This window comes from Pinus tabuliformis, chromosome 9 (genome assembly GCF_031772625.1).
Source record: "Pinus tabuliformis cultivar Carrire ecotype Pingquan chromosome 9, CPIR1, whole genome shotgun sequence".
In the NCBI taxonomy this organism is placed as follows: Eukaryota; Viridiplantae; Streptophyta; class Pinopsida; order Pinales; family Pinaceae; genus Pinus; species Pinus tabuliformis.
In genome coordinates, this window is record NC_142307.1 from 1,737,046,824 (window position 1) to 1,737,106,482 (window position 59,659).

The window sequence follows — 59,659 nt, forward strand, 5'->3', positions numbered from 1 at the left end:
GGATTTCAATATACGATTTCATCTTAAATGTCTACAATATGATCTTGAAGATGAACTCACAGATGAAGAATCTTCGGATTATGATGAGTGTTTCCCACCTCCTGTACCTGATGAGACAGAATTTAGCCTAGGAGTTTTGCATGCTCTAACATCAGAAAACGCAGCCGAAAGTACTGAAGGGGAAGGTGCCCTGACATCAGAAGTTGACTTTAATGCAAAGTCAGACAACATCATTTCAAATCAACAACCCCTGGTGCCAAGGTTAGATCCACCTACTGTTTCTCTTTCGAAAAGTATCAACGCAAAAAGGTACGATCTAAAGCCCGATGCTTATTGTGAAACTGATGAACGAGATTTGTTTGATGATTTTAAATACATTTTTCCAGATCGACATTTTTCTCTTTACCCCGATGTTTTTTGTAATGACAATCTTCTCCCTCATAGTATCAAGTCTATTCCAATAGAGGGCTATTCAAACGAGACATCACTGGGTTTCCAAAATAAAAAAACCACTATATCACAGTCTACGATTCATATCAAACAAGACCTGCCTCATCTCCCTTGTCTAAAAACATATAATGAAAAAGAGGAACCTAGGGAAAATTGTAAAATCTTTCGTGATAGTTGCTTTGATATTTATGATGATATTGAATTGTCGCAAGTAACTCAACTAGGGTCTAGTTATAAGAAACATCTTAGATCAGAAACTGCTCTGTCTGACCCTCATCTCAAAGCAAAATCCCATTTGGATGATTTTACTATTCACAACGATGCTCCTATCTACGATTCATATCCAGAGGAGATCTCCATCCCTGATCGCAATCATCATTCAGATCCTGATTCACAGAACCCGACCAGTTCTTGTGAAAAGCAGAAAGTTACAGATAACTCCCAGACGTGCGACCCCACTATATATACAGCTACCCAATCTTTTCTTGCTCACTTATTTTCTTTGTGTACAAAATCGAATCTCTCTTTAAAACTCCAAAATTTTGATAGATTAGATTTTGGCGATTTATGTATAAAAACTTTCATTTCAAACGAGATCGCTAAACACTCAGAATTAACAATCGACGGGTCACAAGCCACCAAAATCGAAGAACATATCTCACAGATTGGCTTGGTGTCCTTTCCATCGAAAGATCACCCATTCACAAAAGAAATTCATCCCAATTTCTGCGATTCGATAGGTATTCAGTTGGAAGAAACCTATCACAAGAAAAGAAAATCAAACAAGATTCCAACTGGATTCATGATTCCTTATCCCCTAAAAAACAAGTCCTATCCATGGGGAATTCGATTCATTTTTTTTATCCTTAGGCAATCTATGCGACTAGGAATAATAATGAATCGTTGGTTCCACTGGAAATACCATTTCTCTTAGCTATTTCCTGCACATAATTAGAATAGGAGTAGGAGTAGTTTAGCTAGGTTATTAGTTTTGCTTCCAATAATTGATAGGCAAAGTTAGTTATATTCTCTACATAACCCCAGAGAATAGTTGCCTCTCCCAAATAAAAGTTTGTTCTGGCAAAGCAATATTTGACGTTTGCGAAAGAAACCCTGTCTCTGTTAAAGATTTTGGAATTTCGGCTCTTGTGAACAACTAAGCTTGTGGGAATTCGGTCTTTATTGTCAATAGATCTTTAACCCGGAAGATGGTGTTAGAATTCAAACCCAGAAAATTTTAAAGAAAGCTATCTCAGTGAGGAATTCGTGTTAGATCAGCACAATAAAAGGTATCAATATTAGAATAAAGGTTCTCTGTGAAAACAACCATTATCAAAAATAGCCCTATCATTGTCGTCCAGAACTTCCTTAAGGAAAGAGAATTTGACTTCCTCCCTTCTGAAGAAGAATGCAACGATTCAGGAGAATAACCTGAAAGGATGCTATATCTCGAAGAATAAGAGGTCTCATCACGAACCGACTTATCATGATCACAGATATTATAACTTGCTGACTTTGCCAAAACTGTCTACCAAAACAGGGCAACGACTCAAGATTGTTGCGATCAAAAGACAAGGGGTCTCCTCACGAGCCAGCTTGTTCAGCAAAAGTATAAATCAAGTGAATGACTGTGTCATAATTTGGCCACCAAACCAAGACATTGTTCTTTTGAGGATTTATTTAAAAAAAAAAAAAAAAAAAAACATCAAGAAAGGTATAATTCTTCTGAAAAAGTTGCAAGAAACTGAGGCAGGGTAAAGGATCATTCCTAGATAATAGGTAACCATGTCGAGGCTATGGACGCCTGCTGGCAGCAGTGGCTCTACCTGCGACAAAGGGACGTTCTTTAAAATAAAGGCTGATACATAGAGAACAGTTTATTTTTATGTTCTACAAGACCAAGTAATAACTGATCTAAACTCGAAAACAACCTGGGAATGCAAGTAATTGGAATAGAATGGGGCGAAGACAAAACATCATTGACGCTTTAAAGTATTATTTGTCTTATCCTTTTGTAATAAAGTTCGAATTCCCTGAGAAATTTTTTTGAAAAAGGATCTGAAAACGTCAATAGAAAAATAGCAGAGATAACTGGTTCTCCCAAGTGAATCGCCAATTGTTGTGGCCAGCAACAACCCCCCCCCCCTTTTTGTTCAAACTAGTATCGACCACGATGCTAGAATGAATGGGGACCCTTAGTTACATTTCAAAAAAGGAAAATAATAATAGTAAAGATTTCTTTTGAAATTGCAAGCATCCGCTTAGGAAAGGTTTCTTGGACAACTTAAGCCTAAACCTGTGTTCATAAAACCAAATCTTCAAGGTCGCAGCACGAAAGGATAAGAAACGCCCGCATTTCCCTTCTAAAGGCCAATATGCACATCATCTCGGCATTAATAAACCATGTCGCATCGCAATACGTTAACATCCATAGACAAAAGCTTACGAGTCCGCTGATTTGCGATATTGCGATGGCACGATCGCTCATCACAGAAATGAGGCGGGGTACGTTAGCAAGCATCGAACCATTGCGATCCGCGATGTTGCGATGCTGCGATATGCGATATTGCGATCACTACCGTTTGCGATCGCGCGGCATGCAGGATGCGTTGGCAAGTCATAAAAGCACCTTGATACGACTCCTTCGGGCACACCACCCAAAGAAAATTCACTTACTATAACCTGACTTGGAAATTATTGCGCTTTTAATGTTAGTAATGAATTAGTTTTCAGTTATTAAGTGGCATAAAGATGCGTGCCTTAATGCGGATTTACTTCACGTAAGGTGGCGTATCTGATTTATCTCTTGCATTCAAAACTCTCCCATCACCTTTTTGATCAATCTTTCCATTTCTCTCATAACCTGCAGGAGCGAAGTGCGAAGGCAAAATCAAACAGAAACAATAAGAAAGATGGGGAAGAAGAACAAAGCTCAGAGCTCAGAAACAAGAGAAAAGACCAAGGAGATGGCGCCCCTTTACACAGATACCGCATGCAATAAAGATGCAGGAATTTCCACATGGGAAGGCATGTATAGACTATTGGAGGAAGAGAACCCTAGAATAATCAAGGCAACTGCTGCTGTCGTAGATGCACCACGCTCTTCAGAAGCATCCCTGGAAGATCTAGCGTGCTCTTTCCTCCACAGAATAGCATCAAGGCCGAAGATCCTACTGTATACGGACATGATCAACTGGGTTTTAGATGACTCCGAGCTGCATCATAAGCAATTCAAAGTCAAAGGACATGGGCTCTTAGGATCGTTCGCGGCTCAAGACCTGAAGCTCATGTATCACCTTCCCGAACCTCAAACGATCTACAATGCAGACTTTGTTAGGAAGTTCGCAGCAGAGAATCCAGACCTATCAGACACTACCAAAGAATGGTCGAAAAGGGATGAACCACTGAAGAAAGATAAGAACGGTATGTATAGCACCGGTTCCCTTACTTCTCCGTATTGTTTTGCTGCAGCCATGCTCTGTAGGCTATTCGGTAAGCCTGATATCAATAAATTTCCATCTGAATGGCTACCGTTAATTGATGCTGCGACTAACTCCGAGGTAATAGATTGGGCCAAAATCCTTTCTGACACTCTATACACGGCCATTCTTTACTATCGTTCTAAAAGATCCTTCTCCCAAAGGTTTTATCCCCCTTTTTATATGTCTGCCTACATAATGGACTCTATCTGTTATGTGTCTAAATTCCCCACCATGGGCTGGCAATGGACTACCCAGGACCCATTGCCCATTCATGTCTACCATAAAGTCTTGTGGGATTCTCAGTTTGCTCCCCATTTTTACCAGATTTGCCACGGGTTCATACTGCCCATCCATAGAATGATATCTGATAAAGACCCTCCGAGATGCTCTCCTGAAGCACAGAATGACATCACCTGCGTAGAAAGATGGTTTAGAGAAGAATGGTTTACCTACATTCGAGTTTTTGGAAGCACAGTACCTCCTCATGTCCTACCCTTGTACATCCCAGATAAATTGTTGGCCCGAGAGATGACTTATCAGACTTGTTCTGAAGGTGGTTTAACTAAGGACCTAAAGAACAAAAAGAAGGCCATTTGGCCTCCATTCCCCATCACATGTGGGGCCTTCTCTTTATTCGATGTGGGACATGCTTTTGGTGAGGTGGAGAATGTGACGTGTCTCCAACTATTTAAACTCCCACCAAGGCCATTCGACCCAAATAAAGTCGCCCAGGAATTTACAACTAGTGTCAAGATAAGTGTGTTCTCTGGACAGAAAGATCCGTTTGACGACCTCTTTGAGAGTAAGAACTCGATCAAAGAAGTTTTGCAAGAAGCTCAGTCAAGGTTGTTCCCAGACAACCTCCGGAAATTCAAGTTGTATAGAGAAAGAAGGCTGGCTAACATTCCACTGGAAGTGCTGCGGATAGCTGCCAGAGAACCGACTCCAAGCGTCGGCCTCAGTGAACACTCCAACGCCTCCAAATCTGATTCCAGTGCCGTAAAAGAAATATCTCCAGATCCTGAAGAGTCTTTCCACAAAGAAGACAAGAACGAAGAAACAATCAAAGACACGGCTCAGTCGAGTTCGATGGCTCAGCAGCAAGTTGTCGTCTCGCCACCAAGAGGAATTCCCCCTCCCGTCATTGAAGCACCTCTGGTTACAGCAGAACTAGATAAAGAATGGGAGACCTTCAATGAACTGATAAATCTTGAAGGCCAAGTCCCGCAAACACCTGTGAGCAATACTCAGGTGGTGCAAGAGGTCTTCTCAACCATAGTCAGTGGTACCGTAGAGACGGAGCATCTCCCTGTCGCTCCATCCTCAGAACTTCCACTCGGCGTAGAAGAAATCCCTCCACTAGACGTATTTTACAGTCCACAGCACAAGGCAGTTGTGAGGGGACAAAGAAAGAAAAGGAAACTTGAAAATGCACTGGCCCGGAATGCTGAACACCTAGATGTCTTGTAGAAAGACCCGAATAACAATCCAACAGAAAATCTCACGAAATTATCTCAAATTGCGGGAGCATATGCTTCTGCAACTATCGACAATGCCTCTGAATTTCAACAGCTTCTAAAAGAACGTGAAAGTCAAATACAACTGCTGCGACAACAGTTGTGACAAGCCAATGAGAATGCTGAAGCCTCCAAGCAGCTTGAAGAGTTACAAGAAAGCTTTCGCCAGATGCAGGTGAGCCACCAAAGAAGTATTGAAGAAAAAGAAAAACAGCTGCAGACGGTGCAAGAAATGCATAAGGATGAACCCAAGCTGACAAAGTTTATTTCAGAGTCTATCGGCTTGAACGACCAATTGTCACAGCAACAGGAGGAAATGGTGCGCAAAATATCACAGTGGAGGGAGTTTTGTGAGCTGAGCGACAAGATCACTAGCCAAGTAGTGAAACTACGGAATGACTATGACCAGGCCAACAAAAGAATAACAGAATACCTGGCTTGGAAAAATGACGAGGAAGGGAAGAAAGTAGGGGCGCCCAAGATTAATGAAAATCACAAAGATTTGCTCTTCAACAAGTGGGATGAGCAAATAACACAAGCGGAGCAGGCGGCAGAGTCAGCGGCAACACAGGCGACCATACTTATTGATTGTGTAAATGAAAATTTGCACAGAGCTAACTTAGTTTCAGAATCCACTCCGGGGTACCTACCAATCGCATCGCAACTAGAGGCTGAATGGAAGCAGAAATCACAGGCAAATGGGGAGACAATCCGGGCATTATTGAGGTTAAACTGGGAAAGTTACTGGACTTACTTAGTTAAGCCCCACAGCCAATGCCTGACAGTAAGGTGTATCATGAACGCGGCTGAGAAAGTAGCGCCAGCTCTTATGGATGCCATTTTCACAGCCCAGTTAAGCACAGAAGTCAGCCAACCGACTCTTCTCAAGCCCATGCTTGAAAACTGCAATTTCAGAGACCAGATTAAGAAGTAATTTCAATTTAGAAAGTTGTTTTTCTTTTTGTTTTACTGAATTAGAAAAAGGGCGGTCATTTGAGAGCCGTGTCCTAAATTTTGTAATAATACTATTATTAGGATCAGATGGTAGTATTTTAACCCTTCTCATTGCATTGGAGAAGGGTCGAGATATTTGTCAAAAACTTGTCCTCAGAACATGCACTTCTGCACCCTCAGAGGAGGTTTTGATGAATGGAAGGATCGTGATTTATTTATGTTTGCATTCTTATGTCTGCTACTAATGTTGCACTTCTGTACTCTTGGTAGATGTTAGAAGCAAGTAGAGGTAGATCGTTATTGTTCGAAGTCTATGGGTAAGAATTAGTCATCAATGGTACTTTTATCTCTTGATTAATTTCTGCTTGTATTCTTAAAATGATATTCAGCTGATATTGTTTGCATGTTAATGTATGAATATATAAGTTATCATTTGGCACTTCTGTATGGTGGATTTGTCTATTCATGTTTAATATGCGAATGATTTGATTATGCGATGTGTTGTTCACAACCGCTCTGTCTAACTTCTTATGCAGAATGGTTTATCTTTATTGATTTATATTCTGATATCAGTTGAATGATCTTTATTACCAGCTGCTGTTAGAAATCTTTCTAGATCGCATGATAAAAGAAACCTCCCGGGTTAATGTAAATTTTGTGTGTTGTTTTCATTTGATTATGGTAATTCAGATTCAAGTTTGTAAGGTAGATTTACAGTAGTCTTTAGAACGTTTCTTAGAAGTAACCTAACCAAAATTCCACACACACACACATACACATCCCATGCATCAGGAAGTTGGTCCCGTTATCCCCAGTCGGACCCACTATTCCAAACGGGCAAGGAGCCGCCAACCAGGTTCCGTACCGGGTGGGTATCCCCCTTGTTGTTGACCCGACCTTGGGGCCCTCAACAGGGCCATACTCGGCATGAGGGCCCAAGTAGACTTCTTGCAATGGCTGGTAGATAGGTGGAACATACAGGACCAGTGTTTCATGATTGGTGGCCACCGGCTCGAAATTGAGCTAGAGGACATATATTTTTTGACTGGTTTTCCCAAGAGAGGCGAACAATTATCTCTTTTCGTGACTATGCCAGGTGGGCAATCTATCCTAGTCTCCAATTGGAGTTTTGCAATGATCAAATAGAGGACAAACAGACCAATATTAAAACTATCTCCCATCCTGAACTTAGGGTTATTGCATTCACTATCACCAGACTATGCGGGAGTGTAGCATTGCATGTAACTACCGAATCCCAAATGTGAATGGCAGTAGACTGTTATTGAGGTACCATCTTCCAATGGTGTGAGGTTGTGTTGGCGAATGTAAAAGGCCAACTAACTAGAGCAAAGAACGGACAACAAAAAAAATTTGGATATGGTTTCCTGGTTGTGAGCTTTGGTCTAGAGAGGGTCCCTATGTTGGTTCCACAACAACTTTCTGTTGAGATTGGTCTTCCTCGAGAGCCTAGGATAATGCGTTGGGTTACAGTGATGGCCCGTCATCCTGAGGAGGGTTCAGAGGTTGTTCGATTTCTGCCTGAATATTTTCGTTGGTTGAGGAACCAAATTTTTGTGATTTAGGATTTTCCATATGCTGGGATGGATTATCGTGGTGACCCAGACATGATTCTTCCACCAGGAGAGTAGTGGGATGATTCAGGTAAAATCATTCTCAACATTTTCTAAGTTTTAACTAATTTTTTGTTTTGTTTTTTAAATAGTCCAAAATTAATAACAAAAAGTTTTAAATGCAGATGTGGGTCCATGATGACTAGCCACTCTCCAGCCTTATGAGAGGAGACACCCAACAGCAGTAGTACCAGCCCCACAGGACCAATCTACAGAGACCCTAACCAAATTGGAGAATCATCTAGAGCATTTGACAGCAGATATTCCAGAGACTGGCATAGATGATATTCCACTTAGGTTATAGTGATATGTGATTGGGGTCCTAGGACCTTTTAGGAGGTTCCTTTGTAGGGTGGCCTGATCAGTGGTTTCTTATCATGATCATCACCAGGGATAGGATGATTGCTTTTGTAGACTCATATGACATTTTATGTCTTTTTGTACTATCATTTTTGCCGATCATAAGGTGTTTTTCAACCTATGATCGAAGACGATGTATATTTGACACACTTCTATGCTATGATATATCACTATTACTGGCTATCTTGTGTAATATGTTATGGAATGTTTTTAAATTTACTGTTTGGATTATTGCAAATGTCTATTTAACATACGAGAAGCAACTGCATCTGCTAATGTATTTAAATATCTTGGAATATGTTGGTATTCAATGTAGTCAAATTTACGTTCCAAGAGATGAACTCTCAAGAATAATCTTAATAACATTGGATTTCTAATGGCAAAAACCTTGTTAAGCTATAATACAATGAGTTCAAAATCTGACCGAACAATCAAACTCCGAATCCCAAATGAGATGGATTCAGATAATAACTCAATCACTGCACTACACTCTGCAATGTTATTCGTTGTTTGACTGAGGCTTACCCCATGCATAGATACTAACTCATCAAAGGGTGAATAGATAACCCAAGCTACAAAAGAAATGTTCCTTGTATTACGACAAGCACCATCAACAAAACCAATGTATGTTTGAAGAGACATCAACATCTGCAATATCAAGAGTAAAATCAAGATAAGCAAGAATAATGATAAAAGCACTCTTTAAACTAGGCACACATTTCTAATCTAAAACACACCAGGTAGAAAGAAACTAATCTAACAAAAATCTCCACACCAAAATTTAAGCATAATATCTCTTCAAATAAAACCCATTTCTGGGTCTACCCAAAGAGACACCGTCAAAATCTACCAATTCATAGGCCCCTTTTACCAGCTTTCACTTAACAATATAAGGACCATGCCACATAGGTACAAATTTTCCAGCCCCTAGCTTATCGTTTTCTTGATCATATAGTAAGACTAGGTCTCCTTCCGAAAAATTAGGAGGTGAAACATTTCGGTCGTACTGAGTTTTTATTCGTTTCGCATGTGTTTCGATTTATAATGCAGCATCACATCAATTCTCATCTAGCTGAGCTAATTACAACAAATGTTTCTCCTCTTTGAAAGTGGCTAGGAGTAATTCTATTGCTATTTGCAATGACGGAATTTCACATTCAATGGGTAACACTGCTTCCAAACCGTAAACTAGTTGAAAAGGAGTGAAACCAGTTGATGTTTTTACTGAGTTTCGATATGCCCAAAGTGTTGAAAATAACATGTTATGCCAATTCGACCTATGAATACCAATAATTCATTGGATCATAGTGACTATAACTTTATTGATAGCTTCAACCAGACCATTCGCCTGTGGGTAATATGGAGTAGAACTATTGTGACGCAGGCCAAGTTGATCTGTTAGTTCAGTCATCATGATGTTTCAAAAATGACTTCCATGATTAGTAATAATAGCTTGAGGAACACCGAATCTAGCAATTATATGATTTAAAATGAAAATTGCAGCAGTTTTGCCATCTGCCAAAAATGTTGGCATTGCCTCGGCCCACTTAGTAAAATAATCTACCGCAAGGATGATATATGCATGCCCCCAAGTCGAGTGAGGGTTACATGTAATAAAGTCAATACCCCACTTTGCGAAAGGACCAACAACAATTATAGGGTGGAGAGGAGCGGGTGGAGCACGCATCTTACGATAAAAAGTTTGACAATTATGGCATTTCCGAACTGCATAGATACAATATTTGAATAAGGATGGCCAGAAATAACCAGCGCGCAATATCTTTTGGCCTGTGGCATACCTAGACATATGACCACCACATGCTCCAGAGTGAAAGTCATTGAGAACCTTTTCTGTTTCTTCATGAGTTAGACAATATCGGAAAACAGAATCCGCCCCACGACGATAGAGTGTATCTCCAATAATATTGTATTGTTGGGATTGGAAACGTATTTTCCGTCGTTGAGATCGTGAGATTTTTAGGCCGAAAATATTGGGTTTGGAGATAAATAATAATATCTACATACCATGGATCAAGAGTACTGATGAGAAACAAGGATTCATCCACAATGGGTTCTTTCGCCACAGTTTCAATATCAGTACGCGGGAAATCACACATCAGTTCCGCAAAAACCAAAGATTTCTTTGCCTTGGATTTTTCAAATTCCAAGTCAAATTCTTGCAGGATAACTATCCATTTGGAATACTTTGCCCCTAGAAATTGTTTGGTCAAGATATAGATCATAGGGTTACAGTAATAAATTACCGTGGTTTTGCGTAATATGATGTAGTGACGAAATCTCTGGACAACTTGAACAACCGCCAAGGCCAATTTCTCCACATGCGAATATTTAAGCTCAGTCGGATTCAGAGTTTGAATAAGATAGTAAATCACATGTTCACTGTTGAATTCATCTTCCTGAACTAAAACTATCCCAATGGTGGAATGAGAAGTGGCGAGGTACAAAAAGTAATCCTGGTTGTAGTTGGGAGGATGCAATAACGGTGCATGGCTCAATGTGTGTTTAAGTGCATCAAAAGATTTGTCAGCTATCTCATCCCAAAAGAATGGATTATTTTGTTTCAACAACCTGGTAAAACCTTTTGTTATCTCGGCATAGTTAGGAATGAAACGACGTAAAAAGTTTGCTTTCCCTTGCAAACATTGCAGTTGATGAAGAGTCAAAGGAGGAGACAATTTGACAATAGCTTCAACCTTCGAGGGATCGACATGAATGCCAATTTTTGAAATGACAAATCCCAGTAAACGACCCATTTCTATACAGAAAACACATTTGTGTGGATTCAGCCTAATTCAATAATGCCTACATCTCATAAAGATTGCTCGTAAATGAGTGAGATGATCGGCTCTACGTAATGAATGAGCGGGTAAATCATCGAGGTAAGGCTGCACAATGTGCTTGATGTCATGAAATGTGTAAGACATAGCTCTTTGAAAATTTTCTCTAACATTCTTCAATCCAAAAGGTAGTTTGCAATAAGCAAATGTGCCCCATGGACAAATGAAAGTTGTTTTTGGTTGATCAGCAGGGAGTATGTTGATTTGATTGTAACTAGAAAAACCATCCATAAAGGAGAACATTTCACTGCCGGCACAATCATCAATAATTTGATCGATATAGGGGGTTGGGTAATTGTCATTAGGACAAGCTTGATTAATATCCCTATAATCGATACATATTCTTATCATTCCTTGCCTTTTGTTAACAGGAACAATATTCGACACCCAATCCGTTAAGGGAATTGGATAAATGAAACCTGCTCGAAGTAATTTCTCAACATCAAATTTAATAGCAGCAGCTTTGCGTGGATGTATCTGACGCAAATGTTGTCGGACAGGTTTAGCATCTAGGTAAGTTTTAATTTCATGGACAACAATTGATGGATCTATTCCTGAAATTTCTTCATATGACCAGGCAAACACGTCGCGGAATTCTTGAAATTGGGCTTTATAAGTTTGGATTTCATCGTCCATACAAGAAGCACCTATATGAATGTTTTCAATAATTCCGGGTTTAACTGAAATGTCAATGGGAACTGTTCGAGAGATATTTCCTAAATTTAACTCAGAATCAGGATGTTACAATGGATTCTGTGGTTCTTTGACATAGTCAACACTAAAAATAGATGAAAAATCATTTTCAAAATGATCAAGCTCAGTTAAAAATGAAGATCAATGATGAAGATCTTCCCATGGTAAATCATCAACAGACAAAATTTCACGAATCTTCTCATCTGTATGAACACGATCAAAAAATGTTGTTGAAGCTGAGGTTGATATTGAAAGTGATTCCCCATAGACCACATTCATTGGATTAGTTTCGATTGAACAAGAGTCGGAAAACAACTGTACAACCTGAAATTCAATTTCAAAGGGAGTCAAAGGCCTTGTGCTACCAAATGAATCCACCTCGGAATTGGAAGGTATGATCCAAGGATCATCAAAAGAAATAGTGTTCGATGAAATCATATGAATAGTTGCAATAGAAGGTGATACGTTAGGAGGAAGGAAAGAAAAAGTTCCTAGTAAACCAGAATCTTTAATCAAACCTACCCCAACATCCTTGTAAGGGATAGTTGTTTTACCGACATGTTGAATGCTATCTGAAGAGGTTGGTTCGGATGAAAAATAAGTCAGCTAGTCTGTTGTAATGATCTTTCCATTATGAGGAAACTTGATAAGCTAAAATACCGATGAAACAATAGCAATCATAGCATAAGACCAACCGCGACCCAAGAGAAGGTTGTAATCTAGAGGGGCATCAACCACCTCCACATCTGGATTTACAGTTTTGCCTTCAACCCCTATAGGTAAATCCTATAAAATGCCAAAAGGATGGAACCCTCAGCCATCAAAATCCTTTAGAATCATCGGGGACTGATTGAGTGTCGGACAACCAAGCGATCTCCAACACTGGATCGACATAATACACATAGAAGTTCCCTCATCAATCACAGTCTGAAAGCAAGGTCTGTTTTTTACCAACACTGGAATCTAGAAAGCCATTTGATGAGGTAGGCGAGGTGTACTATTCTCTAAATCGAATATTATTAGGTTCGAATCCTGAATATCACTAGCTCCTATAGCCCACAATAATAATTTACTTTTCGAATCATTGACCGGAAAATCCACAGTATGAGTATTTTTGTACCAATGTTTCAAATCCCAAATGGGATCCATCATCAGGGTTTGAGAATGATGATAAAAGAAGAGCAGAATGGATAGAATAAATACTTAAGAGGACAAAATTTTTAAGGAATAGCACATGGTCGGCTTGAATCTGAAATTATTTTAATTTTATTCTTATTTTTAATTTATTTATTTATTTATTTATTTATAATAAATTACCTTTATTTTATTGAAATTTTTATAAAATTTTTAATTTTAATAATTAGGTTTATAACCTATAGATTAAAAAGGAAAAGAACTGATACTAAAATTTTTCTATTATCGAAAAATTTTAGTACCAGTTCTTTTCCTTTTTAATCTATAGGTTATAAACCTAATTATTAAAATTAAAAATTTTATAAAAATTCCAATAAAATAAAGGTAATTTATTAAAAAAAATAAAAAGAAATAAAAATAAATTAAAAATAAGAATAAAATGAAAATAATTTCAGATTCAAGCCGACCATGTGCTGTTCCTTAAAAATTTTGTCCTCTTAAGTATTTATTCTATCCATTCTGCTCTTCTTTTATCATCATTCTCAAACCCTGATGATGGATCCCATTTGGGATTTGAAACGTTGGTACAAAAATACTCATACTGTGGATTCTCTGGTCAATGATTCGAAAAGTACAAACCACAGATCTCTTAAATCCAAAATAGTAATTTACGCTGTGTTGGACATGATTGCAGCACCTCCAAAGCCGACATTGCTGAAGGGGAAATAGCTAAGTCTTCAACAATGTTATAATTCAGCAGCTCTCGCATGTGGATTGAAAGCTAACTTTCAAAGTATACCTTTTGCAGGTGGTTTGATTACTAAGTCAGAGTTAGGTTTCTCAATCTGTTGCGGATCAAAACCAGAAGGAGTTGAAGTTGATGGGTTTGAATTAGAAGATTCTGCTTCCTTACCACCAACAAGCTTTTTACTACCATAATATTGTAGTTGCATCGCAATCCGAACATGCGACATCATCATAATTGGTTCTTCTGAGGCATTGGAGGAAGAACCGATCATCTTACTATCTTGGCTATGAAAACAACCCTTCAGGATAGTAGGCGTTTGAGAACCTTTGACGATTTTTGAAACCTCAGCTCGATGTGGGTAATCTCTTGTAAAATGCTCCTCGTCACAAATGAGACAAGGATAGCGAGGTTTATGTTTCTTGTCAGTAGATTCATTTTTATCTTATTTCTCTTTTGATTTTTGTTTATTTTTCTTCTTCCCCTTATTTTTACCACCGGATTTTGATTTGGCCGTAGATGATTCTACAACATGGATATCGGCAGGAATTTCAGTGGAAGAGTCTCCTATCGGGGAATCTGGTAAAGTTACCATAGGAGAAGAATTCCTTGAAGATTTCTTCTTTCTTTTGGTAATAACTGAACCAATCATACCATCAACGACATGAGACCCTGAAGGAGCTACAGTTATTTGATTGTGTTTCAGAAGGTCGGGGATTTTTTCATGTAAAGTACCCGACTGCGTATAAACGAGGTCAAGGTACTGAGCTTAAGCAATTACTTTCTCTTCAGCAGCAACTCCTGCCTTAGCTACATCTTCAATGATTTTAGGTAATAATGATTTAACGAACCATTCTACTGAAAGTTGATCCGGAATAAAAACTTTCACTAAACGTCATCTACATCACCATTCATGAATATGATCAGAAATATATGTGGACATGGATTATTTTAATAAATTTAATAATTCTGTGCCATTGTCGTATCTGACAGGCAACTAAAAATGAGTTAAGAAAGAAGTGGTTAATTGACTAAAATTATAAAAAGAGGCTCATGGTAACTCAATGTACCATTTGGCAGCAAGACCAATCAAAGTGTGCTGAAAAAGACATAAGAGAATTTAATCGTCGATAATGGAATTTGATGCACATGAAAGGTGATAAGTCATCACATGATTTGACAGATCTTCTCCTGACATACCCTCAAACTTCGGGATATCACTGGGAAACTTATTAGGCATTGGCGGCCAATACGGAAGATAGTAAATTGGATCGTTCGTAAGGCGCGACAAATCAGGTAAATCCAAAGTTACAATAAAAGGTAATTGACTATTAAGGTCGTGAAAACCTTGGGTAACAAGACCAACCCTAAGAGGAGGATATCCAGGATAACCTGGAATTGGATTTGCATTAGGAATATTATATCCTCCCGGAAAACTAGGATTAACCAGACCAAACATGGGTTGTTGAGATTGCTGATAAGTATATCCAGGGTACGATTGATACTGATAAACTGGGTTTTGTACAATAGGATTGGATTGATACTGTCCCTAGTACGGGTGATAATTGAATTGCGGTTGACTTGTGACAACTGTACTTGGACCAGTTTGTCCTACAGCATCTGAATCAAAGTCTGAATTGTAGGACCTGACTATGGTAAAGAGGCTTGAGGAGTCTGCACTGACACAAGAATAGTAGAAACCGAAGCTACCGATACTCCAAAAATAGGTGTTGTTGGTTGAACAGAAGTTGCAGTAGTTGTAGCAGTAGTTTGAGGTGGAGTTCGATGCGAAATAGGCCCAGGCTGCTGAACTAAACCCGGTGCAGAAGTTTGGACAGTTGGATGGACAGGTTACTGGGTTGGACCAGAAACCAAAGGTTGTCTAGGTTGACTTGATAAATGCACATTCGGTTGCATAGTCGATTGAGTTTGAAATGTATCCCATGCCATATTCTTTCCAGGGTATGGACCCATAAAAGGTTGAGCATATTGAGGACCATAACCGGATTGAGCGTAGGGCTGATAATTGAGAGGTACATTTCCAGCTCTATGTACAAATGGTTGACCAGAAGGTGGTTGGAAACCTTGAGTTGGGTACTGACCTTTAGGTTGATAACCTTGAGGCACGTATTGAAACTGGGGTTGACCTTGAGGTATATATTGATACTGGGGTTGACCTTGAGGTATATACTGAGTCTAGGGTTGACCTTGAGGTATGTACTATCCTGACGGTATGTACTGTCCTTGAGATTGCCCCCTAGGCGGTAACTACCTACCTTGAGGTTGCCCCCCAGGCGGTAACTGACTACCTTGAGGTTTCCCAAAGGCAGTAGCTGACTACCTTGAGGTTTCCCTCCAGGCGGTAACTGACTACCTTGGTGTTTCCCCCCAGGCGATAACTAACTACCTTGAGGTTGTGCATTTGGAATAGTACTAGAAATCATAAGAATTTCTTCTACGCTCAACGCTTGAGTTCCGTTAATACCAGTTGATATCTCATGTTCAATTGGTTGAGGAGATGCTCCTGAAAAAGTACCAATGAGTTACTGATACCCCAAAGGAACAGAAGGACCACCATATAAAAATGTTTTCGGTGTTTGGGAAAACATGGATGACCATTTCAACATATTCAAAGGAGGATAATAACCTTTGGGCATAGGATGAAAAGGAATTTGAGGTGGTCAAAAACTAAGACCCGGGTTTTCTAAAAAGTTTGTAAATGATATGTATCAAGCATCACTCCTAAAAGGACTGTAGAAAATTAATTCACGCTCCCTAAGTTCTAAAGTTGGTTGATTTTCAGGGAGAGTTATATTTACATCCGGGCTAACAAGTTCTTCAATAGAAATGAGTCCAGAAGGAAGATTTTGGCTAATGATACTTCTTGCCCTGGGTGAACCAGGACCACTAAAAGTTGGAGAAGCAAGTCTTGAAGATGGAGTAGCAGCAGGTTCGGTTTCAGGTTTATAAATTTCAAGTTCTTCAACTAATTCACTAGTAGGAGAAATACTACCACTAACTTCAGAAAATGAAATTGGTTCAGAAATATACTCTGTTGCTTGAACTTGATATTCAGGATGAACAATTAAATATGACTCTCTGGCTTCCAGTGACCCAACTCTACTATCACTAGGTGATACAAGAGCTCATAGCCTTTCAAGCTAGCTTTGTGTATACTCAAGAGGTTGCCCCCGAAGTCTACAGGATTGTCTCAGTAATTCAACCACGATTAAATATTTAATTACTCACACGCAAACAAAGAAAATCTCAATAAAACCACCTAAAGTCTCTAAAGAACCAAATAATTGAATCACACACCTAAAAAATCTAAGAGTTCAAACCACACACAATTAGTAACTTTTTGTACCAGAAACACTAGTTGGTGATGAAATCCAACGTCATAGAATTCAATACAAAAAGGGCAGTTGGAACTGTTACCCCGACAACCTACTTAATGAAACAGACTGGCACAAGTTTCTTCACAAAACCCTCTCGAGTGAAGAGAACTCCCCAGTGATTCCAAGTGAGTCTAGTTGACGTTTTCTCCAGGTACAGTGAAACATGTCCTTCACCGTCACCTTAGGAAATAATCTTAAGGTTATGGACACTAAGGTTTCCAACAACAACAAATACAACTGGGGGAACAGTCTACGATCTGATCTACGTGCAAGGGCAGAGTAACAAAGCTCAATCCCCTTGAAGGCTTCTCGACATGATCAATCCGAGGTTTACCAACAAGTGACCCTGGGCTCCTCGACAATGGTTAATCTGTGGTTTACCGTTTATAATACGCGCAAATCTTCTATCTTTCCCAATGAGACAAACTTGTTTGCCTCAAAGGTTTGGACATGATCTCGTGATTGACTCCTTTAAGAGGAGCCTCCCAGATTATATCAATTACAATTGGATTTATTTCCTACCACAAGATATAGCTACTTGTTTGTTTTAACTATCTTGGAGAGTTAATTACTGCCTACTCCAACATACTAGCCTAATCTATATTGGTGATAAGAGCCCTAGAAATAAAAAATATTGCTAGATCAATTTTAATTAAGTGTTACTTTTATGGGTTGTTTCTTAAGTCAATAGGTATGGAAATGAAACTTTGATGGTGTGAAGACTCGACTCCAAAAACACTAAAAATGCACCTAAAATGATAAACAATTTGTTTTTCCTTCAATGAATTTCTAGCTAAAAGAAAGAGTTTGAGAATGCAATTCTTTGAAAAACAAATCTTTCTTTGAAAACGTAAATGAAAAGAAAATCTTTTTGTCTTTTTCAATAAGCACTCAAAATGAGACTACTAATTATCCTCACAATAAATCCCTTTCTTTTTCAACACTCAAAAACTACAAAAAATGATTTTTTCAAAAGAGATCCTACGATTTCTAGAGAACACTCAAAACTACAAAAACTAATCTTGAGATCTAAAAACTTCTAAAAACCTAACGTATAAAAGCTTCAAATCTTTTTGAGGACGTTTTACTTATTTATTCAGTAAACTAAGGATTAATTTGTTTAGAATAACAAATCAATCAAAAAACATCCAGCTCTGTTTTCTTTTATAAAAATGAAATTCAAAACTTATAACCAAGTTCATTCAAAGATTTGCAAAGAGAAAAATAAATCTATTTCTCACCAAAGGCAAATTTCACAAACCAGTCAGACTCATCAAGAAGACAAAAAGACACCAGGGTAATCTAAGGTTTCTTAGGCTTATAATCTATGAGTCACTACATAGACCAAGTGAAAACGAATCCAGGCATGCAAAACTTCTTGAAAATCATCTAAAACAAAAATACCAATGGAACTTACTCACAAGAGACTTTTGACAAAACACATGCAGATCTCGGTAGACACTAAAAGTCATAAATAAAACCTAAACTTAACTGGAGGAAAACTTTTTAGGTTTTTCAAAAAATTTCACAGGGTCCGCAGGCTTCCAGAAGAACCAGATGCGGTACCGCTCTGTGTACTTAAGGAAAAGTGTGGATATGCCCACACTCTCTGTAAAAAGAAAGTGCAGTCCTATGAAAACTTCTAAAAACAAAAATAATCTAGATCCTAAAAACTACCCAATCCCACACACATCAAGAAAAAATTAGAAACAAGAACAAGTTTCTCAAGTCAAAGAAAAAGGAAAACCAAAAACCAAATTCAGTTCCCCAGAGGAGTTGCCAATTTGTTGGCCAGATAAATCAATCTTGCAGACAAGGCCGATCTCCCTAGTATCAAAAGATATCTAGAAACAAGCAGGACAAACAAATCTACCTTTCTCTAAACATATTGTGATTCATTAATAAGAACTATAGAGGTGTTTAGACCCTACCTTAAGTCCAACTCTAGTGTGTAGCAGCCATCCTTCAATCGTCAGAAAGAGTTTCCTTTTCAGAACCTACAATCACAAACAAGAACACATCAAATAACACCTGCATAGCTAATATCATAAATCATGTTCATTATGGTGATCAAGGAATCCATAAAATAAACCATAAAACATATCTTATTGAGAAAAATAAACTTATTTGTATTAACTTTGAAATAGAAGAACTTTACAACCTTTGGTGCCTTGATGTTGTACAAGCTCTTCCCAGGGTCTGAAACAGGAATCTCCTTTACTTTGACAAGCCTCACACTCTTCCAAATGAGATCAAAGAGGTATGTAATCTCTCCTCACATAGGCTCAATTAGGAAGACTAAGTTCCAGTAGCATTTCACCTCAAAAATATTCAGCTTTTAACCTCCCCAGTAACTAGCCCAATGCTTCATTTTATAGTGCAAACAAAGGAGGTTATAGGTCCACCTATGTAATAGACAATTTTGTGCCTTACAGCAACAGGCATGAATTGTCAATAATCCAAGGGATCCAAAGTCCCTAAACATGATGTTCCTACCCCTAGAGGAACAAGGTCAGCAAGCCAACAACTCTCAGATCAGTTCTCCACCTGAAAACACTCAAAAACAAGCAATCCTGAAATCAAAGCAGGTGCTCCACTAGGCTTCTGCGCTGAACCTCAACTCCTCCATGGTGTACCTGCATTGCAAAGCAAATGGAACAAAGGCCACTTGCGCTGAGCGAGATGGGACAAGTGGCACACTGAGTCATTGCTCTGGAATCTTCCAAAAATGACACTTGGATCAGGGATTTCGCCTTGTGATGAGTCAGAGGCTCTGTTTCTCCAAGTGGAAGCAAGGTTCCCCAAGTGGACTCAAAAACTGAAGATCAACTGAAGAGAGAGAGGACACAAGGCAGCTACACATCAGTTGCAAGCTGACTCATCCTTTCTCAATTCATCTATATATTGAGCTCTCTCCTATGAGCTCAGGAGGCTAGAATTTTGTGCAAAGTAATTATATGTTGTTGGTTTCATCATAGAACTATTGGGTGATTGCTTGAGGGAGGTGAAGAGGAGAAATTCTTTCTGCTGGGAGGTGTTGCTGGATTGGAGCCTTCAATGGTTGTAACACTCTCAGAACCTTTACTTCTTCATTAATAAAAGCTATTGAGGTTCTTCTATATGCATTTGTTTCAATTATGTATTGTGATAATTGTATATTTGATTTATGCTAATCCTTGAATCAGTTACGATTGCGTGCTTCTTGTAGTTTCCTTCTTTGCTATTTTGCAGGATCTCATTGTAGCTGGGCCAGCAATAGAGCAAGGAGCTGGGAGCAAGCAGCCAAAGAGAAGAGTTTGGATTCGACATTAAGCGCAAGGCAACGGTTAGTGCATTTCCTCATTCTCTCTTGCTTTCGTAAAGAAGTAAACCTTAAGTAGTTTTCTTTACAGTTGTTGCTGAGGTACTATCACCCTTAGAGTGGGATAGGGTCATTCGAATCGGATACTTTTCCCTACAACAAACTGGCGACTCCGCTGGGGAACGTATCTGTTTAATTGTTTGTAGTATTTTGCTATTCATTTCCTGAACAAAAGAGTACCAAATCGAAAAGCTTTTGACTATATCAAAAGCGAAGTAGAGGGCAGCTACTCTAGCTCATTTCTGAGCATGTTCATGATTTGAAGAGCTGATCTACAAGGATCCTTGTAAGCTCTTAGTGATATCTTTTCATCCTCCTAGTCATCCCTTTGTGTGTGCTTGACTGATTGCTTCTGATTTGAGCAAAAACTGTGCATTTTTGAGAAAATTGTGACCCGGAAACTGAGAAAACGCAACTTTCATTTTCCAAAGCAGGTAGTACACAGGCTACCTGCTTTGCAACGTAGGTCCCAAAGGGGCTACTTGCGCTGAGAGCCAGACTGGCTGAGCAGCACCTGCGTTGGCCCAATTTTGCCTTGTGCAGTTGGGGTTTCCTCCCTTTTTCTTGCCTGTTTTCACTATAGTTTTTTGCAGCAAGTTGTCTTTCTTGTACCTATTCTGAAACCAACCTTACTTGCCATCATTCCGCCTCTGTTATATAATGAAATTGTACTTGTTCTTTTGTATTTCTTACTTCATTTACAATTTCCCATAACGAAGAGTCAACTAGTCTTGCTTTGGCCTCTTAGATCTGAACCTGTGTTAGGCATTTTGCTGGTCTAAAGAGTTAGCTTGTTTGCTATCCAGAGTTGATTAGTCTTTTTACTTTCGTCATTATGGTTTGATTTCATGTATTTCCAGTGATTAAAACAAGTAAATCTTACGGTGTCTTTTGATTTTGGACAAACTTGTTTGTTTTCGCTTTAAATCGAAATCAAAGTTATATAACAACTTTCTTTTTGTAATACATCAACATTAAGAAAGGGAAAAGAAAATACATGCATTGTGCATTTTGCATTTGAAAAAGTTTGCATGATGATTTAGGAGAAAGTGCATTAGTTTGTGCTGTATGAATTGTGTGAAAAGATTTGCCTTCCTTCTCTCTCAGTAGTTAAGATTTTCATCAGTCAAAAAGATTTGAAAAAGCTTGCTTCTCATCTTAGGCTGCATTTAGGAATTTTTCATATACATCTCGTGGTGAACCTTGAAAGGCAAACTTTAAAAAGATCAACTTAAAATATACTGAATGAACCTAAACAATGCATTGAAACATAACGCAAACACCTAGAGGTCTAAGCTAGAGACGTGTTCCGGCGTCGTTAAACGTAGTGACTGTCGATCTCTACGAAGGTGGGTGATTCCTCCTGAGAGTCGGTGGCACTAATATGGACTTGTGCTCCCACGTACCGTCGCGTATATATTGGGAGACCCCTATAGGAACAAAGCCTTTATCCATAGGAAGCCGTGTCGGCCACCCTACTGATCGCGATGCAGTGAACACAGCATTCACGAAGATCGACCACCCGTACCGTAAAACGTATTCTGTGGTTTCGCGAAAGGTTTGGCACACCCTCTGCCTAGATCTCCAGAGCAGTTTCTTTTGGCCCTTTTCAAACTCTATAACTGAAAAGGTCCGACCGAGCATTTGTCACTACAAGCTCGTTAATACATCGAAGGAGACTAGAGTCATCTTTAGCTTTTTCTCGACTCTTAAAACATGAAAAAGCAAAGTTATGTTTAAAAGCGTCTAATAAAATTCATTCAAATCGGAAACACAAATTTTCCCCTTTATATTTTAGTTGATCGAGTAATCCGCAAGCGTGGAAGAAAGTCAATTGAATATCCGTCGTTCTCGGAAGCTGGCGAGTCAACCATCTTTGTCTCCGGAATTGAAAACAGTCCGGACAAAGCGAGCTCGTCGAACCAGTTCAAAATCTCTTTTAAAAGTTAGAACAAGTGTTCCAACAACATCTGAGATTCTGGTTACTCCAAACATTTTCGGAAACCCTGCCTCTATAGAAGAAGTTCAACCGCCGCAGAAGGACAGTAATACTGATCCTAGTCTGGGGGCAAATACTTGTATAACTGAACCAGTTCCATCTGTAACTGGTCCAGAGAGTGTTGTTCCTCAAACATCTGCCGCTGTCGATACAACCCCTTCTTCAGCAACGGAAATTTTTTACGGACCTGACGGTCTTCCTCTTCCACCTGGTCTGATTGCGATAGAGGAAATTATAGAGGAACTGCAAGTATCCACTCCAACTCATTTTGGAGTAGGGGTCACTCTATTTCCTGCTACAACAGAAGTTTGTCCATCACCAGTGGAAGTTCCTGTAGAATCAATAGGCAATCAATTGGATAGACTCAAAATGTCTGAACAACCATCGACATCTAGGACTGTGTCAAATGACACGGCGATGGCAGAATTACCTGCTGCAAATCCAACAATGTTCGTCGGCATACCATCTGTCCCAACTAGCTCTCAATCGCTAGAAGGAGTCCACCAAGGGACTATCTCGGCAGTATGGTCTGTTCCTGTTTGTTCCGGAGTAATGTCTGGTAACTCTTACGGTGAGATTCATCAAATTGACCCTTTTGGGAATCAATTTAGGCCATCCAGTCCTCCAGGACATTCAATTGCCTTGAGTTCTGGATTACCACCGTATGGGGGGCAGTATGCCTTTTCATTACCCCCTCCGGGAGGGTACCCATACGGGAGTTCTCAACCTTATTCAAGTTATGGTGGAATTGCAATGAGTAGTTGGGTACCTATGCTATCCCAGCCACCAAGAGTTGTATATTCTATGCAACAGTGCGTACCTGTGACGAACATCCAGACTACACCGGCTATTGTAACCGTGTCGCAAGTTCAAACGATGCCTGTTGTATGTCAACCTCAGATTTCTCAGGTTCTCATGCAACAGCCCCTTGACCCTGCGACCCAACCACAATCGCCTACTGGTGGGGCGACACAAGTACAATCGGGTACAAGTACCCCACATCTTGGTCCAATGGTTAGTGTAGCGCAACAACCCATGGTGTCGCAACCATGGATAGTGCAATACCAACAGCCACAATTCCAACAAGTGTACCAAGGTTCTGAACAGCAAATCTTTGCGAATACTGGACAACCATATATCCAAAATGGCCAAAATCAACCACTTTATAGTGGTCAAGTCCATCAACCGTATCAATCATACCAACATCAACTCCATTATGCTGGTATGCAAAGACCAACTGTTCAGGCAATTCCATCGTACCCTGGTTACGCTTCCCCTAACTTGAATCAACAGTTACCATTCGTGGCAACTTTAGAGTTACCTGATTTACATCGGTTAACCAAAGATCCAATTGCTTACGCCCCATGGTGGCCAGTGATCCCGCACAAACTTCCATCCGACATTCCTAAATTCAATGGAAATCCAGGTGAAGACCCGTCGAATCATGTGATGACATTTCATCTATGGTGTTCGTCAAACACTTTAAATGATGATTCGATAAGGCTTCGCCTTTTTCAGAGGACATTGACAGGTCCAGCAGCGAAATGGTATATAGAATTGCCAAGAGCTTCATTCGACAATTTTAGCTCCCTTGCCACGACATTCTTAACCCACTTTCAATTACCAATAAGGTATGAAATGGGAACAGAGATATTGACTAACTTCAAACAGACAACCGCAACTCATATATCAGATCATATACATGAGTGGTGACGTCGACGAAGAATGGTTAAAACATACGTTCCTGATCAGCTTTTAGCCGAGTGGTTTATAAAGTCGTTACTTCCGGCCATAACGGAAGATGTGGCAAAGGGGGGAGTCGTAACAGAAGAGCAGGTTATTGCTCGTGCACAATATTTGGACTTAGTATATACTCAGTCCGGCACGCTCTATGACAAAATACCAGACGCCCCTAGACCAGAGTTTTCAATCCCTCCTCCTCCTAAATCAAATAGTGACTCTCATGCCGGCGATGGCGTGATTGGCACGGCAAACACGAATCCGAAAAGGACCAATCAAAAGAAGGCCCGTAAGGATTCGAATCAAAATGCGCATGAAGAAGTTCTTGCTTCGGAAGTAAATGCCGTATCGACAGATAAAGGCAAAGAAACCAATCAACCAGGAAGCAAGAAGAAACAAAACAAAGGGAAGAAAGATCAAAGAAAGTCATCTCCTCGAAAAACTCCTCATAGAGAGGAGAAACCACCTGGGAGGTGTCACATATGTGACGATGATCATTGGACGGCAGATTGTCCGTTCAAAGCTGAGTTTAAGAGATTCGTAAAGAATCCGCATACTCCAGCTGTGTTGACTGATCCTTTTCCCGACCCAAGTCAAAATCTGGTTGATAGTGGAAATGCTTCCCCATCACAAGTTATGATGTTGTCAAGTTTTAAGCGCCAAGATGATGCTTTAATTTCAACATTAAACAAAAGCTATGGGAATTCGCAGTTGTTGAATGGCGAGAGAAAAGGTCGATCAGGCAGTTCGACAACAACTTCGACAGAAGCTGTGCCGCCATCCAATACAAGAAGCATTCCAACGATCCATGGAGGCAATCATCCTCTCCAATATATCGGAGTAATTTTCCTAAAAGGCCCTTCTTTAATGGGCACTTTTGCCCCACCACCACCAAGTAATCTGACGGAGATGGGTGCAACGGAATTTTTATGAAGCCTTCTATTTTTAATGGATCTAAAAGTCTCGAGGATAGTTCCTATCTCAAGTCAACCTCGTTTAAAAAATGAAATAAAGAGTAAAGAGGATAGTTCTTTACGATGTCAACCTCATTAAAAAATGAAATGTCCTCTTTAGGATTTAGAGGACATATGCCTCGTCTGCATTTTTATGCTGGGGGCATCAAGATTGAGCAAGGTTTGGTCGCATTCAAGCTCATTAAAAAATGAACTGCCCCTTAAGGTTTAGGGGGCATATGCCTTGTCTGCATTATTATGCTGGGGGCATCATCCGAGCAGTTTTAGCACATAGTTCATGCTCGTTAAAAAATAAACATAAGTTGTGAGCAATCTTCCCCTAGAGTTCAAGCTCACCCAGAAAAAATGAACCGGTAAATAACCTTGAGAAATGTAACCTTTGACTGCCATTTTAAAATCCATTGGTCGTGTTTATATGCCATCACCTCCATCCGTTCATTTGGCCAATCATTCATCTCCATATGTTTGTTTACCCATTTTGAGGGACAGCTGCGAAGAGTGATTTCACTAAGCCATCCTTGTGACACTGCCATGATTGGAATATTCCAACCTGTACCTGGAATTTGCTTCTACCCTGTTCATCACTCGTTCCTCAAAAGACGAGTCTTCTTTGAGCTCTTTTCACTGACTCGTAAAATATGAAAAGTTTGCCGAGTTTTGGCCCTCCAGCACGTTAAAATGACCAGAAGAGCTATCCCTCCTCTAGATTTTAATCTTTTTGGACTTGAGGGATTATTGCACAAAAAGATCGAGTGCTTGTTTTGTTCGGCTCGTTAAAGCAATCGAAAACTCATCCCTTCTGTATTGTTTTATACTTTTTCGGACTTAAGGGATTAGATGACGAAAAAGGAATTCTGGAGTTGACTTTATGTACCTTTTCAGACTCTCTAAAAATGAAAAGGACCGAGTTATCCTTGTCGTTAGACTCGTTAAATTCATTAAATAGCGACAAACTTGTCTTTAGACGAGAACGAGTTTCCCTATCGCTAGGCTCGTTAAAACATAGCGATGGGCTTGCCCGAAGGGCAGGTTATAGAACAAGCATATGTTATCCTCCTCAAGCTTGATAAAAATAAAGAGGTACTGGTCAGCAATGACTGGGGAAAAATTGGGAGAACCTCACAGCTTTAATGGTAGCAAGTCGCTCTTGAACATGACACTTTGTCCTCCGTATCACATCGGGTTGGGTTGTTTCATTCATCGGTCCCATCACCATGGTCCTCGCCACACCATCCACATTTGGGGTAATGCTACCGATCCATCACATCAATGTCGTTATATGTTCAAGAGATGTTGTTATGCAGAGAGTCAACCGTGTCCCATCCACTGCCATACATTGTCTTTCATCCATTTCATGACCGCCACCCTGAATCATACATCACAGTTTGTTTTCACCTCATCACAATCATTAGCTCCGTTCCGTGTCACTGATGAGGGATTCATTAAGGCCCTCCTTTGACGGATCGCTCCTTGTCGGCATCAGCTCATTATCCAAGGAGTTGATCTAGGAACAACCACTTCAGTACTTTGAAGCTTGCATGCCTCAATGGCAAGTTTCTCACTTCCGGCGACAGGTATACATCAATGACCTTCGACCAGAAGATTTTGCATGGTGGTCGACGCCAAGTCCTTTATTCCCATCATGTGAATTGTACTGCCGTACCTTGAGGGTCATCATCCTTATCGGTGATTCCTCTCGCACTTGTTAACGGTTTACATCATTGACCGGTAATCAAGCGATGTCTTTCCATGTTCGACTTCAAGAAATTCTCACATGGATCGACTTGTACATCGAGTGAAGATCGGAAGAGATTGAAGACCCCGAATCTAGTTTCATCCATCCGGGCTGCGATATATATTCAGGATATAAAGACATTTGATATGTACATCATTGCAGCAGATGATCATCCTTCTCAAAGGATGATAATTTCAGCAGAGAATTATCAGTCTATCATCAGACGATCGTCTGTTCTATGTACCAAAATGTATTTATAAAGCTGAGCATGGGAATGCCCGCCTCAGCTAGATCATGAAAAAGTATGAAAAATAATGTATTGTATTGTATCTTATTACAGGACACTTCTCAGCAGATTGAATGAACTTCGGATCCTCCTAATAAAGCATTTCACCCGATAAACGACCTCATACTTTAGGGGGCATCTGTTATAGACAATTTTGTGCCTTACAGCAACAAGCATGAATTTTCAATAATCCAAGGGATCCAAAGTCCCTAAACATGATGTTCCTACCCCTAGAGGAACAAGGTCAGCAAGCCAACAGCTCTCAGATCAGTTCTCCACCTGAAAACACTCAAAAACAAGCAATCCTGAAATCAAAGCAGGTGCTCCACTAGGCTTCTGCGCTGAAACTCAACTCCTCCATGGTGTACCTGCGTTGCAAAGCAAGTGGAACAAAGGCCACCTGCGCTGAGCGAGATGGGACAAGTGGCACACTGATTCATTGCTCTGGAATCTTCCAAAAATGACACTTGGATCAGGGATTTCGCCTTGTGATGAGTCAGAGGCTCTGTTTCTCCAAGTGGAAGCAAGGTTCTCCAAGTGGACTCAAGAACTGAAGATCAACTGAAGAGAGAGAGGACACAAGGCAGCTACACATCAGTTGCAAGCTGACTCATCCTTTCTCAATTCATCTATATATTGAGCTCTCTCCTATGAGCTCAGGAGGCTGGAATTTTGTGCAAAGTAATTATATGCTGTTGGTTTCATCATAGAACTATTGGGTGATTGCTTGAGGGAGGTGAAGAGGAGAAATTCTTTCTGCTGGGAGGTGTTGTTGGATTGGAGCCTTCAATGGTTGTAACACTCTCAGAACCTTTACTTCTTCATTAATAAAAGCTATTGAGGTTCTTCTATATGCATTTGTTTCAATTATGTATTGTGATAATTGTATATTTGATTTATGCTAATCCTTGAATCAGTTACGATTGCGTGCTTCTTGTAGTTTCCTTCTTTGCTATTTTGCAAGATCTCATTGTAGCTGGGCCAGCAATAGAGCAAGGAGCTGGGAGCAAGCAGCCAAAGAGAAGAGTTTGGATTCGACATTAAGCGCAAGGCAACGGTTAGTGCATTTCCTCATTCTCTCTTGCTTTCGTAAAGAAGTAAACCTTAAGTAGTTTTCTTTACAGTTGTTGCTGAGGTACTATCACCCTTAGAGTGGGATAGGGTCATCCGAATCGGATACTTTTCCCTACAACAACCTATGAATTGATAGAGTCCTCCTTCAAAGGGATAAGATCCTCACATCAAGGGGTTAGCTATTTAAGGTATGGTATGCATGAACCTTAAAGGAGCAAACTTGCCACCTCAAGATTCCTTCCAGAAGTTTCTAGAAATGACTCAAAGTGAGTTTTTAAGAATATACTTGCACCTTTTTTACTTTTACAGGAGTCTGCACCCATAACATAGAGACAGAGCGGTTAGGTGCGTAGGGGACATGACCTTTAGGTGCGGGACTGCAGGTAATGCTAAGAGAAAGTGTGGAACTAGAGTTTTAGAGACTTTTGAGGGCTTTCTCTTATTTTCAAGGCTTGATATGAAGAACTAAGGCTTAAGACTTGCAAATGAGGAAAGTATGAGCGATAATGGACTCACATAGATTGCAAAATGTCAAGGTGACAATTTTTGTGCAACACACTGGAACTTCTAATCACAAACTCTTATTTGTTCATTTCCATTCATTTTGACATAGTTCTCCCTTGTGTTTCCCTGACACTCCTAGCTAACACTTCCTTACACGTGTTGGCGCATGTTGGTTGCATGTTGCCATAGAACTCTAGCATTCCTTAGCATTGCCAAGCATGCCTTGTAACTCCTCCTTAACACACTTTGAACTCACTAGCACTCCATGCAACACACTCTTATTCCTTCATTTCCATGCATTATGACCTAGTGCTCCCTTGTATTTCCCTAACACTCCCTAACACTCCTTGCCACACATTGGCACACCATAGCACTTGCCACATCTTAGTAGAATTTCCTAGCACTCTATTGTCTATTGGCACTGCTTATCATACGTTGTCACTCCCTCCTTAGCACACCTATAACTTGTTAACATTCCCTATTATACACGCACATTCATTTATTTACATGTAATTGAAACGAGTCCTCCCTCGTGTTTCCTTGGAAATCCCTGGCATGTGTTGGTGGCACATCCTAGAACTTAGCACACATTGGCATGTCTTAGCACTTGGCATGTCTTGACATCCCTAACATTTCTTCAAACTTTATAACATGTGTTAGCAGTTCCTAAAATTCCCTGGACACCTTGGCACTCCCTAGTTTTCATGCCCTCATAGATAACCTTACTTTTTTTTGTGACTTGGGAACCCAACCAAGTCATTGAAAAAATAGTGTTGTGCCTAGACCAAAGTCTCCCTTTCTCTCAAACTGATTTTTCCATCCGCTTGTCACAATCTTAGGCTTTGCTCCTACAAGTCCTAATATGAAATTCTCCTAACACACTTCATCCATGGGACACCTAGAATTCACTAACACTCCCTGGCATAATCTCTTATTCATTCATTTCCATGCACTTTGACCTAGTTCTCCCTTATGTTTCCCTAACACTCCCAAACACTCATTGACATGCATTGACACTATCTGGCATATGTCGGCACACCTTTTCATTCCTTGGCATGCCATGGCACTCCTTAATTATCATTCCCTCATAACTACCCTTATTTTCTTTTAAACTTAGGAACCCAACCAAGTCGTGCCTCAACTACAACAACTTTACCAAGTTACATTTACTACAACTAGACTATGACTTGTTCCCCTAATGGACTATAAATCGTCTTAGGCTTCTCATGTCCAATATTAACTCATCCCACTTAACAAGTTACCAAGTCAAGGATCACATCCAACAGTGCCCATAAAACAACTAAGAAACATAGTTTACATCTTCACATGCCATAATATCTGCCACATATGACAATCCATTAGCACTACATGGCACACATTATCATCCCCTTCATTCCTTAACATGATTTTCCACTCCCTAACAGACCCTACCACTCGCTAACATGCTCTGACACTCTAGCATGCCTTGGTACTGCCTATCATATACCCTTGTCACTTCCTCCTTAACACAATTGGAACTTGCTGATACTCCCTATCACACTCTCTTATCTATTCATTTCCATGCAATTTGATCTAGTTCTCCCTTGTGTTCTCATGGCACTCCCTGACACACATTGGCACACCCTAGGACTTGGTACATCTTGGCATGTCGCCCTAACACTCTAGCATTCCTTGGAACTACCTAGCATACCTTGTCACTCCCTCCTTAGCACACCTAGAATTCACTGACAATCCCTATCACGCACTCTTATTCATTCATTTGCATGAATTTGAAACTAGTGCTCCCTTATTTTTCCCTAACACTGCATAACTCACCCTGGCATGCATTGGCACACCTTAGCACCTAGCACATCTTGTCAAGTTTCCCTAGCCTCTAGAATGCCTTAGCACTACCTAGCATACCTTGTCACTCCCTCCTTAGCACACCCTGAAATCACTGACACTTCTTGTCACAAACTCTTAATCTTTCATCTGCATGCATTATTTTCACCAAGTTCTCCCTTGTGATTCCCTATTGCTCCCTAACACTTCCTAGCATTATATGGCACACCTTGGAACCTAGCACATATTGGATGCATGTCGCTCTAGCATGCTAGAATGACTTATTGTTGCTTAGCATACCATGTCACTCCCCTCTTACCACACTTGGAACTCATTGACACTCCCTATCACACACTATTATTCATTCATTTCCAGGCATTTTGACATAGTGCTCCCTTATGTTTCCCTAGCACTCACTAACATTCACCACACATTGGCACACCTAATTGCAATGAGTTTCGCTAATAGTCAATCCAAAATCCCTTCCAGAGTCTAGCGAGTTACTTGTTCTTCACTAAGATATTAGGGTTAAGTTTATTGTATAGTGTTCAATGTGAAAATATTACTAGGTGTTTTTATCACTTAGAGTAATTATGATCTTCCCCATGTACACAAGGATAACTGAGATGTGTTTCCCATAATCATGCAAGTGGAACTTCAACATGTACATCAGGGTAACCACAAAATATTTATCACATTTATACAATGCAAGGTGATAGGAAAATATTTATATTATATACGTGAATGTACTAAGATCAGGACCATTAGCATCATATCTACATATTTACCACAAGACAAGGGTCATTACAACCCCTTAAAAATAGCCATAAGGCCTTCCTCTTTTGTAGCTCCTTGACCACAAGGGTTTAATTGAAAAACACATAGTTCCTTTAAAGATTTGTAGGTTGAGGCAACTACTTCAAGCCCTTGAAGTTAAAGATAATAAAACATTTTCAATTTGTTACAATAATAAGTCCATATGCACACTCCTCATCTTAGAGTTGCGTAGAGAGGGGAAATACTTGATTGATGCCGCCCTTGTAAATGAAAAACGTTTCCTACTCATTGGTTGGACACTCCCCCACTAGTTGGCACCACTAACACACACCAAAAGTCCAAGATACCCATAATATGTGCCCTACACCCAAGGGCTTAGACCACACCTCCATAAAATGTACCTTCAACTTTAGATGTCCCAAAACAATAATATCCTAACCCTAGCCTATTTGTTAGATTTTTGTAACTTTCCTCTTAACTATCATTTGCTTTTAACTATTTAATCCACTTACCATATACTCTCTCTTGTTTGCACCCACCTAGTATACAAGAACAATTATGTTTTTAATACAACCAATTTAAGAGGGCAAGTTTCTTTCTTACACTTAAATGTTTTCAATACAACCAAGTTAAGAGAACGTGTTTCCTTTTCAAATTCCAAAAGTATAACATGTCTATCTCTATAAACTAACAACTAAATCATTGCATAAGAAAGGTAATATTAAAATTAAATTAAAATTAGATTATTATTATTATGATAAATACACCAAATATGGAAAAATTATTTTCAAACGCAAGCATAAAAAAAGTGTTAGTTTATCAAATACAACTACAAACATATTAATCCAACCTAGATCCATCTTAACCCAGATCTATCAAGTGCCGAGAGGAATCCAATCTCTCTATGTGCAAAACTCTTTTTTGCCACTTGGTAGATCCATGTTAAGATGGATCTAGGCTGGTTATATAATACTATATAATATCTATATGTGTATCTATGTGTCTCTTTCTTATTCCCTCTCTCTATCTCACCCCCCAAACATACACACTCTCCCTCCATATCTGTCTCTCTCTCCCTCCCTCTTCCTCTCTGCCTCTTTCTCTTCCCTCTATCTCTCCTCTCTCCATCACTCCCTTGTCACTCCCTCTCTCTCTCTACCTTTCTCCCTCTATTTCTTTCTTCTTCCTTCCATCTCTCTCCCCTTCTAACTTTATCTATCTCTCCTCTCTCTTAAGCATATCTCTCCCTTTCTCTCTCACCTCTCTCTGTCCCCTCCCCCACCACTCTCTCTCTCTCTCTCTCTCTCTCTCTCTCGCTCTCTCTCTCTCTCTCTCTCTCTCTCTCTCTCTCTCTCGCTCTCTCTCTCTCTCTCTCTCTCTCCCCTCCATCTTTGTGCCTCCCTCTCTCTCTTTCCCTTCTCTCCCTATCTTTATCCCCACCTATTCTCTCTCTCCCCTCCTCTCTTCTCTCCCTCTCTCTCTCCACTTCTATCTCCCTATGCCTTAGTTCTTTCCTCCCTCTCTCTCCACCTCTATCTCCCTATGCCTTAGTTCTTTCCACCCTCTCTCTCCCCCTCCAACTCCATATCTCTCTTTCCCCCTCTAACTCCATATCTATCTCCCCACTCTCTTCTTCTCTCTCTCGCCCCTCTCTCTTCTTCTCTCTCTCGCCCCTCTCTCTCTTCCTACCTCCTCCTCTCTCTCTCTCTCTATCTCTCTCTCTCTCTCTCTCTCTTTGTCACTATCACCCTCCCCCTCTCTTCCCTTCACTTTTCTTGCTATCATCACTTGGATCCTTAGTTAAGATAGATCTATTTTAGTTCTTAATAATATTTGTATTATATAAATTTCACATCTTTAAATACAAAAGTGTTCTCATTTTTAATTTTATTAAAACCTTAATTTAATTTGTATAGGAATAATTTTAGTAGTCGCGAGGATAGAGAATTTATATATATCTCAAAACTAATTACAACCCTTTTCCTATTAGCTTCAAATAAAAAATGTTATAAAATTAAATTAAATTAAAATATTTTTATTATGAAATAAGTTATGGTTTTTGGACATGTGGTATTGATAAGGCATGATATTGGCCCATGGTATTGTAACAAAGCCTATTTACAAGTTAATAATATCCATGGTAAAGTGGGGGTGAATATCAATGGTTAAGAATCTTTCCATATTGTTATAAAATATTGAGATTGTGAAATAAGATATGCTTTTTTGGCATGTGGTATTGATAAGCCATAGTATTAGCCCATGCTATTGTAACAAAGCCTATTCACAAGTTCATAATATCAATGACAAAGCGGGGTGAATATCCATGATTAAGAATCCTGTCATATTCTTTAAAATGTTTTGATTTTGAAATAAGTTATGTTTTTGGGGCATGTGATATTGATAAGCCATGGTATTGGCCCATGGTATTGTAACAAAGTCTATTTGCAAGTTAATAATATCCATGGTAAAGCGAGAATGAATATCCATGGTTAAGAATATTTTCATATTGTTATAAAATATTTTGATTGTGAAATAAGTTATGTTTTTAGAGCATGTGGTATTGATAGGCCATAGTATTGGCCCATGGTATTATAACAAAACAATTTTTTTACAAGTTAATAATATCGACTGTAAAGTGGGGCATGAACATCCATGGTTAAGAATCTTGTCATATTGTTATAAAATATTTTGGTTGTGAAATAAGTTATGGTTTTTGGGCTTGATGTATTGATAAGCCATGGTATTGGCTCATGGTATTGTAACAAAACCTATTCACAAGTTAATAACAAAATCAAAATATAACAAATTGAATTTTATTATTTTTATTATTAATTGAGCCAACAAGATTTTTGCACTCATCCCCATACTTTTGAAATTTATTATTATTATTATTATTACTATTATTCTTTAACTAAGCCCATATTAAGAATTGTTTACATACTTACATTACACCACATCTACTCTATAAATATTGTATTTATTGTTTTTGAGGGAGGGAAATTTTAACATTTTTGAAAAATTCAGCCTTAATTTTGATGTAACAAAGCCCTCCTAATTCCAATCTTCATTTACTTTGTTTAGTATATTTTCACTTTTCATAGGGTGGAGGGAAAAATAGTAGATATTTTCACTTTTCACAGGGTGGGAGGGAAAACGAGAATGAAGAGAGTTGTGAATTAAATTTTCACTTTTCATAAGGCGAGGGAGGGAAAACTAGTAGCATATTTTCACTTTTCACAGGGTGGGAGGGAAAACGAGATTGAAGAGAGTTGTGAATTAAAGTTTTACCAATACTAGATTGATGTCGAAGAAAATGAAATTGAAGAGAATTGTGAATTAAGGTTTTACCAGTAGCAAATTGATATCGAACCCCACCATTATATCTTCTATCCATTAATGGTGCCCAGGTGTACACACACCTCAGATCTTTGGTTCAAAATTCACTATTTTTTTCATCCTTGCTTTTAAGTTTACCAGTAGCACTTTTCCCTTCGAGGTTGTCTGCTCTGCCCCTCCTTCTGTCCGAAGTCCTGAGCCCCCATATAACCTCAGACCTTTGGCCAATAGAAAAGGAAAAGGGCTCGCTTTGAGTGGATTGGAGCTGGATATGGAGACTTCTGGACTGAGGAACAAAAGAGGAAGGAAAACTGATCTGTCGAAGGCTCAGTTGAAGGCAGTCATAGACATTGCAGATGGGAAGCAGCTATCTATTCCAGGGGTGCTTAGAGCAAAGCGGACACCCTCTGCGAGTTTACGATGATCATTTTATCCTACAACTGTAGGGGTCTAGCTAGCCAACCCAAAAAGCTAGCTCTGAAGGAATTGGTCAGGTCCAATAAACCTGACATTATTTTACTCCAAGAAACTTTGGGAAAAGGGGAAGAAGTCACAGGCTGTCTCAATAAGCTTCTTCCGGGCTGGAGTTTTCATGTCTTAGACGCCAATGGCCACTCAGGAGGGGTGGCATTGGGTTTCAATTCGAAGGTTCTTAGAGAGATCTCGTCGTGGGGATGGGAAAATGTTCTGGCTGTGGAACTATTCTCCAGCGAACTTTGCATCCCCTTCCTCATTATCAATGTATACGGTCCTGTTACGGATCGGGAGAGATTTTGGAACCCCTTTTTTGCTAAGTCGTTTATGGCGCACCCTAATCTTGTAATCGGCGGAGACCTCAACTTTTCTCTGGGGATGACAGAGTCCTGGGGGGTCAGAGCACGAGCAGACCCTCTCACGGATTTCTTTATAAATAAACTGGCCTCCTCTCCTTTGGTGGATGTCACTCCGCTCAAGATGCGTCCGTCGTGGAGAAACCGAAGAATAGGTGAAGACTGGGTTGGGAAGAAGCTCGACAGATTCCTAATTTGTGATTCGTTGTCCGAAAAGCTACAGGCTTTCAGACACTGGGTTGGGGAAGGAGGTCTCTCGGATCATTTCCCTGTTTTCCTCGAAGTGAAGGGTGCCTTCCCAAAACCGGGCACTCCGTTCAAATTTAATGCATCCTGGCTTCTGGACGCATCCTATATCAGCCTCTTCCACAGCACCTGGATTAATGATAACCTCAGCGAAGATGAAAGTCATGGCAAGGCTTTCATGGAAAATCTAACAAGGATGAAGGCTGCCTCCAAGAATTGGGCTCACCAGAAGAAACTAAATGAAGAAAAAACTCTGGAAAATGTCAATGCGGAAATAGCCCTTCTTGAAGATACAGGAGGTATTGGCTATAGAACTGAAGAGTCTCGGGCCAGACTCAAAGATCTGGAGTTGGAAAGGAAGCGGATTCTTCAGGCCAGGGAAGAGAGCTGGCGCTTAAAAAGTAGAGCGATCTGGTTGCAGGCGGGGGACGACAACACCAAGTTTTTCCAGAACTATGCAAAAGGGAGAAAAAATTCCAACACCATATGGGAATTGAAAAAAGCCAATGGTGATAGGGCTCTTTCTTTTGAAGAGCTAGCTTCTCTTGGGAACTCCTATTTTCAGAATCTCTTTAAAGAACCAGAGGAAGCAACTATCGCTGAAGTCATAAGAGTTGCTCAGTTCTTCCCTAGGTTCATAGAGGAGGAAGGCAACGATTCCATCATGGCCCCTGTTTCTAAGGAAGAGGTAGAGGACATTCTCAAATCCATGCAAAAGGACAAAAGCCCTGGCCCGGACGGCTGGACTGTCGAATTCTTCCAACACTTTTTTGAGTTCATTGGTGATGAGCTTGTGGCAGTTGTAGAAGAGTCAAGGTGCACGGGATCAATTTTCCATCCCTTCAACTCCACTTTTCTCGCTCTTATCCCCAAATCTGACCTCCCGGGCTCTTTTGCAGATTTCAGACCCATATCCTTGTGCACCTGTGTTTACAAAATCATAGCTAAAGTCATTGCCTCCAGATTAAAACCCTTTCTCTCCCTAAACATATCCCCTGAGCAATTTGGCTTCCTCGACGGCAGACAAATCCATGAAGCGGTTGGAGTTGCTCAAGAAACTCTCCATAGTCTCAAAATCGGGAAAAAAAAGGAGTTGTAGTGAAAATCGATTTGTCAAAGGCTTTTGACAGAATCAACTGGTTGTTTCTCAGGCTACTGCTAACTCATCTGGGTTTCAGGTATGACTTTGTGAAATGGATTATGAGCTGTATTTCTTCCTCTTCCATAGCTGTTCTGATTAATGGAGCGGCTTCCAGTTTTTTCAACCCTGAACGCGGCTTGCGTCAAGGTTGTCCGCTCTCTCCCCTTTTGTTTTTGTTGGCTGCAGAGGGCATCAGCCTTATGATCCAGGATGCTAAAAGACAAGGAACTCTCAAAGGCATTGAAGCAGCTGAAAATCTCTGGGTTACCCACCTTCTATTCGTGGACGACATAATTCTGTTCAGTAATGGCAGCCTGGAGGATTGTAAGACGCTCAAAAGGATCATGGACCTTTTCCTGAAGGCGACTGGACTCTGTATAAATGAGAAGAAATCCTCTCTTACGTGTTCAGGTTTGTCCAGAGATATGGTGCACAGCGTGAAGATGGTATTAAACTTTGATGTCAAAGCGCTGGAGGATACCTTCAAATACTTGGGCTTTCTTCTCAATCCGGATAACTACAGGAACAAAGATTGGAACTGGATTCTTGCTAAAATCAAATCCAAGTTGAAACACTGGAGCTTCAGATGGCTTTCCAGGGCGCGAAGGCTTGTGCTGATAAAATTTGTGCTTATGGCTTGTTGTGGGGAAAAATGGCTATGCAGGACGATCCTATCCACCTAAGGTGTGACAGTGCCTTAGCAACAAATAGAGACAACTATTCTAGTATTCTTCTTTTATGAATTAAGAATGAAGAGAGAGATGGATGGACTAACCGGTGTCTTCCGTTTGTCCCTCGATCCGGCTTCTCTTCTCTTGGAGAGTTCCCAGCTACTTGCCTTCTCGCTCGCCCAGCTTCAAGAGGTTTCTGCAAGATCACAAGAAGAGAACACTACACAAGACATGGATTCATATTCATAACTAGTTTAGGATTAGAAATAAACTAAACATACTAATGGAATCATACATCAAAAATACATCAGTATATAGGAGAAACCAAGATAGCTTTATTAATGAATAACAAGGTTCAGGAAGAGATACAACCCAGAGGGCTCCAATCTAGCATCTCCTTCCCAGCAAATGGAATTCCTATCTTCACCCCCTTCAAAGCATTAAGCACCCAATGATTCCAATCCCAAACCAACAACAATTCTTTGCAATAACAAAATTCCAGCCTCTAGATCTCATGGAGGAGAGATCCATATATAGATGTTTGGAGAGAGGATGAGTCAGCTTGAGATCTGACTAGTGTCCTCTCCCTCTGTCAGTTCTTGATTCCACTTGGAGGTTCTTGCTTCCACTTGGGGATTTGGAACCTCTTACTCATCACCAGTCGAATTCCCTGAGGCAAGTGTCATTGAGGAAGATTTTGGAAGCTTCCTGGGTTTTGACACCTCGTGGAATGAACTTGCCACATGTCGACTCTCACTCAGCGTAGGTAGCCAGTGTTGCCTTTGACATTCAGCGTAGGTAGCCAGTGTTGGCTTTGACATTCAGCGCAAACAGCTAGTGGAGCCACTGAATTGATCCTGAATTGACTTGTTTTTGAGCAGTTTCTGGTGGAGAACTTCTGTGAATTGCTGTGGTTTGTTAGCCTTGTTCCTCTAGGGGTAGGAACAACATGTTTAGGGACTTTGGATCCCTTAGATTATGGACATTTCATGCTCAATGCTGTAAGGCACAAAAATGTCTATAATAGTTGCCCCCTAAAGTATGAGGCCGTTTATCGGGTGAAATGCTTTATCCAGGAGGATCTGAATTTCATACAATGCTGGGAGGAGACCTGTAATAAGATACAATACAATACATTATTTTTCATACTGCTTTCATGATCTAGCTGAGGCGGGCATTCGCATGCTCAGCTTTATAAATTCATTTTTCTGTACATAGAACAGACAGTCGTCTGATGGTAGACTGATAATTTTGATGAAATTATCATCCTTTGGGTAGGATGATCATCTGCTACAATGATGTACATGTCAAATGTCTTCATTTTTCCTTAATATATATTGCAGCCCGGATGGATGAAACTACATCTGGGGTCTTCAAACTCGTTCGATCTTCACTCTAAGTACAAGTCGATCCATGCGAGAAATGTTCTGAAGTCGAACATGGAAAGACATCGCTTGATTACCGGCCAATGAGGTAAACCGTTAACAAGCGCGAGAGGAATCACCGATAATGATAATGACCCTAAAGGTACTGCAGTACAATTTACGTGCTGTGAATAAATGACTTGGCGTCGAACACCACGCAAAATCTTTCGGTCGAAGGTCATTGATGTATACCTGTCGTCGGAAGTGAGAAACTTGCCATTGAGGCATGCAAGCTTCATAGTACTGAAGGGGTTGTTCCTAGATCAACTTCTTGGATAATGAGCTGATGTCGACAAGAAGCGATCCGTCAAAGGAGGGCCTTAATGAATCCCACATCAGTGACACGGAACGAAGCTAATGATTTTGATGGAGGTGAAAACGATCTGTGACATATGATTCAGGATGGCGGTCATGAAAGGATGAAGGATAATGTATGGCAGTGGATGGGACACGGTTGACTTTTCTGAACGACTTCTCTTGAACATATGGCGAAACTGATGTGATGGATCGGTAGCATTACCCCAAATATGGATAGTATGGCGAGACCATGGTGATGTGGCCGGTGAATGAAACAACCCAACCCGATTGTGGTACAGAGGAAAAGTGTCATGTTCAAGAGCGACTTGCTACCATCAAAGTTTTCTTGAGTTTCTCCCAATTTTTCCCCAGTCATTGCTGACCAGTACCTCTTTATTTTTGTCAAGCTTGAGGAGGATAACATATGCTTGTTCTATAACCTGCCCTTCGGGCAAGCCCATCGCTATATTTTAACGAGCCTAGCGATAATGAAACTCGTTCTCGTCTAAAGACAAGTTTGTCGCTATTTAATGATTTTAACGAGTCTAACGACAAGCATAACTTGGTCCTTTTCATTTTTAGAGAGTTTGAAAAGGTACACAAAGTTAACTCCAAAAGTCCTTTTTCGTCATCTAATCCCTTAGGTCCGAAAAAGTATAAAACAATACATAAGGGATGAGTTTTCGATAGTTTTAACGAGCCGAACAAAACAAGCGCTCAATCTTTTTGTGCAATAATCCCTCAGGTCCAAAAAGATTAAAATCTAGAGGAGGGATAGCACTTCCTGTCCCTTTAACGAGCTGGAAGGCCAAGGACTCGGCAATCTTTTCATATTTTACGAGTCAGTGGAAAAAAGCTTAAAGAAGACTCGTCTTTTGAGGAACGAGTGATAAACAGGGTTAGCAGCTGATTCCAGGTACAGGTTGGAATTTTCCAATCACGGCAGTGTCACAAGGATGGCTAGGTGAAATCACTCTTCGTAGTTGTTCCTCAAAATGGGTAAACAATCATATGGAGGTTTTTATCACTTAGAACTAAAATTGATATATGTAACTTTTCATCCTAGCCCGATGATAAAGGTCAGTGCTAGTTTATTTTTGTTTTAATTTTCTTCCCTTAGAATCTGAAGTTTTGAAGAGTTTTTGAGTCAAGTTGTTCTCAGCTACCATTGGTTCTCCTCCATCTACCATTGTTTTATAGCCACCTGTTATCTTATATCAGCCACCGTGTCTTTTTGTAATTTCACAGCGCAATCATGATTAGGCAGTTTCGCAGCGCATCATTCAAATTTAAAACTGACCGCGCTGCAAAATCATGGATTCGTACCTTTCGCAGCGAATCTTTCCTGAAATGTCAAGTCCGTTAGCTGAGTCATAAGCCGTGTCTTCTCATGTCAGCTCATGTACCTCTCTAACCACATTTTACCACTCATTGCCACTATCACCACCACTAGATATGTTGATACGCACGAATTATCATTCCCAAGAAAGACAACCGTGCATAAATCTTGATGATGGCCGTAAGTCTTGCATGAATGACAAATCTACAAGGTTACATCTTGAAAGATTTTAAACAGAAAAATTTAAAATTCAAGCAACGCTGATAATCAAGCGAGGCTGAATTCAAATAGAAGCTAAAACACAATTCCAACCGGAGCTGGTAGTTATTTTTTGCGAGGATTTGGAAGAATCAATGGAGAAAAAGGAGCACAGGTCCGGCAAACCTCTAAGGACTGAGCCTGAAGGCCTGGATATAACGCTGAGAAATGAAGAGGTGAAGAAAGCATTTAAAAAGGCCGGGTGCTGGAAGTTTTGCAAAAAGTTACAAGGAGGACACGCACAGGTAACTAAAGAATTTGCACTTAACTTCACAGGCTTGAATTCAAAAGTAGCCATGTTAGAATTGCAGGTTTCACCAGAAGTGATATCTACTGTGACAGAGATCCCACGAGGACAAGAGGAATGGTTTAAAAACTTCAAATTTGACATGAATCCTTATAAGGAGTTTTTGAAGGATGAATTTGTAAATGAACATTTAAGTAAGGCAGTGCCCAGGAATTATGTCAAAGAATATTATGCTCACCTACTCACCTGCATACAGAAATATCTGACTTGTGAAGGAAGGTATAACAAGGTTTACTCTTACCATTTTAAACTCCTTTTGCATTTCACCGGGAAGGTCTCCATAGACTTACCTTTTTATCTGTTCCGTAGTTTGAGTAAAATGTGTGATAAGGTATAGCTGAGGAAAGAGGATTGTGAAACCTCTTTGTTTCATCATGGTTTGATCAAACTACTGGTTTTAGATGGGCTCCAAAAGGTAGACAGAGATTGGAGTTCACTTATTTTTATGGCTGGCTTCAAAAGCCAGACTGGCCTCACTCCTTAACCTGCTAGAGATTCTACAATAGCTGAGCTCCAAACAGAAGTAAGAGCTAAAAGAGTTCCAAAGTCACAAGTAAGAAAACAAGTGAAGCCACTCGTCATCCAAGATCAACCTCAGCAATCAACTAAGGAAAAAGCTCATGGTAAAAAGACTGTACCTGAAACAAGCACATCTGAAGTAGTCTCAAGGATAAGAACAAGAAGCCAGATGAATAATGAAAAAGGTAAAGCAATAGCAGTCGAAGAAAGTCCAGTGTCCAAGGCAAGTTTAAATGACTTATTACAGGCTATTGAATTTGAGCAGTCTCTACCAGTTCAAATCGAGTTAATACAGTCAGAACAAGAAATCACCAAGAAATCCAAGGCCTCAAAAAGGCTTAAATTTGATGAGCCAGCTGAAGAGTTTGTTTTTAAACCTAGAAGACCTATGACAAGGAGATTCCAGCAAGTACAGGAAGTACTGCCAAGAACAGAGGAAACAGGGGAAGAGACATAGAAAAACGCATGCAAAACAGTCATCACATCTCAAGAAGATAATATAACAGCTATAAAGAGCCAATTAGAATCAGCCAAGCATGAGATCGCCAAATTGAAGAAAGCTTCTAGAAGACATGCAGTCATACACGCAAAGTATTATAAAGCTCTATGGAAAGGGAATGAAACTGTAGAAGCCCAGTTGAATTCAGTGGTTGATGGCCATTCACAATTTCACACCTGGACAGTACCAGCGATCAAAGAAGCCAAGTACATCAGAAGGATCAATATGCAACTGAGAGCTGGGAATAAGGCTATGAAGAAACAAATTGAAGATCTGAAGGCACAGCTAAGCCAGCTTAAAGGACCTGCTAAACGAGTTTTCATTTCAAGTAAGATTTTGCTTCAAAATTTTGACAAGTTTGCTTGATCTTATCTTTTTGAAGAAATATAAATTCCTATTCGACCTGTGGAAAGTCTAAAGAAGTTTTTGGAAATCAAGAACTTGGCTAATAAAGGTCTCAGGTTAAAAACAAGTTGTTTTGAATAACTCAGCAGTTTCGTAGCGCACTACGAAACTGCTGAAAGTGATGATTCCAACGAAAATCAAGCAGTTTTGAATTATAAGCGGGAATTTTGAAAGGGAAACATCTAAAAGGCATACAAGGCATCATCTGAAGCTATCAACAGTCAACCAGGTCAAGACAGGTGGAGAAAATATATATTCAAATCCATCTTTAAATTTTTGCCGTAAAGTGAGCACATTTACCACAGTTCAGGATATATCAAATAGTTTACAAGAAACTTTTGCCTGCACACATGTACATGGGAAAAAGCTTACAACACATCAAGGATGTGGCAGTCTGCTCCATTTTGGGTATTTAAAGGATAAAAGACATGCTTATTTGCATTCAAAAATTTTGGGGAAAACTAAAGACCAGTAAACAGGGGTAGTTTCCTATCTTTCAGGGCATTGGAAAACATGTGTCATTGAAGACAACCGTGGAGCCTTGAAGACCATCACAACTAAACTAGAAGGGAACCAGATGTCAAAGAACGAGGAATCATCTTAATTAAAGCCATCATGCATGTAATATCGAGTTAGAGTCATAGTTGATTTAGATCTCTAAAAAAAAATCCAGTCAACACTGTGTTGTATTTATTAGTTAGTTAAAAGATTAATAGATGTCATTAGAAGAAGTTTTTAAATTCCCCTCATGCTGGAGGAGGAATCTCGATCAGTTAGAATAAGAGCTCTATATATAGCTGAAACATAAATGTAATCAGGGTTGGAAAACTTTATAACAAAGCTTGTATTTGGCTTATGTAAGACTCATTTTCAGTAATATAATTTTGACTTTACTTCTCAGGATTCATGAAGGATTTCTTATGTTCAGAATATGTGATGTTGTCCTTTTCTTAAGTCTTACAGTGGTATAGATGTATAATCACTCAGAATTCACTAAATGTGCTCTGATTTCCTGTATGCATTTATAAACTGTGTGGTTCCATATGAGTTGATGTTCTGAATGTCTAAATGCTGAATGCCCTGACTTCCATGTAATGTTAAATTCACTGTTATATTGAGGTGTTGTTGACTCCATAAGCCCAATGGATAGTTGTTTAATGTGTTTCCAGCATTCATATTTTTCACACTTGTTTTATAAGAGTTAGCCATCTTATCTTTTATCAAAATCATTAATCCATCAAGAGAGAGCCCTCTCAGGTTGAGGAGGCTAAGCCTCAGCCTAAAGTAGGTTTGAAATAGTTACTTAGAGTCAACCTGACCAGTAGCCTATCAGGGTCTGATTTTGAGATAACAAAGGTGAACGATTGGCCAAATGAAAAGTGGAGGTGACGGTGCAAACACGACCAAGGCTTTAATGGCTGATAATGTTACATTCACAGCGGTTATTTACCAGAAATTGGTTCATTTTTTATTTTAAAATGAGCTGAAACGCTGGTGGAAACACTTGCTCATTGCTTATGTTTATTTTTTAACGAGCATGAAGTCCACGTTAAAACTGCTCGGATCTTGCGTTTATTTTTTAATGAGCATGAACTGTATGCTAAAACTGCTCGAATCTTGCGTTTATTTTTTAACGAGCATGAACTGTGTGCTAAAACTGCTCGAATACCCAGTCATATGATAAGAGTGTCTCATTGAGATTCTATTTTTTATGGAGCTTCATCTCACAAAGCTTTGCCCCGGATCCTTTCGTTATGCAAGTTCGGAAACAACTAATCCTACGAGCTTAAAGGGTTAGACCTACAGGTTTAAAAGGAGGACCTAAAAATTTTAAAAATAAATAGTCTCCCCTTGCTTGCACTCCAAAAGGTTTGCATGCCCCCAGGCATAAAGTACGATTTCAAGGTTACCTCTACTTCATTTCCGTCAAAACATTCGTTTCACCGAGAGAGGCCTACCTCTTTCAGGCTACCCAAAGATTGTCTCGTTAATCTTTCAAACAAAACACTTCCTTGGCAATGTCTACCGAAATAGACAAAGGTAAGCGACGTAGCCCACCAATTCACATAACTTTGACAAAAGAATCTTATTCTAGAATAACCCCTCTTCCTAGACGGACGGGGTACAGACTAGTCATATTTTCCCGTAGAAACCTACTCTATACCCAAATTTTCCCTGCCGAAGCAGACCAGGACGCATGCCCCCTGGGTTCCAGTCATGTCCTCCCGGATTACTCGCACTCATCAGGAGGATGGACCGTGGGTTGAGACACTTCTTGCGTAAATAGACCATTTAGGGATGGTACATGACTATTTGCGATGCGTTTTCCGGGAAATGAAAGTTGGTCCACGAGCTTGACCACTCCTCCTTCATGCGGAAAAAACATTACTCTAAAGAGTGAGGAGACGATGGCTCCTATGCAATATATATAGTCTCGTCCAAGGAGTAGGTTATAATCCAAGGGTCCTTGAACGACCATCACGTTCATTTGAACGGTCTTCCCTTTCAATGTTATGGGCACATTGGGGAGGATCCCTAAAGGTCGACTGGTTCCTTTATCAAAGCCTGATAGATTTCTCATTTGAGGCAAAAGCGCTGGCGAACCAAGCGCTTTCCAAGCAATAGAGGAAGGGATACACACAGATGCCCCCTCATCAATGATAGTGCCAGCCATTACCATTCCGTATATTTGAACGATAATTCTGAATGGTATGCTTGCTGGCAAACGGGGTCTGCCTAGTTGGTTCTAGTCGAACGAGACAACTAGGTTGCTTGGTGGTGGGACCGAATAGACGGCCGGATATGACTCTGACGAAGTTCCTTCCTGCGATAAAGGAATGGGCAAATTTCCCCCTTGTTCGTCGGAGTCTATGTTGATGAAGAGAATTTGGACGATGTCGTCTTTATTCTCTTCTGTGATGGTATCATTCGAAGATAGAGCCTCTGAAGGCAAAACCGGGTCAACTGCCGCCTCAACCTTTTGACTTTCGTCAGGCATGGATCCAGACGGTTCATCTTCAATGATAGGTGCTTCGGCTGACCACCTGGGTGGGCCAGCTGGGTTCTCAACTAGTGAAGGACTTGGCAGGAGTTTTTGATATCCAGGAGGAAGTTGCACTGGTAAAACCGGGCGATCTTCCAAAACTCTTTTAGCCTCATCTGAGAAGGGACAACGGTGGATGGCATGGTCGCCTTCACACAGTTTGCAGGGAAATCTAGCTTTCCCTCTCTATCCTGTGGCTTCACTTTCACTAGTTGACGGTGAGCAGTCAACATGGCTATCAGAGGTTGATGCTACCGAATTGTGCAAACAGGGAGACCCGTCCCTTAGTATCCGACGGATGCAGGGACAATCTCTGTGGAAGTGGTCTCCCTTGCATATGACACATGGCGATTTAGGCCTGGTCAGTGTTGTGTGTGGATTTTTGTCGGACGACACTTGTTTGCCCCTAGTCGCTTTTGGCTCCTTCCTCTTCTTCTCTTTCTTCTTCTTTTCCTTCTTCTCCTTAGGAACTTGTTTTTTTGTTTTACCAGTTCCGTCAAGCGAAGAGGAAGGAGGAGAGGAAGAGTTAGATGAAGTAGAAGGCTGGTTGGAAACTCTGGTCTGGTCTAACTGTTGACTCGACTGTTCAGGAATAGTGGTGTTCTGAACAACATTGGTTGAAAAGAGCCAGACCGGCAGGCCAATTGTCAGTCCTGGAAGCGACAATGTGGCCATATGGGGCGCACCAACATCTCCCCAAGAGGAGAAGGGACTAGGATTTCGTCCAAGGGGAATTCCTTGGTTGGTGTGCTCCATTTTTTCAACCTAAAGATCAACACAGGAATAGGGGTGATTGTTTCGTTTAAAATAAATTTTTAACGACGCTTAGACACAACTTGCTTTTTCAATTTTAAAGAGTCGAGAAAAAGCTAAATATGACTCTAGTCTCCTTTGATGTTTTAACGAGCCTGAAGTGACAAATGCTCGGATGGAATTTTTCTGTTATAGAGTCTGAAAAAGGCCAAAAGAAACTGCTCTGGAGTTCTAGGCAGAGGGTGTGCCAAACTTTTCGCAAAACCACAGAATACTTTTTAGGGTACGGGCGGTCAATCTTCCTGAATGTTGTGTTCAGTGCATTGCGATCAGTAGGGCGGCTGACACGACTTCCTAAGGATAAAGGTTTTATGCCTATAGGGGTCTCCCAATATATACGCGACGATACGTGGGAGCACAATCCATACTGGCGCTCTCGTCCCCCAGGAGGAATCACCCACCATCCACAAGATCGACAGTCACCAGGTTTTACGACGCCGGAACACGTCTCTAGCCTAGACCTCTATGTTGTGCGTTATGTTGCAAAGCGTTGTTAAGTTCATTCAATTTATTTTAGGTTGATCTTTTTAGAATTTTGCCTTTCAAGGTTCACCACGAGATGTATGATACAATTCCTAAATGCAGTCTAAAGATGATAAGCAAGCTTTATATCTTTTCAACTTTGAAAATCCTAGCTACTAAGGGAAAAGAAAGACACCCTCTTTTCTCAAAGAGCAATCAGCACACTCTAATGCACTTTTCCTAAATCAGACATGCAAACTATCAAGATGCAAATGCACAATGCAGGTGTTTGTTTTCCGCTTTCTTAGTATTGATGCCTACAAAGAAAGCTTTTTGTACAACTTTAAATTTGCTTTTAAATGACAAATACAAACAAGTTTACTTTTCCGAAATCAGAGAGGGTAGAAGAGATTACAAAACTTAACGATTTCCGAAATGAATACTTGTTTCGACACTTAAAAGAGACAAACTCAAACCAAATGCAAACAGCCAATGAACTCTCTCCTAAGATCACAATCAACAGATCTGAATCAAGGGCTACAGGATGATTATTTCACTCATGCAAAGGAAAACTGCAAATTATGCCACAAACACATAAAAACACTCACATTCTTTTTGTACAAAAGGAGGCAGAATTTAAGCAGAGAAAACGAGTTATCAGACTGGTACCTATGCTGGTTACAGGCTGCAAAAATCAGAGATCAAAACAAGGCAAAACAGAGCAGAGAATCCCAACTGCACAAGGGAAAACTGGATCAGCGCAACCTCAACACAGGGGTTTTGACATTCAGCGCAGGTAGCCTTCATGGGACCTGCGTTGAAATGCAGAATCCCTTCACAGGGTCTACGCTGAAGGAGAAACTCTCGTTTCTCACTGGGTTCTGGGTCACAGATTGCTATTTAATCTACTGTTTTAGGCCAAATAAAAGAAACAAGCAAGGTGCAATCAAAGGGATGCTTTGAGGGGTACTAAGATCTATCACAAAGGATCATCAAATCATTTGTGAGTCCATTGTTCAGATCATAGACAAGTCCAGTGATTGGATCAAAGCAGCAACTGTCTACTTTGCATCTGGGAATAGCAGATGCAGTTCGATTGTTGCTGTCGAGTCTATGAAACAAACAATGATAGAAACACAAATAAAATGACTAAACAGATCTCCCCAGTGGAGTCGCCTATTTGTTGTGGGGAAAAATGGCTATGCAGGACGATCCTATCCACCTAAGGTGTGACAGTGCCTTAGCAACAAATAGAGACAACTATTCTAGTATTCTTCTTTTATGAATTAAGAATGAAGAGAGAGATGGATGGACTAACCGGTGTCTTCCATTTGTCCCTCGATCCGGCTTCTCTTCTCTTGGAGAGTTCCCAACTACTTGCCTTCTCGCTCGCCCAGCTTCAAGAGGTTTCTGCAAGATCACAAGAAGAGAACACTACACAAGACATGGATTCATATTCATAACTAGTTCAGGATTAGAAATAAACTAAACATACTAATGCAATCATACATCAAAAATACATCAATATATAGGAGAAACCAAGATATCTTTATTGATGAATAACAAGGTTCAGGAAGAGATACAACCCAGAGGGCTCCAATCCAGCATCTCCTTCCTAGCAAATGGAATTCCTATCTTCACCCCCTTCAAAGCATTAAGCACCCAATGATTCCAATCTCAAACCAACAACAATTCTTTGCAATAACAAAATTCCAGCCTCTAGATCTCATGGGGGAGAGATCCATATATAGATGTTTGGAGAGAGGATGAGTCAGCTTGAGATCTGACTAGTGTCCTCTCCCTCTCTCAATTCTTGATTCCACTTGGAGATTTGGAACCTCTTACTCATCACCAGTCGAATTCCCTGAGGCAAGTGTCATTGAGGAAGATTTTGGAAGCTTCCTGGGTTTTGACACCTCGTGGAATGAACTTGCCACATGTCAACTCTCGCTCAGCGCAGGTAGCCAGTGTTGGCTTTGACATTCAGTGCAGGTAGCCAGTGTTGGCTTTGACATTCAGCGCAAACAGCTAGTGGAGCCACTGAATTGATCCTGAATTGACTTGTTTTTGAGCAGTTTCTGGTGGAGAACTTCTGTGAATTACTGTGGTTTGTTAGCCTTGTTCCTCTAGGGGTAGGAACAACATGTTTAGGGACTTTGGATCCCTTAGATTATGGACATTTCATGCTCAATGCTGTAAGGCAAAAAAATGTCTATAACATGGCTGTGCCTGTCTACTGGGCTAGCCTGACTTGGGTTCCCAAAGGAGTCCTTTCCCAAATCGATAAACTTTGCAGCAGGTTTCTGTGGGCAGGTTCCAAGTCAGAAAAGGTCACTCCGTGGATCGCCTGGGATAAAGTGGCTCGTCCCAAAGAGTGGGGAGGCTGGGGGATCAAAAACCTTCAATGCTTCTCCCAATCTTTAGCAGCAAAACTAGCTTGGAGGCTAATTTCTTTTGACAATTTGTGGACTACTGTTACTAAGAGAAAATACATCGACCCTCTATCAACGATAGATTGGATCAGACTGCCATCAAAGGCCTGCAAACACTCATCGGTGGTCTGGAAAGCCGTGGTTGCCTCTGTCAACATCATTGAAAAGGGATTGGCTTGGAGCGTGGGAGATGGCACTCAAATAAGGCTGGGTAGAGATCCCTGGATTGGCTGTTCTGAGCGGTTTTCCCTATCTCAGGGGTTGGCTGCGGTGTTAAAAGCGAAGGGTCTCCACACATTAAACCAGGTGGCCGATCCCCGGACTTCTTCCATATGGAGCCAAGGGTGGATGCAAGGAATAGATCTTCAGCTGGATGAAGAATGGCTGGAGGAATGGGATTCGTACAGGAATGACCTCCTTAATTCTTCAGTCAGGCTCTCCGACGCCCCAGATGAACTTCGGTGGGTTTTTGCTCAGAATGGAATCTACTCTCCAAAGATGGGGTACAAATGGATGATGACCCAGAAAGGGTGGGAAAATCCGACTTGGTGGGCCAAATCTCTATGGAAGTTAAAAGGTCCAGCGAAAACCAGACTTTTTTTCTAGTGTGCTCTACTCCAAAAAGTCCCTACTTGGGATTTTCTTCAAAGACGGGGTAGGATAGGCCCTGGCTGGTGTCCTCTATGCAAAGACAGCATTGAATCAGTTCAACACCTGTTCCTCTTCTGCCCTTTCAACTCTAGTCTATGGACTGAAACGTTAAGGTTACTCAAAATCCCTTATAGGTGGGAAGGGCAAGGGATTTCGGAAGCCTGGCAGAAGTGGTGGAAAGAAGCTGCAAATGACAGAGAGAGATCCATCCCACTCCTCATCACCTGGGGGACATGGCTGGCTAGGAACCAGGTCATCTTCAAGGACTCTGTCTTCCCGATCACAAGATTGGCCGCTGAAGGAGCTGCAATATTCGATAGTATCCCTGCTCCGCCTACTTCTCCTTCTCCCAGGCTGGTTCGACAAGAAACAATAAGATCTTCAATCCCGTGGGCTTATTATGATGGAGCCTCAGACATAAATGGTCGCTGTGGGGCTGGTTTGATAATCCATCTTTCAAAGGATAAGACTGTTAAAGCTTCAGTTGGCCTCGGCCAAGGATCCAATAATTTTGCTGAATTGAAAGCCCTCCACCTTCTTCTCTGTTGGCTTGTCCTGCGGAACGTGCATGAGGTTCAGATCTTTGGGGACTCTATGAACACTGTGCGTTGGTTCAATGGGACGCAGTTATGCAACAATTTCACCCTGCTTCCCTTGCTCAGAGAAGTTTCTCGACTAAAAAATCATTTCACGGAGCTCTCCCTTAGTCACATCTACAGGGAAAGAAATTCTGATGCCGATCGTCTCTCCAAAGAAGGTGTTAATCAAATCATGGGGTCGTGGATTGTCCTGGAAGAAGAAAATGGGGTGGCTCGCCCTCTTGAGCAGCCCATTTTCGCCTAGATTTCTTTTCTGAGTTTCTCTTTCCTGTGCTCTGTACATATATGTCTTGTTTCTCTTGTTTTTTTCTTTTCTGCTTCATTGCTCCTTCTCAGGTCTCTCGGGCTGCTTTCCTTGTAAAAGGAGGCTCGCTTCGACCTGGTTTCTATTTCTCTCTTCCTTTTCTCCAGAATCCTGATCGTGTTTACGCAGGATTTCTTCCTGGACGATGGGTACTCCTTCCCTGTGCGAAATCTTTGTTTTTCTGCATATGTAATACTCTTCGTCGGACTGCCTTCCTTCGGGCCCCAGGGAGGCGTGTTATTTTCCTTAGACAGTTTATATGCCTCTCTTCATTTTGATTTGTTTTTCGGCGCACGATTTCTCCATTTTGAATGTAAATCATATGGGATCTCTGCGCTGGTTCATTGCCTTCCGGGCGCGCTTGACGGTGCTGATTTCTTTTACATTCAGCTGCGACTCCGTTCTGTCCCCTGCCTCATGGCAAAGAACGAGTCCTCTTGCAATGCATTGCATTTGCTTTGTAACTACCTATTATTTTTAATAGATGGTTTGCTTTTTTCTGTGGAAAAAAAAAAAGTTTACTAGTAGCATATTTTCACTTTTCACAGGGCGGGAGGGAAAATGAGATTGAAGAGAGTTGTGAATTAAGGTTTTACCTGTAGCAGACTAATATTGAACCCCACCATTGGATCTCCAATCTGTTTCATTTCTAACCTCGTTGCATTTCCACCCCACTTTTAGTCTTCTTCCAGACAAGGAGGACTGGCTCAAAATTCAATATTTGTTTCATCCTTTCTTTTAAGTTTAAGGGTAGCATATTTTCACTTTTCACAAGGAAGGAGGGAGAATGAGATTGAAGAGTGTTGTGAATTAAGGTTTTACTGGTAGCAGATTGATATCGAACCATATTGAAGAGTGTTGTGAATTAAGGTTTTACTGGTAGCAGACTGATATCGAACCCCACTATTGGATCTTCAATCCATTAATGGCACCCACGTATGTTTCATTTCTAACCTTGCTGCATTTCCACCCCCCTTTTAGTCTTCTTCCACACTAGGAGGAGTACACACACCTCAGATCCCCCACCATTTGATCTTCAATCCATTAATGGCGCCCAAGTATGTTTCATTTCTAACCTCACTTCATTTACACCCCACTTTTGGTCTTCTTCTACACAGGGACATATGTTTCATTTCTAACCTCACTGCATTTACACTCCGCTTCTAGTATTCTTCCACAAAGGGAGGAGTACACACACCTTGTTCAAAATTCACTATTTTTTTCATCCTTGCTTTTATGTTTACGAGTAGCATATTTTCACTTTTCAAAGGGTGGGAGGGAAAATGAGATTGAAGAGAGTTGTGAGGATCTTCAATCCATTAATGGAACCCATGTATGTTTCATTTCTAACCTCGCTGCATTTCCACCCCACTTTTAGTCTTATTCCATACACAAAGGAGTACACATACCTCAAATCCCCAGCCATTGGATCTTCAATCCATTATTTGCGCGCAGGTATGATTCATTTCTAACCTCGCTACATTTACACCCCACTTTTAGTGTTGTTTCACACAAGGAGGACTGGTTCAAAATTCATTATTTTGTTCATCCTTTCTTTTAATTATAAGAGTAACATATTTTCACTTTTCACAGGGCCGAAGGGAAAAACAAGGAACATACGTAAAAGCATATGTATTTTTCCTTCTTTTACGGTTTGTCTCTATAGAGTTGATTTTACTAGGTGTAAATTATATGCATCTCAAAATTTCTCTTTAGGAAATCCTATTTTTATTCTTTCCAAGGGAAAATCTCTAGGGAATCCCAATGGATGTTTCCCCACATTCATGGATGGCATCCCTGGTAAACCCATTGGCATTGACTAGTGCACCTCACCCAAGGGATTTTAAACAGGGCACCTGCCAGCACAGAACTAGCCAAATACCCAGTAATATTAATGACATTCGTTTGGGCTAACCCCTTGGGCTCAATAAATCATAATCAACTACACTATTTTCCATATTAACATATTGGTCCTATTTAACATTTTGTTAGAGTAACCATAACAATCCAAGCCTGTTCCTATTTTTATTTTGGTTTGTAATTCCTTCTTTGGTGTGGTGACAACTTTATATGACTGTATAGATGTTTATTTTTGTCAGAGAATATGTTGAAAAGTAGATGCTCTCTTACATTATACCTTGTCTATTATGTATTGATGGAGTTTAGTTTCATTAGTTGTGACCAAAGAACTGTCAGGCATGTATACAAGGATTCTTGTATCACTATTTATAAACTGAACATCATCCTTAAACAAGAAAAGTATATCCTTAATGCTACATGTTTGTATCTTAGGGAACTTCCAATCCTAATAAATGACATGAAATTTAAGTGTTTCCAAAATCCAAATCTCAGGTTTTGTGAATTTACTCATATATGTTCTTGGAAAAGTGAAGTGAAATTTAATTATTTCCAAATCTTATGTTCTGTGAATTCACTCATATTTGGTGCTGGAATCTTTTGAGAAAATGGGAATAATTTCTTTTAGTTGCATTCAAATTTTCCAAAAATAATACTAAATTTCTACCTGGCTAAAACTCTCCCTGAAATGGCTTTGGGATTGAAAATGTTGTAAGTATTTTTAGGGAAACAACCCAAAATACTTTTTCCAGATTAGAGTTTTATAACACTGGGTAGTAAAACATTCTTCTATTTTATGCTGCAAATGTCTGATAGAGTCTTCCCAGAAACTAATCAGAAAATAAGGTAGATGCGCTAGATGGACTAAATAATTTTTAATGAACAATCACTTAACATAAATGATATATTAGGTTGCATAAACATATAACTTAGAACCATGAAATGAAGAATAAATCTCAACGAACTTGACATATTCTTAATTGAATTGAATGAGGTCAGGAATAACTTTGACTAGAGGGTGTTGAAAATGGCATAATTTTGTTCTAGTTGGATAGATTTAGAACTAAAAATCACCAGTTTTCTTGTTTGCATAACTTGGGAAGATTTTTGTATCTCAAGTCTCAACCTTATTGAATAATATGATTTATGCCTTGCAATGTTGAGATATGATGTCATACCACTTGCTAGTAACCTAAACACTTTGGATGAAAATTTAGTTGTGAATTTTACTTGCAAAAGATATAAGTGAAAATATAGATTAATTGTCCCTTGTGTAGAATTTCCTTGAAATTCTACTATTGCTTGAATGAATAAATTTGAAACTAATTGTTGCATGAAAACAAAAAATATCTCTACCAATTTGCAGTGGAATAGAACAGAAATAAAACACAGTCACACTATAGCAAAAAAAAACAAAAATTTCTAGGGAACCGAACTAGGAAAACCCTCTGCTAGCTATAGAAATTTAAAATACTATCCATATTAAACTTTGAGACACCTTCTTGAACACCGTGTTCATCACTGCTTATTTCTTTCCATATTCATTTTCATAAGCATTAGGGTTGTTGTCCATCAAATTAGAGTAGCTAGTAAGTGTCTCTTTGATTTCAGAAAGCAGATCAGGATCAACTTCATCCAAGAATCCCTTAGAAGGCTCATGAGTAGCAAGAAGAAAGGTATTTTTTTATTTTAGTTCATCACATGCATCTATCATAATTGTTAAACTCACATGGATAGTAAACACAATAGGAAAGATAAATCAGTGAGTGTAATTTTCATTAACAAAAGATGTACATTTATAGTACAATAGGTGACTCTTGGGATTCAGATCCCAAGGTCTCTTGGACTGCTTTGTCCATTCAACTTCCATGCTAACCCTTTAGGATTAGGTGTCCAGCATTCCCCCCCTTAATCCGAAGGGTTATGTATGAGTCCAAGAAAAGAGCTGTAATACAAAATGTGCAAAGAATGCATGGCAGCACTAGGCTGATTGTGCTCTATGAAATGTTGGTATAAAGGGCAGTGGTTTAAGGATGACCACCAACACTGGAACGCTTAGTGCAGTTCCCGGAACTCTTCCAAAACTGGCAAGAAACTGAAGTTTTCTGCTAGAGGAAGTGATCCTATTGTTTTAAAGAGGGAAACCTTCAACCATAAAAGGGAGGTCTCACCCCGCATAAAAGGTAAAACTTCAACCTGAAAAGGGAAGTCTCAACCTGTGATGGTTTAAGGATAACCAACAACTCTGGAATGCTTAATGCAATTCCTGGAACTCTTCCAAAACTGGAAAGAAGCTGGAGTCTTCTGCTAGAGGAAGTGTTCTCAATCTGTGTTCACGGGCATCTTTGTCTCTGGCTGCAACTCTGAAACTGGTGTGGCAGGTTGTAGCTCAGGCTCGCTTGATGTGACTTTGAAGCTTGTAGATGACCATCATTTCCCCCCCTGTCAGGTACAAGGTGAGAAGATGGAGAAAACTCAGCTGCAAGACTGTTCAATACTCTGGAACAGGTTCTGACATGTGTTTGGAATATCTTCTTGGCTGTTGATGCCCATTGCCAAGAAGCGATCCATCCAAGATGAATCTTTGTTCTTGCAGGACGTTTATTTCTGAAGCATCTGTGTGAAGAATGACTGGTTTTATGACAGTGCTCACATGGATGAAGATCAAAACAGTGATCTTTCAAATGGCCAACTCGGTCACAGTGTTGGAATTTTACAATCTGTTGTTGTTGTTGCTGCGATGGAAGAGGAGTAGAATCTAGAACAGGTGAAGATGAACTGTCATGAGGAGTAGGTGAACTGTCATAAATGAATCCATCACTCTGAAACTGAATGGGCTTTGAGTAGTCTGGAATATGAAAGGACAAGTCCTTGTCATATCCAAGACCAGTTCTGTGCTTGTTGTGGACAAGCTGTTCCCAAGGTCTGATGATGGGCTTGGGAAGTGCAGATTGAACCTCTGCATCTGCATGAAACTTTGCTGCTTTATCTGAATGAACTGTAACATTATTGACTTGTTGTTTATGGGAGTCTGCTTCATTGTTCTGAACAGAAACACGTTCAGAATGATGACTCCTCTGGTGTAATTCTTCCTGCTGTAGCTTTGTTTCAAGCTGCAAAAACTCAATATTCTACTGTGCATTTTGTAGACAGACCTGAATGTCTGTGAGAGAAACTCTGCTGATTTTTAATGCATCATGAGTAGTAGACAATATTAGAGTTCTGAGGAACTCTAATACTTCATTGATTCTGGCCATTTTCTCCAATGTTAAACTTATACTTTAAAATTTGTTCACAGCTATGAACCAATGTCACTGCAAGGTATTCTCAAAATTTGCTCTCCCAGAAAACTACAACAATCAAGTGATATTATTTCTTGAGGAATGAACCAAAAGCAAGATTTTAACTCTACAATTATTTTCCAAATCGCATTCCCAAACAATGAGACTCAAAGGCTACAACAAATAAAATATTTGTTTCTCCATTATGAATACTCTGAAATATATATCAGCAAGGATGCAAGCTTTAGACAGTCATCTATTCAAGAAATACAGTGCAAAATGGACTTCAATTGCTGGAGAATTTTTGAAAGAAATTTGGTTCTTAAGAATTTGGCCCCCCCTTTTTTTCACTGATAAAACTTTGCTACTAAATCTGAAAAATTCAGCCTCTTCCCTGGGCACATTAATCTCTGAAATGCACTAATAGTTCAGTCTTCAACCTGAGTGAATGAGAGTAGATGAACAACTTTGTTGACAAAATATTTCGGCCTTGAATAGACTAGCGCGACCCTCTTGATTTGTAGAAGATTTGAACTTGGAATTAATGGAGAATTCGTCCCTCTAGGCAGTAGAATAATTGCGAATCTTTTATTAATCAATCTTTACAACTAACGCTACGCTGCAAAGATACGAAGGGCAAACCTCTGTTAGGGCCATAGAATGTGTCATTATGGTGCTGCTGCTGCTGCTTCAATGGCGAGTTCTGATGAGGATGAAAAAATATCTGTGCAGTGCTTCTTCTTTTTTGAGAAAATAAGCTCTAAAATGGTAATCATAGATAACGACAGAAATAATAGCTGTGTTCAACAGAAAATCCCCAAGATCGTCCGAGCTTTCAGGCTGTCAAAATATAGCAAGCAGCTCAAGAGCTTTAAACCAAGCCCCCTCACCATCAGGAGCCTTCATTTCCTCCTAAGCTTGAGATGACGAGACATAGAGATCGTAAGGGGCCCATAGATTATCCAACGGGCAGGGTTTCTTCGAGTCCAGGCGCAGCCACGGTTTTCCCTTACCACTCCAATGCAGCAAACTTACCGGTCCAGGGTGCAAATTCCGGCAGCTTCCAATCATCAAGGGCCAATGATGAATAAAGAAGATGAACAGAGGCAACAGCTTCTTCAATCTTATTACACAGGCAAATCTGAAATAGCTGCTGGAGAAATGTAGCCGATTGTTTATACGAAGCTGGACGCCGAGGGTCCGACCACCTCTAAGGCTGTTATAACGCTCCACCTTCCACACAGGGTTATAAACCGGTGGCCCTCAGCTGTGTTATTCCTGTAGAGGACCAAGCGTTAACTGAATATGGAATCGACCTCCAAACTTCACTGCTCGAGCATGGGCACTTGCGAGACTAATGACTTGAAAACCTCTCAACTGCAACGTTGTCATCCAGCGTGAATACCACAGCAAACATTACTTTTATGACGCCTCTGGAATAACAAGTGTAGCAAGCGTTATACTTACTGATTTCGGCATAAGGTGGATCTAATAATCATAGATATCGAAGTCGTAATCTGCGCTAATAATCATAGATATCGAAGTGGTAATCTGTATCAACAACGTATGGGAGGAGGCGAGCGCTATGAATCTTTGAGCGTAGAGAGAGTAGCAGTGTGCAAACAACACAATGGCTCGTATAACAGTCTCAATGCAAACAACACAGTGGCTTGTATAACATCTTTTAGATAATAGTAAGTGACGTATGGTGGTTGGTAAGCCTTATTTGGGAGGAGGCTACAATACCTATAACTTGCGTAGTAAAGACGCAATCAACCAGAATATTTACATAGAAACCAAACCTTTATTCAATGCCCAAGAGCCTACCAACTAGTCTCAGAGCAACCATAGAATCCACAGAAGCTACAGAATATTTCACCGCGTAGAGGAGTGGCAATGCAGAATATTTCACATGTACATAGAGAAAAGCTTGATTGTGAAGTCCATAAATAAGGAACCCCGTGCTTAAGGGCAAACTCAATCATTGGAACAATAGGCGAACCGGCTGAGCTTAGTCAAATTTCCGCGAAAGTGGATTCCATGAGCTACAAGATGCAAGAAGTCTAGTTCTCTTGCTAGCGCGCCAAATACCCCGTTGAAATGTCTTGGGATCAAATCTGTTCTCTCTCGTCGTCCTAGTATCCTGAGCTTCCGCGGCCATATATGAGTAATACTACCCTTAATTCATAGCCTAAAAACACTTCACATGTCGGATGAAAGAAAAGGAATCATCCCGGAACGCAACAGGCGAAGGTGTCAGTTATTCAATGGCAGATCTCTCAGTTCTGCAAAATAGGTAGAATAGGCAGAAGCGTTTTGTTTTTCTTCATCGCAGAATACATGACAGATAGGGTAATGTGCGTTTCTATGTTGGACCAGCAACTCTAACTAATAAGGCTTAGTGTCTACTCTCTCAGTGAAGAATAAAACGCTCAAGTTCTGACAAGCAGTAGAAAATGGCAGAACTGTGTGGAAGCTTAAGAGAATGGCATTTCTTTTCTTCCTCTTTTTTTAGCAGATTACTACAGAGGAATAATGACTGAGCAGACTCAGAATGGCAGGACAGAAAATGGGAGAGGCAGCGTTATATGGCAGAGGGAGCAGCATTTATTTGAAAAACGGCAGCATTCAATACCATTATATTTGAAAAATTGCATTCATACAAATACTCAAAGCAGCAAATGTATTTCAGGGAGCATCAAAAACATTTATGTTACCGGTGGTATGTCGATTCAACAGAGGCATTCTTCTGCCTTCCGCTCTGGACCAAGTAATCATTCACCAAATTAATTCTTCAGAGGACAGAGGCATTGAGGACAGTGCTCAAGTCAGAATGACAAAGGCCAGTGTTCAGACCAGTTGCACAAAACTACACAGGCCACACATCATGGCTCTGATACCATGTTAAACTCACATGGATAGTAAACACAATAGGAAAGATAAATCAGTGAGTGTAATTTTTATTAACAAAAGATGTACATTTATAGTACAATAGGTGACTCTTGGGATTCAGATCCCAAGGTCTCTTGGACTGCTTTGTCCATTCAACTTCCACGCTAACCCTTTAGGATTAGGTGTCCAGCAATAATCATTGATTTGTCTTCATTTCTTTCACTGTCATTTTCAATGTTAGATGCAAAAGGTAATTTAGTATGATATAATCCTTAGGTAACCAACCTCATACATATTGTTGGTTAATTTATGTTGTTTGAAGTTTATTGAGTTTGAGTTTTATCATGAAACTACTAGAGCATACTAGAATGGGTGAGTTGATGATCTTGATAACAATGTTATGGTTTGATCAAGTCCTTGAAAGGAACTTATAGTTGATGGTCAAAATTTCACATTCCTTAATTTTTCTATCTTCACATATAACAAATATCTTTATGTTATAGCCTCTAGCTAGATATATACAATAACTGCCACTCAGAAGTTGGATGTAATAATTTTGG

General features: G+C 40.1%; 1 protein-coding gene across 1 annotated transcript; it reads left to right on the plus strand.

Annotated features, from left to right (window-relative positions):
- The first annotated feature begins 35,630 nt into the window (after nucleotides 1-35,630).
- On the plus strand, nucleotides 35,631-51,009 carry LOC149155643 (uncharacterized). Its single transcript, XM_089444479.1, has 4 exons — nucleotides 35,631-36,721; nucleotides 37,084-37,457; nucleotides 49,397-50,018; nucleotides 50,301-51,009. The coding sequence occupies exons 1-4, from the start codon at nucleotides 35,631-35,633 to the stop codon at nucleotides 51,007-51,009; spliced, it is 2,796 nt and encodes a 931-aa protein (XP_089300605.1).
- Nucleotides 51,010-59,659: the final 8,650 nt, after the last annotated feature.

Coding starts and splice junctions, on each gene's coding strand:
- LOC149155643 (XM_089444479.1), top strand. CDS start 35,631: ATGGCGCACCCTAATCTTGTAATCGGCGGAGACCTCAACTTTTCTCTG. Junction 36,722..37,083: donor GCAGTTGTAGAAGAGTCAAG/GTGCACGGGATC, acceptor TCTGGGTTTCAG/GTATGACTTTGTGAAATGGA. Junction 37,458..49,396: donor ATCCTCTCTTACGTGTTCAG/GTTTGTCCAGAG, acceptor TTCTGTGGGCAG/GTTCCAAGTCAGAAAAGGTC.